Source organism: Neoarius graeffei, chromosome 5, assembly GCF_027579695.1.
Source record: "Neoarius graeffei isolate fNeoGra1 chromosome 5, fNeoGra1.pri, whole genome shotgun sequence".
Taxonomy (NCBI): Eukaryota; Metazoa; Chordata; class Actinopteri; order Siluriformes; family Ariidae; genus Neoarius; species Neoarius graeffei.
Genome location: NC_083573.1, coordinates 89398363 through 89470451, shown reverse-complemented (window position 1 = coordinate 89470451; position 72089 = coordinate 89398363).

The window sequence follows — 72089 nt, the reverse complement described above, 5'->3', positions numbered from 1 at the left end:
AGGCTCCAGCTTGCCTGCGACCCTGTAGAACAGGATAAAGCGGCTACAGATGATGAGATGAAGATATTAAATAAAAAATAATGGAATATTTCATCAACATTTGACATAATCTTGAAAGAATAAGGTACTTCGCCAAAATAACAACTTTTTGTGCCTCAGCCATTTTGTCATGAATGCATCTTCCAATGAGTTTATGACTCGAGGACACATTAACAGCTTTTCATTCATACCAAGGCCACTTAACAATGGTTTAAATGGATGGTTTGCATGATGTGCTTCCTCATAAATGAATAAGTAAGGCATAAACAGCAAGGCATTCTGTTATAGGAAAATAATCAGCGATGTTGTGGCGTGATGCAGCCCAAATTATTTTATCATGTCAGGAGACTGTGGAGGTTTAAAAAAAAAAAAAACCTCATGGGTGGATACTTAGGTTTATTCCTCTTATTGCTGGGTTTCACGTGACGTCACATCTGCCTCATTAGTTATTCAGAACTTTAGCTGGTGGTCTAGCAAAACTTAGTTGACAAAGCATTTGTACGGAGAAGGTGCATTGCTCGCATGAAAAATGCCTTACCGTTGCATTGTTTTAGGTTGTTTGAATTGATCAAACTGTGAAACTGATAAAAGGTTCTTCAGGATTCCATGTGAACTAATAACAAAGAGTGAATGAACACAGGATTTCACAAAAAGATGCTGAGAAAGGTGGCTTTTGAACCTCTCACTGAAATCGAAGGGCGCCGAGTCGAAGCATGCTCGAGTTTGCAGTGATCACTTGGTGAAAGGTTTGTATCTCCTTCTCAGCTATAGCCTTAGTGTTTTCCAAGTACTTTTCTTGCTGTGTGTCGTTATTTTATGGTATTGTTTTTAGTCATGAAATGCTAAAGTCCCCAGCTGTTTCTTTGTTTACTCCTCACTCCTCACAAAGTCCATATGCATGAAGGTAGCAACAAAATTCTTCCCCAGCCATACAGTTACAATACGCCATGATCACGTCTCCATCTTGTTTAACTAAGATCCAGGTCTTTAAAGGGGTTTCTGATGATCTTTGTGAATGATTTAGCTGAGAGATAAGAGCCAACACAAGTGAGAATCAAGTGAACTGTTGTTTGTTTACACTTCAACTTGCAGCACTTCGTTGTAAAGATGTGAATGAAAAGCTTAAAAAAACATACAGTACTTACACAAGCAAAAACAATACAGGATTCATTCGGCAGTGACTTGATAGCGAGGTCCTTTACCCAGCCACATACAAAAAAGTTGTAAGCCTCCATACTCTTCCAGGCTTTCATCTGTTTTGCGGTGTAGGACGTCTGCAACACCAGATAGTTCGAGATGTCAGGGAACTCGACTGAAGGGTAGTTTTCGAGATCGTATGACAAATCCTTCTTTCCTAGACTGTAGGGGTCGATTCCATTGCACATAGCAATCTTCTGAATATATCTAAAGCCAGCAGTGGCTTCTAGATTACGAGCAAACTCTGATAAGTTATCGCTAGTTGTTTGCACTACGGCAGCCGATTAAACCACCAGCTATTTCACTTCCGGTCAAACCGCTAAGAAAAGTCACGTGACTGAAACCCAGCAATACAACAGTAATAATTCTATCCACATTCACTGGATATGAGTGTGTTCCAATTGGCTACTCTACTACTAGGCTATCAGCTCATATACCGTGAGTATAGAAAAACAAAATGGCAGAGCACCAAGGACAAAATAAAAACTCTATTCGAAAGCAAAATCCCCCCAAAATAAAAAAAAAGCAACAAAATATAGAATAAAAGTATTTGAGGGTAAGAATGTATCTTTTTTTATTTTTCAAGAATTATTATTATTGCATTTTTTTTCACAAATTGCTCCTGTCATTTCGCCGGTTTGTTTACATTCTAAGCAGAAATTATTTTGCGAGACATTTTGTATAAAGTTCTTATTTATGGAATTTGCAAAAAATACAAATAAAAATGCTCTGTTTCTCAAAATCCAGTGAATGTGGATATGGCTTATAGCTATACATCTCATTGGCTATCTGCTCATGTATGACTCGATTTCATGGAATAACTGTTAAATATGGGGCGGCACGGTGGTGTAGTGGTTAGCGCTGTTGCCTCACAGCAAGAAGGTCCGGGTTCGAGCCCCGTGGCCGGCGAGGGCCTTTCTGTGCGAAGTTTGCATGTTCTCCCCGTGTCCGCGTGGGTTTCCTCCAGGTGCTCTGGTTTCCCCCACAGTCCAAAGACATGCAGGTTAGGTTAACTGGTGACTCTAAATTGACCGTAGGTGTGAATGGTTGTCTGTGTCTATGTGTCAGCCCTGTGATGACCTGGCGACTTGTCCAGGGTGTACCCAGCCTTTCGCCCATAGTCAGCTGGGATAGGCTCCAGCTTGCCTGTGACCCTGTAGAACAGGATAAAGCGGCTAGAGATAATGAGATGAGATGAACTGTTAAATATGTCACTCAGATCCATGATGTATTTCATCTGAAAAATGCAAGTTTTTCAACACAAGAAGATAAACTTCATATCTTCAAGCCAAAAAGTGATTTTCTTTTTATTATATCAACACATTCATAAACAAAATGAACCCAAATTTATCAAAACAACTCATCGATTTCCTCATGAGTCACATATAGAGATTTATGTCATGGTTTTGGTTCTCCATGCCCCGGATGTAGCTCATATGAAAAAGACGAGTAGTGTATTTCCCAGTAAAACACTCGTGTCTATATAATACATGCTGTTATATCCATGCCATGCTCATGTATATTTTATGCTTGTCTAGTTAATATTTGTGTTTGTTATGTAGTCCTAGTCTTTGTTCTCACATGTTTCAATGTAAATAAAATACTCCAGATTTGCATCCGTCTCCAACCCATCTGTGACCTGAGAACCTGTCAGCCAATCAAAAATTTTCCCTGACCATATTCCAAGACAAATTATGGAAAATTTACTTCATTTTTCATCTATGCATTAAAACACCAGCGGTGGCTCCTGGAAACACTTTCATTTCAAGGTCAGTGTTGTTTCCTGGATGTTCCTGAATGGTAACCGTCTCCCAGTCAAACAAACTCTATGACATTTTATTTACATAATTAGACCCTAACTCTGTGCTAAATGGGCCCTGAAGCTTGACCCTTTGGCCTCTGCAGACCCTCATTTGTCAGGCCACACAGTGTTAGGGTGTGAAGCTGTCAGCACACCACCAAAATGCACCATCTCTGATGGAGGTAGGGTGAGTTGGGGGAGGGGGGAGGAAGGAAGAGAAGAAGTTTATACTCCCTTCGTACACCACCCTGTCCAAACCCTTCCGGCCGGAGGTTATGGCTTCCCAGCATCCCCCTTTACAGCCGTCTCGGTCTTGGAGATCGTGAAAGAGCTGTTGTCCATGGCAACAGCTGATCTGACCACATTTCCTCCAGGGGGAACCTGGCCTTTTCCTCAAACTCCACCTCTCCTTCGTCCAGCTGGGAAAAGAAAATATACAGTGTGTTGAAAGCAGGGTATAATGAAAGCTAGCTAGACCCCTGAGACCCTGCAGCCGTTCTTCAACAACCTTCAAGTCCATTTCACATTCATTTCTGACCAGTTTAAAACCACATTTTACTGTCCAGGAAATTATTAATGGACCAAAACGTTGGAGTGTCCTTTTCCTATGGTGGTAAGGTGCAGGAAATTAGGATCTATATCACTCAAATCAAGAATTTAGTCATCTAATATGCTTAGTTTGTAAAACATTTTCTAGCAACGGTAACTGAACATCCAATGCTAACATGGAAATGATGTCTCAGCAACTTCTTTCTTTTTTTTCCCCACAATTACTAGAAAAGGAGGGACCTGATTGCTTATTTCCTTCCGTGCCAATCAAACAGTGATGATTGAGTTTGCCCCATGGTGACCTGTCAGACACACTTGAGTATTCCCTGCGCAAAGACAGCTTGAGTCTCAGGGGACGTCATTTCTCATGCCCTCTTGATAAGCATAACATACAAAGCCAGCATGTTTGCAGGACCACCTAGGGAGAAGCTGGCAGGCAGGCACTGACGGAGTCTTTCATTTCTGTTTGGAGAAGTTTATCCAAAAATAAGCAGCATGTTTGATAGCAATCATTCATACAGGCTGAAAGGTAAATAACGTTCTCAAGGAGAGACAGGCAGTCGTTCTGCTGTCGGCCAAACTCGTAGACAAGAAGTGAAAAAAAAATCTGATTATAAATAAATAAATAAATAAATAAATAAACATGAAACAAGCTTAATTCCATATATTTTACACTTTATTCATAAATAAAATTTAATTTCATATAAATAAACAAATAAACAAAAACAAATAAATAAACACATAAATTGGACATTTGAAAAAAGGTTAATTCTATATATTTTACACTTTATTCATAAATAAAAATATTTTTCATATAAATAAATAAGGGGCGGCACGGTGGTGTAGTGGTTAGTGCTGTCGCCTCACAGCAAGAAGGTCCGGGTTCGAGCCCCGTGGCCGGCGAGGGCCTTTCTGTGTGGAGTTTGCATGTTCTCCCCGTGTCCGCGTGGGTTTCCTCCGGGTACTCCGGTTTCCCCCACAGTCCAAAGACATGCAGGTTAGGTTAACTGGTGACTCTAAATTGACCGTAGGTGTGAATGTGAGTGTGAATGGCTGTCTGTGTCTATGTGTCAGCCCTGTGATGACCTGGCGACTTGTCCAGGGTGTACCCCGCCTTTCGCCCGTAGTCAGCTGGTATAGGCTCCAGCTTGCCTGCGACCCTGTAGGAGGATAAAGCGGCTACAGATAATGAGATGAGATGAGATGAGATGAGATGAGATGAATAAATAAGGGGCGGCACAGTGGTGTAGTGGTTAGTGCTGTCGCCTCACAGCAAGAAGGTCCGGGTTCGAGCCCCGTGGCCGGCGAGGGCCTTTCTGTGTGGAGTTTGCATGTTCTCCCCGTGTCCGCGTGGGTTTCCTCCGGGTGCTCCGGTTTCCCCCACAGTCCAAAGACATGCAGGTTAGGTTAACTGGTGACTCTAAATTGACCGTAGGTGTGAATGTGAGTGTGAATGGTTGTCTGTGTCTATTGCCGCTTTTCCACTACAAACGCGGCTGAGCCGTGCCGAGTCGAGCTGAGTCGAGCTGAGCGGGGCTGTTGGAGTTGCATTTCGACTACAACCGCGCTGAACCGTGCTGGCTGGAAGTGGGTGGACACATTGGGTGGAGTTAGCGAAAGTGGGTGGACGTCACGTGATGTCGTTAAGCAGCGCAAACAGTGACATCAGTGATAGTGGCGGAACAAGTCAGAGCCGGGCCGGGGGCGGGGCAAATGACCGGGCCCTTTATTAAAGCTTATCATAACATCATTTTAGGTTACAAAATGTCCGCAACTGCGGTGTTTACCAATTTCAACACTACCGGGTGCAACTATGTTATTTAGTACATCAAGTCCTTCAAACGAACATGTAACTCAGAAACAAAAAACATTAGGATACTGTACATGGCTCATAATAAAACATCAATAGCCTATACTGCGCACATTATTTGAAGGGCATACGAATGAGCGCTCAGAGGTTGCAACGGTGACAGGAAGAGTCAGAAATAAAAGGAGGGCGGTGCAAACCTCACTGAATGCACTGTGTTTACCAATTTCAACACTCCGGGGTGCAACTATGTTATTTTGTACATTAAGTCCTTCAAACGAACATGTAACTCAAACAAAAAAACATTAGGCGACATACTGTACATGGCTCATAATAAAACATCAATAGCCTACTGTGCGCATTATTTGAAGGGCATACGACGAGCCTTGCGCTCCGCGAACTCGTCCATGATGCTCTGTATGTCACTGATTCAGTGAGCTTTTAAGCGGTAGTCTCACGACCCGGATAGTAAACAATAAACATGGAGGACATGGAGTCGTTAGTGTTGCTGGTCTTGGTGCTGTGGCTTGTTGTCACCGACAACGCCAACAGATACTGGCAAGAGCGTATAGATGAGGCGAGGCGCATAAGGCTTCAGAAATTCTCGTAATTCATAATTCTTCTTCTTCCGGGTTTGCGGTGTTTACAGATCCCAGCGTGCTCGTGGGGCGTGTGTGGGCATGTGAGGACACTCCTCCTCACCAATCAGTGCACAGGGGAGTGTCTGCTCACGCCCCCAGCCTCACTCAGCTCGGTTTGGCTCACTTTAGCCCCACTCCAAAACAGTGCGAGTTTTAGGGGCTAAGCAGGGCTGAAACGAGCTGAGTCGTGCTGGTTTTTGGTAGTCGAAACGCGAGCCGTGTCGGGCTGAAGTGAGCTGAAGCGAGCTGAAGTGAGCTGAAAAAGGGTAGTGGAAAAGGGCCATAAGTGTCAGCCCTGTGATGACCTGGCGACTTGTCCAGGGTGTACCCCGCCTTTCGCCCGTAGTCAGCTGGGATAGGCTCCAGCTTGCCTGCGACCCTGTAGAACAGGATAAAGCAGCTAGAGATAATGAGATGAGATAAATAAATAAACAAACAGATAGATAAATTTGACATTTAAAAAAAGGTTAATTCCATATATTTTACACTTTATTCATAAATAAAAATGTATTTAATAATAATAATGACTTTGACATTAGAAAAAAGGTTAACTTGGTATACAACCCCAATTCCAAAAAAGTTGGGACAAAGTACAAATTGTAAATAAAAACGGAATGCAATGATGTGGAAGTTTCAAAATTCCATATTTTATTCAGAATAGAACATAGATGACATATCAAATGTTTAAACTGAGAAAATGTATAATTTAAAGAGAAAAATTAGGTGATTTTAAATTTCATGACAACAACACATCTCAAAATAGTTGGGACAACGCTATGTTTACCACTGTAAGACATCCCCTTTCCTCTTTACAACAGTCTGTAAATGTCTGGGGACTGAGGAGACAAGTTGCTCAAGTTTAGGGATAGGAATGTTAACCCATTCTTGTCTAATGTAGGATTCTAGTTGCTCAACTGTCTTAGGTCTTTTTTGTCGTATCTTCCATTTTATGATGCGCCAAATGTTTTCTATGGGTGAAAGATCTGGACTGCAGGCTGGCCAGTTCAGTACCCGGACCCTTCTTCTATGTAGCCATGATGCTGTAATTGATGCAGTATGTGGTTTGGCATTGTCATGTTGGAAAATGCAAGGTCTTCCCTGAATGAGACGTCGTCTGGATGGGAGCATATGTTGCTCTCGAACCTGGATATACCTTTCAGCATTGATGGTGTCTTTCCAGATGTGTAATCTGCCCATGCCACACGCACTAATGCAACCCCATACCATCAGAGATGCAGGCTTCTGAACTGAGCGCTGATAACAACTTGGGTCGTCCTTCTCCTCTTTAGTCCGAATGACACGGTGTCCCTGATTTCCATAAAGAACTTCAAATTTTGATTCGTCTGACCACAGAACAGTTTTCCACTTTGCCACAGTCCATTTTAAATGAGCCTTGGCCCAGAGAAGATGCCTGCACTTCTGGATCATGTTTAGATACGGCTTCTTCTTTGAACTATCGAGTTTTAGCTGGCAACGGCGGATGGCACGGTGAATTGTGTTCACAGATAATGTTCTCTGGAAATATTCCTGAGCCCATTTTGTGATTTCCAATACAGAAGCATGTCTGTATGTGATGCAGTGCCATCTAAGAGCCCGAAGATCACGGGCACCCAGTATGGTTTTCCGGCCTTGACCCTTACGCACAGAGATTCTTCAAGATTCTCTGAATCTCTTGATGATATTTTGCACTGTAGATGATGATATGTTCAAACTCTTTGCAATTTTACACTGTCGAACTCCTTTCTGATATTGCTCCACTATTTGTCGGCGCAGAATTAGGGGGATTGGTGATCCTCTTCCCATCTTTACTTCTGAGAGCCGCTGCCACTCCAAGATGCTCTTTTTATACCCAGTCATGTTAATGACCTATTGCCAGTTGACCTAATGAGTTGCAATTTGGACCTCCAGCTGTTCCTTTTTTGTACCTTTAACTTTTCCACCCTCTTATTGCCCCGTCCCAACTTTTTTGAGATGTGTTGCTGTCATGAAATTTCAAATGAGCCAATATTTGGCATGAAATTTCAAAATGTCTCACTTTCGACATTTGATATGTTGTCTATGTTCTATTGCGAATACAATATCAATTTTTCTCATCTCATCTCATTATCTCTAGCCGCTTTATCCTTCTACAGGGTCACAGGCAAGCTGGAGCCTATCCCAGCTGACTACGGGCAAAAGGCGGGGTACACCCTGGACAAGTCGCCAGGTCATCACAGGGCTGACACATAGACACAGACAACCATTCACACTCACGGTCAATTTAGAGTCACCAGTTAACCTAACCTGCATGTCTTTGGACTGTGGGGGAAACCGGAGCACCCGGAGGAAACCCACGCGGACACGGGGAGAACATGCAAACTCCACACAGAAAGGCCCTTGCCGGCCCCGGGGCTCGAACCCAGGACCTTCTTGCTGTGAGGCGACAGCGCTAACCACTACACCACCGTGCCGCCCAATATCAGTTTTTGAGATTTGTAAATTATTGCATTCCGTTTTTATTTACAATTTGTACTTTGTCCCAACTTTTTTGGAATCGGGGTTGTATATTAGATTTTGTTCATAAATAATTGCATTGTGGTGTAGTGGTTAGCACTGTTGCCTCACAGCAAGATGGTTCTGGGTTCAAGCCCAGTGGCAGACGAGGGCCTTTCTGTGTGGAGTTTGCATGTTCTTCCCGTGTCTGCATGGGTTTTCTCCGGGTGCTCCGGTTTCCCCCAAAGACATGCAGGTTAGGCTAATTGGTGGCTCTAAATTGACTATAGGTGTGAATGGTTGTTTGTGTCTATGTGTCAGCCCTGTGATAAATCAAATCAAGTTTATTTGTATAGTGCTTTTAACAATAAACATTGTCGCAAAGCAGCTTTACAGAATTTGAATGACTTAAAACATGAGCTAATTTTATCCCTAATCTATCCCCAATGAGCAAGCCTGTGGCGACGGTGGCAAGGAAAAACTCCCTCAGACGACATGAGGAAGAAACCTCGAGAGGAACCAGACTCAAAAGGGAACCCATCCTCATTTGGGGAACAACAGACAGCCTGACTATAATATTAACAGTTTTAACAGGTATAACCCTCAACTGTCCTCATGGGGCCGTCCTTCACAGGAGCGGTGCGATAAAACTCCGACCAGACACAGGGCACCAGGATGGATCAAGCAGGTCTGAGGGGCAGAAGAGGCCAGCATCTCAATCCCAGGATCAACATGTAACTCAGAGGGACAGATTGGGGGGGGGGAAGAGATAGAGCAAGAAAACACAGGTTGTTAGGTATGCCCTAAAAATGACAAGTATTAAATCTGTGTGGTAGGCTCGCAGAGACGAGAGTCTTTACATCAGGCATAACACACAACAATGGCTTGTTAATATGGTAAAAAATATCATGACCTGCTCTGGCTGGATGCTTGATTGGGTGATGGGAGCACACTCCTCAGCAATGATGAGATGCAGATGGGACCCTTAGGGCTGGCCAAGACAATTCAGTTACATTTCACCAGGTCTGGGACATACGACAGAATGTCTGACGGCCGATTCCCTGCAGGCTACGATAGCCAGTCGAGGTCTCCACCCTCTCCACCAAAAGATTTCCTGTTGACTCCATGTAACTCAGAGGGACAGATTTGGGGTGGGGGGGAGGGAAAGAAAACACAGGTTGTTAGGTATGCCCAATGTCACCTGAATAAGTAGGAGCAGTATACATATTGCACCGAGTACAAGCAGGGACTCCGGCAACTAACTATGACAGCATAACTAAAAGGAGAGAGCCAGAAGGTAACACAGGCATGTAACCTGGTGACTTGTCCAGGGCGTACTCCACCTCTCACCCATAGTCAGCTGGGATAGGTTCCAGCTTGCCTGCAACCCTGTAGAACAGGATAAGGATATTGCTACATGTCCAGAGATGTTATGTAAAATGACTAATAATTTTGCTGTAATAATGTACAATAAACACTTTATTAAAACCTCATATTATTTCAACTAAGCATGAAATAATAACTTAAATCTGAATCTTATTTTATTAATTATTAATTCTCATTCTTATACATTCAAATAGGTCATTATTTCTTTATACAAGTTCCATGTTTTTCAGCAGAATTGTAGGGGTTTTTTTTGTTTGTTTTTACAAATTTAGGACATAAAATTAGCACTAAAAAGTTTCCAAGAAGTCAGTTTGTGTCTCAAATATTAATATCAAGATCAATTAATACAATATGTTGTTTCTCTGGATTATATTATTTCCGTATAACTGCCTGCTGCTTTCAAAACAACATTTTAATCAAGTAATGTATTGCCACTAGGTTTTCACTTTTAGGTTGTTCGATTGCAGGTTTTTTTTCATGAAGCAGTTTTATGCTTTGTTATTTTTTTTTTTTTCAAAAAATAGGAGCTAATAAATCCATTTAGTATTTACACTGCACAAAGTTACATCTTAACAAATAAAATATCTTGACTGCTTCTCATAAACTCCATTTAGTATTTCTGATCATAAGATTGCTGTGAATGAAATATAAGTTTCAAACCTATGTCTAGACATTTTTCCTGTGTTCAATCTTTAAATTGTATGATTTTATTGGCAGATCATTTAGTTTCATCTCATCTCATTATCTCTAGCCGCTTTATCCTTCTACAGGGTCGCAGGCAAGCTGGAGCCTATCCCAGCTGACTACGGGCGAAAGGCGGGGTACACCCTGGACAAGTCGCCAGGTCATCACAGGGCTGACACATAGACACAGACAACCATTCACACCTACGGTCAATTTAGAGTCACCAATTAACCTAACCTGCATGTCTTTGGACTGTGGGGGAAACCGGAGCACCCGGAGGAAACCCACGCGGACATGGGGAGAACATGCAAACTCTGCACAGAAAGGCCCTCGCCGGCCACGGGGCTCGAACCCAGACCTTCTTGCTGTGAGGCGACAGCGCTAACCACTACACCACCATGCCACCATCATTTAGATTATTTCCAGAAATAAATGTTTACATTGAGAACATTATTTTTTCAAGCATTTTTTGTGATCTTATTGCAGCTTGCATGTATAGTATGGTGGTGTAGGGGGTAGTATTGCTTTCTGTCAGCTCCAGGGTTCAAACCCAAGCTTTGTTTACTGTCTTCATGAATTTTAGATGTGCTCACATGGGTTACCTCCTGGTTTTCCATGTTCATCTCCCTCTCAAAGAAGCATGTAAGTTGTCAAACTGGCTGTGCTAAATTGTCCTCAAGTGTGTATGTGGCCTGCAGTAGACTGGCATCCCATCCAGAGTGAATTCTCCTGCCTTGTGCCCAGTGTTACTGAAATCCACCATGACTGTGACCAGGAAAAAGCACTTAAAGAAAATTAATTAATATTTATTTAGTTGATGTATGATTACTTTACACACTTCATGTTTCCAAAACTTACAGCCCATCTCCCTGTCAGCTGATGAACACCAAGAGCTTTTAATTTGCCATTAAGTGCAGTACCAGGATGATACTAAGCTAATTAATATAGCTATAATTAATTAGTTATGCAATTAATTACATGCTATTCTTAAGCACAAGACATAAAATGTAATTAGATAAGTGCCCTGAATTATATACCTATATTCATTCATTTTCTGTACCCATGAGCTATCTCAGGGGTAACCCAGACAAATTCATACCTCTGGGCTTTTCAGCGTTGCCACTTGACCTACTCTACATGTCTTTGGCCTGGGGGAGGAACCCAGAGTATCCAGTGGAAATCCTCTTAGGCACAAGGAGAACATGCAAAGTCCAAACATAAAGGCTGCTGGTCACCCACCAGGCTCAAACCCAGAACCTGCTTGCTGTGAGGTGACACCACTAACCACCGCAACATCATGCGGCCTATGTAAATTCAGTACAAATCTGTATTTTCCTGTGTAAAATCGACGGGTAATGAGTGGCGGTGTACATGCTTCCGAAGAAAAGTCTACTGTTGGGGTAAAATGTTTGGAAAGCAATGTATGACTGAAACGAGGACATGCTGACATTAAAGCCAGACTTTGCAAGCATATGACTTTGGTGCAGACTCAGCAAAGTATTTCAAACTGAGCAAACCAAGTATACATAAAAGAAGATTCTGTCGCTGAGATAAGAAAAGGCTGAGTAACGAGCCTAGCTATTTTTGAGTGATTGTACTTTTTCAGTCTATCATAGCAGCACCCCAGTGGCCCAATGGATAAGGCACTAGCTGCCTAAGCCAGGGAATGTGGGTTCACATCCCATCTGGGGTGTTAGCAGAGTGGCACAGCTGGGGCTTGGTGGACCATGCTGGATTGAAACTGTCCTCTGCTAGCTCTAGCAATATGAGCCAGGGATTGCAGGCTCCAGACCCACAGAAGATGAGAGGGTGGGAACATGCTGGACCCAGAGGCCAATGGATTGAAACCATCCTCTGCTAGCTCTGGCAACTTTTACTCCAACGTTTTCCATGAGCCAGGGATTGCAGACTCCAGACCTACAGAAGGGGCAAGGTCAACAGAGTGGTGCAGTGGGAGTGTGTTGGGCCCATAATCCAGAGGCCAATGCATCAAAACTATCCTCTGCTATTGTGCGGTCCTTTTACGCCAGCGTTTTCCATGAGCCGGGGTTGCAGGCTCTGGACCCAACAAACGTGAACCATCAGTAGAGTGGCACAGCAGAGACATGCTAGGCCCATAACCCAGAGGCTGCTGGATCAAAACCATTCTCTATTAGCTCAGGGTACTTTTACTCCAGCATTTTCCATGAGCCAGGGATTTCAGGCTCCAGACCCACAGAAGGTGAGAGGTCGGCAGTGGGAGCATGCTGGGCTCATAACTCGGAGATCGATTGATCGAAACCATCCTCTGCTAGCTCTGGCAACTTTTACTCCAATGTTTTCCATGAGCCAGGGATTGCAGGCTCCAGACCCACAGAAGGTGAAAGGTCAGCAGAATGGTGCAGTGGGCGCGTGCTGGGCCCAGAAGCTGATGGATTGAACCTATCCTCTGCTTGCTAAGGGAACGTTTTCCATGAGCCAGAGATTGTAGGTTTCAGATGCACAGAAGGTGAGAGGGCAGCAGAGGGGCACAGCAGGAGTGTCCTGTGCCCAGAAGCTGATGGATTGAAACCTTCCTCTGCTAGCTCAGGGTACTTGTACACCAACATTTTACATAAAGCAGGGATTGCAGGCTCCAGACCCACAAAAGGTGATAAACCAGCATAGTGGTGCAGCAGGAGTATGCTGGGCCCATAACCCAGAGGCCGATGGACCAAAACAATCCTCTGTTATCCCAGGGTACTTTTACTCCAGCATTTTCCATGAGCCAGGGATTTCAGGTTTCAAACCCACAGAAGGTGAGAGGTCAGCAGCAGGAATTTGCTGGGCCCATAACCCAGAGGCCGATTGACTGAAACCATCTTCTGCTAGCTCAGGGTACTTTTATTCCAATGTTTTCCATGAGCCAGGGATTGCAGGATTCAGACCCACAGAATGTGAAAGCTCAGCAGAGTGTCGCACCGGGAGTGTGCTGAGGCAGATGGCTCGAAACCATCCTCTGCTAGCTCAGGGTACTTTTATTCCAATGTTTTCCATGATCCAGGGATTGCAGGATCCAGACCCACAGAAGGTGAGGGATCAGCAGAGTTGTGGATTGGGAGTGTGCTGGGCCCAGAGGCCAATGGATTGAACCCATCCTCTGCTCGCTAAGGTTATGTTTACACCAACGTTTTACATGAGCCAGGGATTGGAGGCTCCAGACCCAAAAAAGGTGAGCAATCAGCAAAGAGGTGCTGTGGGAGCATGCTGGGCCCATAACCCAGAGGCTGATGGATTGAAACCATCCTCTGCTTGTTCTGGCAACTTTTACTCCAACATTTTCCATGAGCTAGGGATTGCAGGTTCCAGGCCCACAGAAAGTAAAAAGTCAGCAAAGTGGTGCAGTGGGAGCATGCTAGGTCCATAACCCAGAGGCTGATGGATTGAACCCAATCCATCAGTATTTTTACTCCAATGTTTTCCATGAGCCAGGGATTGCAGGTTCCAGACCCACAGAACATAAAACATCAGTAGAGTGGTGCAGCAGGAGCATGCTGGGCCCATAACCTAGAGGTTGATGGCTTGAAACCATCCTCTGCTACTTCAGGGTACTCTTACTTTTAGAAATGTGTATTTAAAGTAAAGGTAAAAGACATTGTAAACATAAAGTGTCCTTCATAGCAACATACAGTCTGTGCATTCTGCAGATATTAAAAATCATTCATAAAATCTACAGTGCTTAGCTATAAAAACAGCACTGTTGCTTTTCAGCTAACTATAATGACATTGAAAAATAAGCTTTAAAAATAGCTATTTTTTTATTATTCCCTCTTTAGACTGTGAATCCATTTAACATCTTATGCTTGACACATTCATTTCCATGAATCATCCATTGTAGGTTATGAAAAATGTATGTTTTCATGTCCCACAACACTCATTCAACCCTGTTACCTTAACATGTTCATCTCTATGAAATATGAAGTCATACCATTCTTTATTTTCAATGATATTTTGATACTGATTGAAGACATCACTTTAGAAATACAATCCTATAACCCAAATAATAAACTGAAAGTAGATTATTCATTTCAAAGTAGTAAATAATTAGAATGCATTTAATGTCATCATGCCATAAGCATGAATGCTAGTTAACTACAGATTGTGTATTTACTAATTCTCTGAAAGCTTTATACTGTTACTTGTTTAAGAGTAAAATGCAGCTGGTAGCAAAGAAAGCATGTAAATAAACAAAATAAATAAATAAATAAATAAACTAGAAGGGCACCCTTTAGAGTGCATATCTCCACCAAGTCACATTATATCAACATCAAAATCAAATTGCTTGAACCTAGGATAATACTAAAGCTGTACACCAAATTTCATCCAAATCCATTCACTACTTTTTGAGTTATGTTGGAAACAGACAAAAAAAAAAAAAAATACTGGATCTGCGTACATATCTGGATCCTGGATCCGCAAACATATCTGGATTTGCATCAAAATCTAAACAATTTTTCCTTGGCCCATGGCCCACCTTTCCTCCAAATTTCATCAAAATCAATTCACTACATTTTGAGTTACATTGGGAACAAACAAACAAACTGAGGCAAAAACATAACCTCCTCCAACAAAGTTGGCACAGGGAATAAATATATTGTTGCTTGAATTGGGTTAACACGTTTTTAATGAAAAACAGCACTGTGCAAAATCTTAAGTGCATGTAAAGAAATGCTGTAGACCAAAAATGGCTTAAAAATAATGAAATGAAATGTTTCAACTTTAAAACAATACTATAAACAGCAGTAAGCCATAACTGAAACAAAGTCAATATTTGGTGTGAGATGACCCTTTGCTTTAAAAACAAAATAGTAGTCCCAGGTACAATGAGTGCAGTTTTATAAGGAAATGAGCTGTAGGCTTTACTGAGCATCTTGCAGAATCAGCCACAGTTTTTCTGGACACTTTGACTGTCACACTTGCTTTTTAATTTTGCACCAAAACCCAGTAGCCTTCATTATGTTTTCTTTTTTAATCTGAAAAGTGCTCTCTTGGTGGCACGGTGGTGTAGTGGTTAGCACTGCCGCCTCACAGCAAGAAGGTCCGGGTTCGAGCCCCATGGCCGGCGAGGGCCTTTCTGTGTGGAGTTTGCATGTTCTCCCTGTGTCCGGTTTCCCCCACAGTCCAAAGACATGCAGGTTAGGTTAACTGGTGACTCTAAATTGACTGTAGGTGTGAATGGTTGTCTATGTGTCAGCCCTGTGATGACCTGGCAACTTGTCCAGGGTGTACCCCGCCTTTCGCCCGTAGTCAGCTGGGATAGGCTCCAGCTTGCCTGCGACCCTGTAGAACAGGATAAAGCGGCTAGAGATAATGAGATGAGTGCTCTCTTATGTAATATGCTGCTCAGATCCAAACATTTTTTTTTTTTTTCTGTAACATTTAATTTTGTGCTGGAACATGAATGTGTGGAACTCTAAAATGTTTTTTTTTTACTGACTTGATAATGTAGAAGTCATAAAATAGAAATCTATAGCAAAGTTTATACAAAAAAAATAGGGTGCCTCAGACTTTTGCACAATACTGTATGTGGATGTTCATGTTTAATTCAATGTTGAAAAATACAATTATAAGTGCAACAGGGAGAAAATGAACCTCAACTGTGGAGTTTTCAATTTTAAATCATAAAACAGAGATACGTTTTACTGTTGAAAAATCTCATATTTTGCCCTCAATGATAATTATTCTGTAGTTATTAATTTACTTTAAAAAAAGCAAATATTAGTACTTGAGGGTGGCACAATGGTTAGCACTGCCACCTCACAGCAAGAAGGTTCTAGGTTTGAGCCCTGCGGCAGACTGGGGCCTTTCTGTGTGGAGTTTGTATGTTCTCCTCATGCCTGTGTGGGTTTCCTCCCAAAGATAGGCAGATTAGTTCAATTGGTTACTCTAAATTGCCCGTAAGTGTGAATGGCTGTCTGTCTCCCTGTGTTGGCCTATGATGGATTGGTGACCTGTCCAGGGCATACCCTGCCTCTCACCTGATGTCAGCTGGGATTGACTCCAGCTTCCACATGACCTGCAATGGATAAGAGGAATAGAAAATGAAATATTATTAATTGCACGTGGCATGAGGACACCCTAGGCCGCAGATCGATGATTGACGTTGTAGTCATTTAATCTGATCTATGACCGTATGTCTTGGACACTTGGGTGAAGAGAGGAACAGAGCTGTCAACTGATCACTACCTGGTGGCGAGCTGGATCAGATGGTGGGGGAGGAGGCCGGACAGACCGGGTAGGCCCAAGCGAGTAGTGAGGGTATGCTGGGAACGTCTGGCGGAGGATCCCGTCCATCAGATCTTCATCTGTGACATCCAGCAGAGCTTCAACTGCATACTGCATTGAGTGGACCATGTTCCGCACCTCCATTGCTGAGGCGGCCGTGCAGAGCTGTGGCTGCAAGGTTGTTGGTGCCTGTCGTGGTGGTAATCCCCGAACCCGCTGGTGGACACCTGTGGTGAGGGGAGCCATCAAGCTGAAGGAGTCCTATCGGGCTTGGTTAGCCTGTGGGTCTCCAGAGGCAGCTGACAGCTACCGATGGGCCAAGTGGAATGCGGCTCTGGCAGTCACTGAAGCAAAAACTCGGGTGTGGGAGAAGTTCGGAGAGGCCATAGAAAGTGACTTTCAATCGGCTTCGAAGAGATTCTGGCAAACCGTCCGGCAGCTCAGGAAAGGAAAACAGTGCTCTGTCCCTATTGTTTACAGCGAGGATGGAGTGCTGTTGACCTCAACTGGGGATATCATCCAACAGTGGAAGGAATACTTTGAGGATCTCCTCAATCCCACCTTCATGTTGTCCAAGGAGGACGCAGAGTCTGAGGGTGCTTGGGAGGACTCGCCTATTACAGAGGCTGAGGTTGCAGAGGTGGTTAAAAAGGTCCTTGGTGGCCGGGCTCCAGGGGTGGATGAGATTAGTCCTGAGTTCCTGAAGGCACTGGATGTTGTTGGGCTGTCTTGGCTGACACGCCTTTTCACCATTGCGTGGAGGTCGGGGACAGTGCCTCTGGATTGGCAGACTGGGGTGGTGGTCCCCCTTTTTAAAAAGGGGGACCGGAGAGTGTTTTCCAACTATAGGGAGATCACACTTCTCAGCCTCCCTGAGAAAGCCTATACTGGGATGCTGGAGAGGAGAGTCTGGTCGATTAGTCAAACCTCAGATTCAGGAGGAACAATGTGGTTTTCGTCCTGGTCATGGAACACTGGACCAGCTCTTTAAGGCCCGGTCCCACTGGCCGATGGACACAAAACGTATGCAAAAAGGACACAGCGGACGAGCAAAATTTCGGGGGTGGCTCTATCCGTTTTCATCCGCTCCAGAAATGGACAAAATTTGCGAAAACAGAACGGAAAAGAACGGACGTGGGTAGTATATAGCGGGGATGTTAAACGCATGTTCATAGGAAGCCTAGCGGATGAAAGCGGATGGAAGTGGATGACAGCTCCGAAGGGGTTACCGGTGATAACTGAGAAGCGGACGCATAGCAGAAAGAGCGGATGCATAGCGGATGAAGGGGCTGCATCACGTACGCCTAACGGAAACAAAGGGCATGTTGCGCGGATGTATATCGGATGCAGACCGATTGTCCGCTAGGTGTCCTTCTACATACTCTAGACATACTCCAGACATCCTAAATATACGAGATACATCCCAGATATAAACGCTTTGTCCGTTTTGAATACTTTATATACGAGATGCATACGCTTACATCCTTTCTATTTCCGTGCTACTAACGATGAATAGACGTTTCATGTACCTTATCTTTCCTCCCTCTTTCCGTTTTCAGCTGCAGCGGATGTGAGTTGCGAGGATGCCCAGAGGATGCAGAGAGGATACAGCAGACGTTTAACGAATGATAACGGACATAGAACGTTTGTTGCTCGTATATGTCGCGGATTTACATCGTACAGGGCGGAAAGTTCATCCGTTCTAAAAGTTTTGTGCAGCTCAAAACTTTTTGCGCGGATGAAATCACAGTGGACGGATGCTCGATGGATAGAGCGTATGAAGCACGTATGCAATGAGTACACAACGGATGCACAGCGTTTTCCAACGGATGGCAAAGATTTTTTTACGTTTTACATCCTCTTTGCATCCATAAGTGCAGTGGGACCGGGCCTTTACCCTTGCAAGGGTACTGGAAGGTGCATGAGAGTTAGCCCAATTGGTCTACATGTGTTTTGTGGACCTGGAGAAGGCTTACGACTGTGTTCCTCATGGTGCCCTGTGGGGGGTGCTTTGGGAGTATGGGGTTCAGGGCCCACTATTGCAGGCCATTCGGTCCCTGTATGACCGGAGCAAGAGTTTGGTTTGCATTGCTGGCAGTAAGTCGGACTTGTTTCCGGTGCACGTTGGACTCCACCAGGGCTGTCCTTTGTCACTGGTTCTGTTCATAACTTTTATGGACAGAATTTCTAGGCGCAGCCAAGGGGCAGAGGGTGTCTGCTTTGGTGGCATCAGGATCATGTCTCTGCTTTTTGTGGATGATGTGGTCCTGTTGGCTTCATCAGTCTGTGACTTACAGCATGTGCTGGGATGGTTTACAGCTGAGTGCGAAGAGGCTGGGATGAGGATCAGCACCTCCAAGTCCATGGCCATGGTGCTCAGCCAGAAACAGGTGGAGTGCCTACTCCAGGTCAAGGGGGAGTTGTTACCTAAAGTGGAGGAGTTTAAGTATCTCGGGGTTTTGTTCACAAGTGAGGGTAAGGGGGAGAGGGAGTTGAACAGAAGGATTGGGGCAGTGTCAGCAGTGATGCGGATGCTAAACCAGTCTGTTGTGGTAAAGAGAGAGCTGAGCCAAAAGGCAAAGCTCTCAATTTACTGGTCCATCTACATTCCCACTCTCACCTATGGTCACGAGCTATGGGTAGTGACTGAAAGAATGAGATCATGGATACAAGCAGTAGAAATGAGTTTTCTCTATAGGGTGGCTGTGCTTTCCCTTAGAGACAGGGTGAGAAGCTTGGTCATTTGGGAGAGACTTGGAGTAGAACCACTGCTCCTCCACATCGAAAGGAGTCAGTTGAGGTGGTTCAGGCACCTTGTTAGGATGCCCCCTGGACGCCTCACAAGGGAGGTTTTCTGGGCATGCCCCACCGGGAGGAGACCCCGGGGCAGACGCAGGACACGCTGGAGAGATTACATCTCTCGGCTGGCCTGGGAATGCTTCAGTATTCCCCCAGAAGAGCTGGTGGAGGTGGCTGGGGAGAGGGAAGTCTGGGCTGCTCTGCTTAGGCTGCTACCCCCAGACCTGGATCCAGATAAGCGGTAGAGGATGGATGGATGGATGGATGGATGGATATTAGTAAGTAGGAATATCCTAAACACTGAAAATTTCAGAAACCAACTGGTTATTAGCTCATCTGGCCGACAGGCCAATGAGTTTATACCATCATGTGTTGTCCATCATCTGTCCAGTGTCATCCACATTTCACAAAAAATCACTTCTTCTCTCTCAATTCTTCACCAATTTTTATTCTTTTTTGGCAGGAAGGTAGGTCTGCCTGGGGTGCATATGGCTTCTACCCAAATTTGCATAATTGCAATTAATAATGAAGATATGGACTAATTAAACCCTAATGAGCAGTTTTCACACAAATTGCTTCTTCTCCCTCAATTTTTCACCAATTTTGATTCTTTCTGGGATGAAGGTAGGGGTACCTAGAGTGCATATAACTTCTACCCATATTTGCTTAATTATAATTATTAATTAATTTATGGACTAATTAAGCTTTAATAAGCAGTTCAACAAAAATCACTACTTCTTGGTCAATTCGTCACCATTTTGGATTCTTTCTGGCAAATAGTTCAGTATTCCTAGGGTGTACATAGCTTCTATATATAGCTTGTGTATAGTGTATATAGCATGCAACATTTATTGCGCAAAGTGGCCCACTTTAGATCTTCTTCTGGACTAGAAGGGGCCAGAGTGAGCTACAGTTAGGTCCATATATATTTGGACACTGACACAATTTTTTTTTTTACCTGTTTACTGAAACATATTCAAGTTATAGTTATATAATGGACATGGACATAAAGTCCAGACTTTCAGCTTTCATTTGAGGGTATCCAAATTAAAATTGGATGAAGGGTTTAGGAGTTTCAGCTCCTTAACATGTGCCACCCTGTTTTTAAAGGGACCAAATTTAATTGGACAATTGACTCAAAGGCTATTTCATGGGCAGGTGTGGGCAATCCCTTCGTTATGTCATTCTCAATTAAGCAGATAAAAGGCCTGGAGTTGATTTGAGGTGTGGTTGCATTTGGAATATTTTGCTGTGAAGAAAACATGCGGTCAAAGGAGCTCTCCATGCAGGTGAAACAAGCCATCCTTAAGCTGCGAAAACAGAAAAAACCCATCCGAGAAATTGCTACAATATTAGGAGTGGCAAAATCTACAGTTTGGTACATCCTGAGAAAGAAAGAAAGCACTGGTGAACTCATCAATGCAAAAAGACCTGGACGCCCACAGAAGACAACAGTGGTGGATGATCGCAGAATAATTTCCATGGTGAAGAGAAACCCCTTCACAACAGCCAACCAAGTGAACAACACTCTCCAGGAGGTAGGCCTATCAATATCCAAATCTACCATAAGGAGAAGACTGCATGAAAGTAAATACAGAGGGATCACTGCACGGTGCAAGCTACTCATAAGCCTCAAGAATAAAAAGGCTAGATTGGACTTTGCTAAAAAACATCTAAAAAAGCCAGCACAGTTCTGGAAGAACATTCTTTGGACAGATGAAACCAAGATCAACCTCTACCAGAATGATGGAAAGAAAAAAGTATGGCGAAGGTGTGGTACAGCTCATGATCCAAAGCATATCACATCATCTGTAAAACACGGTGGAGGCAGTGTGATGGCTTGGGCATGCATGGCTGCCAGTGGCACTGGGTCACTAGTGTTTATTGATGATGTGACACAGGACAGAAGCAGACGGATTAATTCTGAGGTATTCAGAGACATACTGTGTGCTCAAATCCAGCCAAATGCAGCCAAACTGATTGGTCGGCGTTTCATAATACAGATGGACAATGACCCAAAACATAAAGCCAAAGCAACCCAGGAGTTTATTAAAGCAAAGAAGTGGAATATTCTTGAATGGCCAAGTCAGTCACCTGATCTCAACCCAATTGAGCATGCATTTCACTTGTTAAAGACTAAACTTCAGACAGAAAGGCCCACAAACAAACAGCAACTGAAAACCGCTGCTGTAAAGGCCTGGCAGAGCATTAAAAAGGAGGAACCACAGTGTCTGATGATGTCCATGAGTTCAAGACTTCAGGCAGTCATTGCCAACAAAGGGTTTTCAACCAAGTATTAGAAATGAACATTTTATTTACAATTATTTAATTTGTCCAATTATTTTTGAGCCCCTGAAATGAAGGGATTGTGTTTAAAAAATGCTTTAGTTCCTCACATTTTTATGCCATCATTTTGTTCAACCCACTGAATTAAAGCTGAAAGTCTGAACTTCAACTGCATCTGAATTGTTTTGTTCAAAATTCATTGTGGTAATGTACAGAACCAAAATTAGAAAAATTTTGTCTCTGTCCAAATATTTATGGACCTAACTGTACACCGTCATTGACGGTCTCGTTATATATTTACTTGAACACAGATTGAATCCTTACAGCGTTCCTCAAAGCTGAGACGTTGTTGTATGTAGCAATATGCTGTCTGTTGTTCAGGCTAAATAAATAGAAGACATGTTCAGCTGTAACTCATTTCCTGCTTTGTTATGATAGTGTAAATTCTACTGAGGTTTACAAGAGCTTGTTTTTATATTACCTGCAAGTTGGGGCAAAAAGTTTAGACTACTATGTCAGTGAGCATGGCAGTCCTGTCATGAAGTCTTGATGAGGAGGATTAGTCTGTCTAACAGATAACACACCTCTCCTATGGATGCATTGCTGTCCCCCCCAATCCAATTGCTCATGTTTCCTATATCACCCTACACAGACAGGATTCTCCAGCAGCTTACAGGTTGTATTTACCATCAATTCAGGCTTACCTGCACCTTTTCTTTCTCCTTTTTCTTTTCTTCAAAATCCCACCGGCTGTGTTTTTAATCTACGTGGCTTTGGAGTGAATAATAAACAACGCCATATGTGACTGAAATTTCACCTGATATCATATCACCCTTATTTGCTTTAGTTTAAAACTGGAATTAAATCTGTTTTTCCAACTGTAGCTAGGATTAGCAAGGCTATTCATCTCAGAGATAGAGATAGAGAGAGAGAGAGAAACCAGAAAAGAGAGAAGGAGGGTGGGAAGGAGGGTGGGAGATAATCCACCTCTTCCTATCCAAAGAATCCCAATGTGGAGTTTGATTATGAGAAGTGCTTCAATAATGAGGTGAACTGTGGTTATTTCCTCCCTGTGGTTTACCACAAATATGCCTGAATCCCATCGCTCAGCTCCTAGAGGTTTTTTTTTTTCTTCCAGGCATCGTTCTTCACTACCCTGAAGGATACAACACTACACATAATTTGCAAAGACAGATTTCCTCCTTGAACAAACAGAGCTCAGTGGTGGTAATGTTGGTCTTTTGTTTGGTCCTTGTTGAATAAGTAACACATTTCCTCTGTGGGTATTGTGAACACAAAGGTAGCAATTATGGCCATTGAGAATTCACACATAACACACGAGCAGCTGGGAATTTAACACTTAATGTGTGTTTTATGTCTCCGTAATTGAGTCTGTGCAGGTTTATAATGGAATATTCAGTGTATTTTTGTGTATCTTAACTATTTCACACAAGAAAATAATTTGCTGTTTTGGTTGTTGTTGTTGTTGTTGTTTTTTTTTTTTGTCTTTTCCCCCTTGACTAACCTGTTAGATGTCTGGCTAACCAGTACACCAGTGGTTTCTTTCTTTTTCAGGACATTCCCAACTGGTGTATTGGCTATTCCCAATGGCACAAGACTTTTACCTCTTTTCTCAGCTTCAAAATGGTTTGATTTTCTCCCATAGACAGCTATCTGGTCTTGATATTGGTTTATCCTTTTTAACAACAATTACAGTATTCACAGGTGAAAGCCAGGGCTTAAACCAAGAGTAAATATTCAGATTTATTAATTGTAACAATTCACACAAATCAATTAGCATGAAGGGTTACAAAGTGCATTTTTTGCACTCAAATCACTGGCTGGTCCAGACTTGTATTTCTTGCTCTCATTATATTGCATTGCATTACATTACATTACTGGTATTTAGCAGACACTCTTATCCAGAGCGATGTACAACATACCCAGAGCAGCCTGGGGAGCAGTTGGGGGTTAGGGGCCTTGTTCAAGGGCACTTCAGCCATTCCTGCTTGTCAACTGGTGACCTTTTGGTCCTAAAGCTGCCTCTCTAACCATGGTAGGCATTAGGCCATAGCATTTCCTTTTCATTTTATAGACTCTCATTTATTTATAAATAAATAAATAAATAAATAAATACTGCAGTGATATTTGATGTAAGGTTAAACTCTAGTATCTATCAATAGCTTGACAGTGAAACTCTTTGGATTGAGCGATACATTATATCACAAGGTTTCATCGATGACATAATAATGAAGTGGGGAAAAGCAATACACTCACACTTAGACAGATAAGCAGCTGCATTCATGAGTTTGATGTTTTTTAAAAATAGTTTCATATCTTTGCTACTCTTCCTCAGAAAACCAAACATCCTCCAAAAAAACACCCTCATGTTTCTGTTGAATATCCATTTGTTTCATTTGTGCTGTGTACCGATTGGTCAGTGTGTGCTTAGTCTATCTACTTTTTCTCCTCCACCTGCATTTTGGGGAAAAGTTGATGATAGCATAAATAATCCATCTCCATTCATCCATAATTCACATGTACATTCAACTGCCACTTTATTAGGAACACCCATCCACCTGCTGTTTTACACAGTTATCTAATCAGCCAATCCCTTGACAGCAGCACAGTGCATCAAATCATGAAGATACAAATCAAGAACTTCAGTTAATGTTCATTTCAAACATCATCTCATCTCATCTCATTATCTCTAGCCGCTTTATCCTTCTACAGGGTCGCAGGCAAGCTGGAGCCTATCCCAGCTGACTATGGGCGAAAGGCGGGGTACACCCTGGACAAGTCGCCAGGTCATCACAGGGCTGATACATAGACACAGACAACCATTCACACTCACACCTACGGTCAATTTAGAGTCACCAGTTAACCTAACCTGCATGTCTTTGGACTGTGGGGGAAACCGGAGCACCCGGAGGAAACCCACGCGGACACGGGGAGAACATGCAAACTCCGCACAGAAAGGCCCTCGCCGGCCACGGGGCTCGAACCCAGGACCTTCTTGCTGTGAGGCGACAGCGCTAACCACTACACCACCGTGCCGCCTATTTCAAACATCAGAATGGAAAAAATTGTGATCTCAAAGTGTGACTTTCACTGTGGCATGGGTGTTGGTTTGAGCCAGATGGACTGGTTTGAGTATTTCAGAAACTGCTGATCTCCTGGGGTTTTCACACACAACAGTCTCTAGAGTTTACACAGAATGGTGCAAAAAAAAAAAATGAGTGAGCGACAGTTCTGTGGGTGGAAACAAACGCCTTGTTGATAAGAGAGGTCAGAGGAAAATGGCCAGATTGAGTTTAGCTGCCAGGAAGGATATAGTAACTCATATAATCACTCTTTACAACCGTGGTGAGCAGAAAAGCATCTCAGCATGCAACAGCAGAAGACCACATTGGGTTCCACTCCTGCAGCCAAGAACAAGAATCTTAGAATCAATTTCTATTAAAGTGGCTGATGAGTGTAAATTCTCAGTCACTGCTGCTGATGTGTTACGAATGTCTCAGCAATAAGGGCTGAAAAATATAATCCCAAATGGAGGTCACTCTATGCAATCACTTGACATAAATGTCACTGGTACGTAATTCTACAGTTTGGGTTAGAAGGAAATCAGCCCCATTCACTGCCCCAGTGTCACTTTATATCATTCTCTAGCCAACATTTCCACCCCAATTTGGTCATTGTCCAATTCCTACCCTCTCCCCTTGCATTGCACACTAGGTGGAATAAGTTTACTGCAATCTTTTGCACATGTGAGTTCACAGACGTCATACTGATTGACTGGAGAAAGAGTATGCAATCCATCCATCCATTATCTGTAGCCACTTATTCTGTCCTACAGGGTTGCAGGCAAGCTGGAGCCTATCCCAGCTGACTATGGGCAAGAGGCGGGATACACCCTGGACAAGTCGCCAGGTCATCGCAGAGCTGACACATAGACACAGGCAACCATTCACACCTATGGTCAATTTAGAGCCACCAATTAGCCTAACCTGCATGCCTTTGGACTGTGGGGGAAACCAGAGCACCCGGAGGAAACCCACGCAGACACGGGGAGAACATGCAAACTTCATGCAGAAAGGCCCTCGTCGGCCGCTGGGCTCAAACCTAGGACCTTCTTACTGTGAGGCAACAGTGCTAACCACTACACCACCATGCCGCCCTGTATGCAATCCAGACCAGCTATATTGAATGATCATGTTTGCTCTCATCTGCCACAAGAGGACTGTAGCATCATCAGGAATCGAACTTGCCTTATACCATTATGTGTATTTTTTCATCTGTGGGTGGTGGATCCCCAAAATGAAACAATATAATAAGATAAGATAACAGGCTTAGCATTAATAGTCCATTTTATACCACTGTATTCTAGCTTGTCATTGTATTCTGTTTAAATTAAAGTTGAAATGCAATGTGTTTTTTTTAAACTTTTTTTTTTTAAAATCATGTGTGAAATCCACACTGTCTTGCAAGTAGTGCAGATTAAACAATAACTGAGCTCCACTAACAGGAAATCACAGGACCGCTGAGGAAATTCTTCTAATGATAACACCAACTCTGATTCTTGCACGTTGAACAAAAATTATTCTGTTGTATTGCAAAATTGATGGATGAAAGTTTTCACTTTTGAAATTTTCACTTAAGCCCTTCTCAACAAAATAAACCAATAATATGAATTATGGATGACATCCACTGCCAGTCAAATGTAGGTGTGAAGCCCTTTCTATGAAATATTGATACAGGTTTTGCTTGTGAGATGCAGAAATTTAGATATGCACACACTTGGGCACTAGAGGCAATGTCAAGGCAAACATACCCTGGTAAATAAGTGATGAGCTAAAAGGATTTGGAAAGGTTTCAGAGCATTAAATTACCAACGTGTGTAAAGTATCAGAAATTTAAAAGCTGGCCATAAGGAACCTGGGTATAAAACCTGGCTATGCAGTAAGGAACATACAGAATTGTTTTTTACAAGTTTTCATAAATCCATAATGTCTTCTGGGAAGTGTGATTGCCATTCCAAGCAATGAAATGATCATGATGCTACTGGGAATGTGGAAATGACTGCAGAGAAGAAAGAATTTTTCCAGTTAAAAATGCAAAGAAACTGATGCCAGAACAAGACACTGAATGGTATCCAAGCCCTGGGGATACACTGTTCATACCACACTAACTGGAAGAAAAGGAATTTATGTATGTATATGTGAATACGTGTGCGTGTGTGGTGGTAATGCTGCTGTTTCTGCTCATGTGGTTGGGTTGGATGACTGAATGGGACAAAGACGCTATGATTCCCACTGCTGAAAGCTTAGAAAAGCAGGCAGCAGCTGCTGGTGTTGGATGTCAAGTGGACGGTTGCAGGCCAAAATATTCAAAGTTGTAGGCTGAAGCATCCAGTGGTGGTGTACTCTGTGTGTGTGTGAGAGATATGGCAGGTTTAGGGGCCACAGCAAGGGAGAACTCAACACTCAGCTGCTGCACTCCGGAAGATCAGGTAAGCCATGCTTGGTCTGACCAGCTACAAGCTGCCAAAACACAGGCCGAGTTAATCAAGCTGGTTTCTTAGCTACTGCGACTAATGCAATGCCATATACAAGTTCATTTGTTTCATTCAAATTCAGTACGAGCTTTATCCTGGTCAGGGATGTGGTGGATCCTGCTCCTATCCCAGGAATACTGCGAACACCTTGGATGGAATGCCAGGCTATCATTCACACCTTGGGGTAATTCATCGCCAATCCATCTTCCAGCATGTCTTTAGGAGGTGGGAAACTAGACACAGTAACCTGAGCTTAGGATGGAACTCAGGACCCTGAAACTCTGAGGTGGTAATACTTCCATTTAGTGATGTGATAAGGTTGCTAGAAAAGCAGGGTAAACTTTTCCCTGTTTCCATATGCCTACTGGTAGGCATGGGGAAGCCATAGCCTAATAGTTCGTGAAGTGGTTTTGGGACCAAAAGGTTGCTGGTTTGACTCCATGGACCAGCAGGAATGTCTGAAGTGCCCTTGAGTAAGATACCTAACCCCCAGCTGCTCCCCAGGCTGCTCTTGGTATGTTGTACATCGCTCTGGATAAGAGTATCTGCTAAATGCCTGTGATTCTTACAAACTAAAGTGGGAGTAATAAAATATCCAATGGAAAATCCTACTCAGGTTACTTGTTAACTAGGAGCTGACAAACTTCAGGATAATGGTAATTACATAAGAACCATGTTTATAAGGAATAAAACACAACAAGGCATGATGTTATTTACATGTATGGCATTTGACTTACATCTATCACATTTATACAATGGGGAGGTGATGGTTGAGGGGAAGGGCCTTGCTCAAGAGCCTTCCAATCAGCAGTCCAATGTCTTAATCACTGCCCCCATGTTATGGGAAAACAGTCAATCAATGCTAAAGTGGTGTGATGTGCCCTGAAGCAAAGCAGAGTTACTTTTACTTCTGCCAAAGGTGATTCTTTACCTATTACAGCACATCTGCACATCAATGTTTTATTCCTCTTATACCACAGCAAGTGATTACAATTTCTTACGAATGAATGGCAGTTATAAATAATCATTCCATCACCAGCCAGTCTCATTCTGTCTTTTGAACTTCTCATCTCATTATCTCTAGCCGCTTTATCCTGTTCTACAGGGTCACAGGCAAGCTGGAGCCTATCCCAGCTGAGTACGGGCGAAAGGTGGGGTACACCCTGGACAAGTCGCCAGGTCATGTCTTTTGAACTTCTCATCTCATCTCATTATCTCTAGCCGCTTTATCCTGTTCTACAGGGTCACAGGCAAGCTGGAGCCTATCCCAGCTGAGTACGGGCGAAAGGTGGGGTACACCCTGGACAAGTCGCCAGGTCATGTCTTTTGAACTTAATAAAGAAAAAAAATGCAGCTGGTCTTGTTTGAAAGAAACAGAAAAGCACAATATCCTCCATTATGATGACTTTCCTGTGGTGGAACACCTACTGATAGCTACAAAGCGCTGAAACCAGAGCAGTCAATATACACTCACCAGCCACTTTAATAGGAACTTGTTATTGATTCTAAGATCCCCATTCTTGGCTGCAGGAGTGGAACCCAATGTGGTCTTCTGTTGCTGCATGCTGAGATGCTTTTCTGCTCACCACAGTTGTAAAGAGTGATTATATGAGTTGCTATAGCCTTCCTGGCAGCTCGAACCAATCTGGCTATTTTCCTCTGACTTCTCTGATCAGCAAGGTGTTTTTTTTTTTCTACCCACAAAACTGTCACTTACTCAGTGTTTTTTGTTTAATTCACAAACACATAATAATAATAATAATAATAATAATAATAATAATAATGAGCAAGATGGCGGCGCGCGCACACACAGCGGCTCCTCTCTGTCCCGACAGAACAGTGTTTTTGTGTTTTTTGTGTTTTAAAACAGTGTGTATCTGTTTGTCTTTGTTGCGTCCATCAGTCTCAAGGCGCACATACTCCCATGAGTTTCTACTCGACATCCGCAGAACTATATTCACAGATATAAATCCAGTGGACGCGGAAGTGCTATGCGACTACAGTTTGCTCCGGAGGCCTGCTCAACCACCGACCCCCACTCCTGCATCCAGCCCGCAGTGGAAGCGCCACAGGCGGAACATGCAGAAGCAGAAGAGGGGCAAGCGCGGAGGTATCCGGGCTAGGCTAGCAGCTAGCCCTCACCAGCCGGCTATCCCTACCATCACTCTGGCCAACGTACACTCGCTGGACAACAAGCTGGATTATGTCTGCCTGCTCCGCTCATCTTTTAAGTCTGTGAGTGAGTGCTGCGTCCTTGTGTTTGTAGAAACATGGCTTAATGACAGCGTCCTGGACTGTGCCATTCAGCTAGCCCGGCTAACATGCTACCGGTCAGACAGAGCACTAGTCGGGGGGGGGGGGACTCACGGCAGAGGACTCTGTGTTTACATCAGTGATGCCTGGTGGCGTGATGCTGTTGTGGTCTGCAAACACTGCTCACCACTGGTGGAATTTATAATTATTAAGTGCCAGCCATTCTATCTGCCGAGGGAATTTACAGCCATATTGCTGGTAGCATTATACATCCCTCCCAGCTCCAATAACAACAGGAATGAAGCACTGAATGAACTTTATCAGCACATCAGTGAGCAGCAGACAGCCCACCCAGATGCTTTCCTCATCCTGGCTGGGGATTTCAATCATGCAAACCCCAAGAGCGTGTTTCCAAAACTCTATGGACATATCAACTTTCCCACACGTGGAAACAATACTCTGGACAATGTTTACACCATGCATAAAGACGCCTACAAAGCCCTTCTCCTCCCCCACCTTGGGGCCTCAGATCACTCCACTGTTATGCTAATGCAAGCATACAGGCCGCTGGTTAAAGTCACCAAACCAGCTACAAAACAGATACATGTGTGGCCAGAGGGGTCCTCAGAGGCAATCCAGGACTGTTTTTCCACCAATGACTAGAGCATGTTCAGACAGGCAGCCACCTACAGCAACATCACAGATCTCCAGGAGTACATGGAGACCGTCACTGCCTACATGAGGAAGTGCATGGATGACATTACAGTCACCAGAACCATCTCCATTTGGGCCAATCAGAAGCCATGGCTGACAGGGGAAGTCCACAGGCTCCTGTGGGCTTGGAATGCCGCCTTCAGAGCAGGGGACAAGGTGGGCCTGAGGACAGCTAGGGCCAATCTGTCACGAGGCATCAGGGTAGCCAAGAGACAGTATTCCAGGTACATTGCTGACCATTTCAACGACAGCAGAGACACCAGGAACCTGTGGCAGGGGATTCAGACCATCACAGACTACAAGCCCTTGCCGCAGACCTGTGACAACTCCACGTCTCTGCTGAATCAGTTGAAAGACTTCTTCGCTCACTTTGAGGCAGACAACAGCACCACGGCACAGAAGACCCCACCACCTCCCGGTGAGCAGGTGTTGACACTGTCCCCAGACAGTGTGAGGAGAGCTCTCAGGATGACAAATGCACAAAAAGCCCCGGGTCCTGATAAAATTCCTGGTCGTGTCCTGAGAGACTGTGCTGAGGAGCTCACAGATGTCTTTACAGACATCTTCAACATCTCGTTGAGCCAGGCTGTTGTCCCCACGTGCCTCAAAACCACCACCATCATCCCGGTCCTGAAGAAGCCATCTCCCTCCTGCTTCAATGACTACCGCCCTGTCACACTCACTCCCATCCTCATGAAGTGCTTCGAGCAGCTTCATATGCGGCATATCAAGTCTGCCCTCCCCCCTGCCCTGGACCCTTTCCAGTTTGCATATCAGTCCAACCATTCGACCGATAATGCCATCTCCACTGCCCTCCACTCAGCCCTCACCCACCTGGAGACAAAAGACTTGTATGTCAGAATGCTGTTCATAGACTTTAGCTCAGCATTCAACACAATCATTCCTCAGCAGCTCATTCATAAACTGGACCAGCTGGGACTCAACACCTCCCTGTGCAACTGGCTGCTGGACTTCCTGACGGGGAGACCACAGGCTGTACGGGTCAGCAGCAACTCCTCCAGCACCATCACATTGAACACGGGGGCCCCCCAAGGATGTGTGCTAAGCCCCCTCCTCTTCACTCTGCTGACCCATGACTGCACACCAACATCCAACTCTAATCTCTTCATTAAGTTTGCGGATGACACGACTGTGGTGGGTCTCATCAACAATGGCGATGAGACAATCTACAGGAGTGAGGTGAGCCACTTGGCCATGTGGTGCAAGGACAACAATCTCCGTCTGAACGTGGAGAAGACGAAGGAGATTGTTGTGGACTTCAGGAGAGAGCACACCCAGCATGCTCCACTATCTATCGACAGTGCTGCAGTGGAGAGGGTGAGCAGCACCAAGTTTCTGGGTGTGCACATCTCTGAAGACCTGTCCTGGAGCAACAACACCGCATCACTGGTCAAAAAAGCCCAACAGCGTCTGTACTTCCTCTGCAAACTGAGGAGAGCAAGAGCCCCGGCCCCCATCATGCACACTTTCTACAGAGGCACCATCGAGAACATCCTGACCAGCTGCATCACCGTGTGGTACGGCGCCTGCACCGTGTCCTGCTACAAGACGCTGCAGCGCATCATGAGAGCAGCTGAGAGGATCATTGGTGTCTCTCTCCCTTCTCTAATGGATATTTATAACTCCCGCCTCACCCGCAAAGCCATCAGAATTGCAGGTGACCCCACCCACCCATCTCACAACCTCTTCAGTCTGCTGCCATCGGGGAGGAGACTGCAGAGTCTCTGGGCCAAAACCAGCAGGCTCAAGAACAGCTTCTTTCACCAGGCGGTCAGGAGGCTCAACTCCCTCCCTGTTCTGCCACTCCTCCCCCCTCTGCCCCCTGCCACAGATTCTGCTCGCACACCCCCCTGCCCCCCCTTCAGCATCTGACATGTCATCCTCACAGTTTCCCCCCCCAAACACACACACATACATACATCTCATCGTTCATTAACACACTGAACTCAGGGACCGCACATCTCACTTTACCTCACTCATTTGCACTATTCCACACTACCTCACCTTAACAGCTGCTAGTTTGTTTATACTGCTTATTTCATGTTTACCTGCTATACCTCAAGTGCCCTTGACTGTTTGTTTAAGCCTAGGTCACAACTGGCCGTACGTGCTCCTACGGCCGGTCTACGTGCAAAAAACGCAAGAAACGCACGGAGGGCGTGCGTGTGAGGTGCTGATTTTCGAGGTTCTTTGTCATGTCAAACAAACTCTACGGGCGCTTACGGTTTTTTCAGGTTGCAAGACAAACTTATGGCCAACGTGCGTCTTTCTCCATGAACAAAAAAAACGCAGCGATTTGGGAAATGCCAAAAATCGCACGGCCAAAAAAATCGAACGTCCGGTTGTGACCTAGGCTTTATTTGCACCAATTTATGTGTGTGTGTATATATATATATATATATATATATATATATATATATATATATATATATATATATATATATGAGTGTTTAATCTATGTCTAGTTCTTATCTAGTGTTTACACTGTTTATATTATCTGAGTGTTTAGTCTTTGTCAAGTTCTTTTCTACAGTATACTGTTTATATTGTCTGAGTGTTTAGTCTATGTCTAGTTCTTATCTAGAGTGATTATACTGTTTGTTTGTTTCAATTATTCTATTTTTATTTATTGCATTGCCTGTTTGCACCGTGGGTCAGAGAGGACTGAAATTTCATCTGTGCTGTATATTGAGCATGTATAGCATATTTGACAATAAAGTTGACTTGACTTGAAACAACAACAACAACAACAATCCAAGGGGAAAAATATTTTTAGCCTAATCCTTAATATTTGTGATTTACTTTTACCCACAATAATCCTCCATGTTAAGGAGTCTTTGTGTGTGTGTATATATATATATATATATATATATATATATATATATATATATATAAATAAAATAAAACTTTTCCAGGGTGTACCCCGCCTCTTGTCCATAGCCAGCTGCAGGCAAGCTGGAGCCTATCCCAGCTGACTATGGGCAAGAGGCAGGGTACACCCTGGACAAGTCACCAGGTCATCGCAGGGCTGACACATAGAGACAAACAACTATTCACACTCACATTCACACCTATGGTCAATTTCAAGCCACCAGTTAACCTAACCTGCATGTCTTTGGACTGTGGGGGAAAACACACACATGCACATTTATATATTTATTTATATAGTGATGACCCCACCTCTGTAGGCTGCGTGTCTGTATTTTATGTTGTAGATGCCCAGTAGGTGTGGCTAACCTGTTATTGGGAACACCTGGGCCCGGTGTTCCTGGTATTTAAGAGCACACCACACTTCTGCCCAGGGAAGAGAGGAAAGAAGAACCTCTGCTCCTCTACACTCCTCGCTCCCTGTTATTTTCTTTTCTAAACCAACACCTTGCTTCATATTCTATTATCCATGCATACAGTGCCTTGCAAAAGTATTCATACCCCTTGAACTTTTTCACATTTTTCCACCTTACAACCACAAACTTAAAAGTTTTTTTTAATTAAGATTTTATGTGATAGACCAACACAGAGTAGCACATACAGTAATTGTGAAGTGAAATGAAAATGATAAATCGTCTTCAAAATTTTAAACAAATAAAAATTTGAAAAATGTGATGTGCATTAGTATTCAGCCCCCCCGCATCAATACTTTGTAGAGCAGGGGTGTTCAAATTGATCCATAAAGGGCCGTGTGGCTGCAGGTTTTCATTCCAGCCATGCAGCAGCACCCTGATTTGGCTTATTCAATCAACTGACACACCCACCCTTTAATCAAGGGTGGGTGTGGCTGCAAGTATTTGACTGTGTGAAGACAGTTCAGTTGATTGAATGAGCCAAGTCAGGTGTGCTGCTGCATGGCTGGAATGAAAACCTGCAGCCACAAGGCCCTTTATGGATCAATTTGAACACCCCTGTTGTAGAGCCACCTTTTGCTGCAATTACAGCTGCAAGTCTTTTGTGGTATGTCTCTACCAGCTTTGCACATCTAGACACTGAAATTTTTGCCCATTCTTCTTTGCAAAATAGCTCAAGCTCAGCCAGATTGGATGGAGAGCGTTTGTGAACAGCAATTTTCAAGTCTTGCCACAGATGCCCAATGGGATTTAGGTCTGGACTTTGACCGGGCCATTCTAACACATGAATATTCTTTGATCTAAACCATTCCATTGTAGCTCTGGCTGTATGTTTAGGGTCATTGTCTTGCTGGAAGGTGAATCTCCTTCCCAGTCTCAAGTCTTTTGCAGCCTCCAACAAGTTTTCTTCCAGGATTGCCCTGTATTTACAGTAGCTCCATCCAGCTTCCCTGCCCCTGCTGAAGAAAAGCATCCCCATAGCATGATGCTGCCACCACCATGTTTCACAGTGGGGATGGTGTGTGCAGGGTGATGAGCAGTGTTAGTTTTCTGCCACACATAGCACTTTGCATTTAGGCTAAAAAGTTCAACTTTGGTCTCATCTGACCAAAGCACCTTCTTCCACATGTTTGCTGTGTCCCCTACATGGCTTCTTATGCCTGTCTTTCAACAATGGCTTTCTTCTTGCCACTCTTCCAAAAAGGCCAGATTTGTGGAGTGTACGACTTATAGTTGTCCTGTGCACAGATTCTCCCACCTGAGCTGTGGATTTCTGCAGCTCCTCCAGAGTGATCATGGGCCTCTTGGCTGCTCCTCTGACCTGTGCTCTCCTTGCTCGCTCGGTCAGTTTAGGTGGACGGCCATGTCGTGGTAGGTTTGCAGTTGTGCCATACTTTTCCATTTTTGAATGATGGATTGAACAGTGCTTCTTGAGATGTTCAGAGCTTGGGATATTTTTTTATAACCTAACCCTGCTTTAAAGGCGTCACGCAATGGTGATAAAAGTCGCATTATTCTGCACCAGAATGCTTTTGAGATTCGAAATAAATTGACCGTCGATTTTTCAAAAGCTTCCCGCGGTTGTAATCGGTCCTTATTTGGTCATGCCCATCACTTGAAATTTCCCGCGTTCACAGCACCCCCTCTCGGTCAATGGAACAGCTGAGTGACGTCATACCAGTAACCACTTGGTGCAGTTGCAATGGCGGACACACCAGAAAATAGGACCGATGCTGAGGAAATTAGCTTTGATTTTACCGATACAGAAGAAGAAAATGGCCCACAAGTAGAGATTTTGACAGCTGAATGTCCTGGTGGTATCCAGCCTTACAGATTTGAACCTGAGCGCTCATCTTCAGAAGAAAATGAGGACAGTTCTGACGACGACAGAAACGAAGACGAGAATGAAGAAGACCGGCGACTTGAAGACTTGTTTTGGTTGGTTTCTCTGACTAAATCACTACTTGTGTGTATTTTTAAAGACCATTTTCACTTGAATTAGAATGCTGTGTGATTAATCTATGATTATGTGTAATACTGATAGCTGTAGGGGGTGAAAGTATAGCTAGAAAGATTGAATTCTAGCAACTTGACAGCTTGCGATCTCGCGAAATGCAGTGGGCCTTCTGATACAGTAGACCCCTTGATATTCCAGTTTTCATCATTTTCCTTTTATTGCGGTTGATTTTAACTTGATATTCAGGATGTTATAGGCTGGGAGTATTGAGCTTTGTATTGTATTGTTTAGTAAACGTACAATCGTCAGTAATAAGTGATAATTATTAGTTAAAGGCAGCTCTGTGGCATAGATCTTTCAATTAATCTTCTGTCATCCATTTGCTAAAATTATATGCCACATATGTTATCAAGACAACACTTCATGTGACAAAGAAAGATATGACAAATACATAAATGTATGAAAATAATTTTGTACAATTAATGATTGATACATAGAAACACTTAAAACGTGTTTTTAAAAAAAATATTTTTTTCTATCAATACCTAGCCATGACCTTGAAATCAGATCCATTGATAACAACAGTCACAAATAGTGTTCAGTGTTCGTTGTTACAGCCAAACACAATACACCGATTAGGCATTTTGTATCACAGAATATTAATACATCATTTCATAGTGTTTTGAGTGTTCAAAACTATCCACAAACTGAATAAATCCACAAAATCCGCAATGTAAACAACTCTGGTAAATGCACGCTATAGAGAAAACATGGCGACAGGCCAGCATCACCCAAGCGGTTACTGGTATGATGTCACACATAAGTTGACCTAGTTAACGGCTGGCTGCCTAAATTTGGCTGTGCGCGTCAACTTTAAATGCTTGTAGCGGGCGCATCGTGACACTGAGATCGCGGGAAACCGAGGGGCTTGAATAACCCACCAAACCCGACATTTTGACACATGATATAGCCTGATTGCTGAAATTACCGCACGACGCCTTTAAACTTCTCCAGAACTTTATCCCTGGCCTGTCTGGTGAGTTCTTTGGTCTTCATGGTGCTGTTTGTTCTTCAGTGTTGTCTAACAAACCACTGAGGCCTTCACAGAACAAGTGTATTTATGATGAGAGTAAATTGAATGAATGAAGGCTTTATTTCAAAACACGTCAAAGTAGTACAAAACAGAAGAGAAAAAAACAAAACACAAAAAACAAAAGAACACGTGAAAAATGTTTCACATTACAAATTACACACAGTAGGACTCTATTAACTATTTAGATGACTTCTGAAGGCAATTGATTGCACTGGATTGTATTTAGAGGTATCAGAGTACAGGGGGTGGCACGGTGGTGTAGTGGTTAGCGCTGTCGCCTCACAGCAAGAAGGTCTGGGTTCGAGCCCCGTGGCCGGCGAGGGCCTTTCTGGGTGGAGTTTGCATGTTGTCCATGTGGGTTTCCTCCGGGTGCTCTGGTTTCCCCCAAAGACATGCAGGTTAGGTTAACTGGTGACTCTAAATTGACCGTGGGTGTGAATGGTTGTCTGTGTCAGCCCTGTGATGACCTGGCGACTTGTCCAGGGTGTACCCCGCCTTTTGCCCGTAGTCAGCTGGGATAGGCTCCAGCTTGCCTGCGACCCTGTAGAACAGGATAAAGTGGCTAGAGATAATGAGATGAGAGTACAGGGGGCTGAATACTAATGCACACCATATTTTTCAGATTTTTATTTGTTTAAAATTTTGAAGACCATTTATCTTTTTCATTTCACTTCACAATTATGTGTTACTCTGTGTTGGTCTCATCTCATCTCATTATCTCTAGCCGCTTTATCCTTCTACAGGGTCGCAGGCAAGCTGGAGCCTATCCCAGCTGACTACGGGCGAAAGGCGGGGTACACCTTGGACAAGTCGCCAGGTCATCACAGGGCTGACACAGACAACCATTCACACTCACACCTACAGTACGGTCAATTTAGAGTCACCAGTTAACCTAACCTGCATGTCTTTGGACTGTGGGGGAAACCGGAGCACCCGGAGGAAACCCACGCGGAGAACATGCAAACTCCACACAGAAAGGCCCTTGCCGGCCACAGGGCTCGAACCCAGACCTTCTTGCTGTGAGGTGACAGCGCTAACCACTACACCACCGTGCCGCCCCTGTGTTGGTCTATCACATAAAATCTCAATAAAAAATTAAGTTTGTGTTTGTAAGGTGGAAAAATGTGAAAAAGTTCAAGGGGTATGAATACTTTTGCAAGGCACTGTACATACTGACACTACTGATTTACTGTCACACCTCATAACCTTTTTGATGTTTTGACTGTTGGAGTTGCTTTTGAATAAGTTAAGATATTTTGCTTTCACTTCTTTTTGTACCTCCTGTGATTTGTCATGATTCTGAGCCAGTTGTGACATACATACACTCATATCCAGTGAATGTGGCTATCTACATTTCACTGGATATGAGCAATCGCTCGCTCTGATTGGCTACGAGGCTATTAGCTCTCATACTGCGATTACAGAAAAACCAAATTGCTGAACCAACCAAGCATGAAATAAAAACACTACTTGAAAAACAAAACCTCAAATTATCAAATATTTAAAAGAAACAAAAGTAGCTAAAAGAATATAGGGTTTTTTGTTTGTCCCCCCATATGTCCTGCTCCACACTCCAGCCCAGTTGGTGGCAGTAATGCACCTTTTAAGTTGGTTTGCCAACTGCCAAAAAAACCCTAAATTAGAAGAATAAGCAACCCCCCCCCCCAAAAAAAAAAGCAACAAAATATGGAATGAAAGTATTTGATGGTAAGAACATCTCTTTTTTTATTTTTCCACAGATGGAGGTGTTGTGTCAGATTTCAGTTCATTTCTCATGAGCACTCACAAGGCACTCCAAACCAACAGGAGGGGACCATGCACAAGATAATGGTGGAACCCAAACCCTCAGCAAGTATTTTAGAGGGACCATATTTACCTGCGCACCCACTGGGAAAGTATGGTAGGAAATCTTTCGATTACGTTCATTATGTCTTATATTGAATATTGTTAGTTTTTTCTTTTTTATCAGACATCTAATTTTTTAGGTTTGTTTACCTGACAAGTTTCGACGTACGACTGTCGTCTTCTTCAGAGTGTCACCGGATGTTATTGGTGATGCATCTTTTATCAGCTGATGTTTCCGAAGACGTGGCCTTCCTGTCTGGATTGACAGGTTGGTCACGCCTTCTACTGTCAGTTCGTCCCCTGCAAGATGGCACTCCAGGTATGGGAGAGCATGTATGCTCCCTCATCTCGGTTGATGGTCCTCGGACTTCGCTTACGGATCTCTATGGCCTCCCTGATCCAGCGCTGATGTTTATTATCTTCTGTGCGGATGACTCTGGCATTCCCCCAGTCCATAATATGATTTTCCCTTTTGCAATGATCTGTTATGGCTGACTTATAATTTTCCTGTTGTGCCTTTTCTTTTATTGTTCGGGTTTGTCTTGTAGCTGTCTCCTTTTCGCACTCTCAAAAAACTCAAAACAACTGGCAGAAGAACTAAAAAACATAAAAATGCAACAAGACAAAGTTTTCATTTCACACGATGTCATATCTCTTTTCACCAGAACACCCATGGAAGCCACCATACAGGTAGTACAAGACAAATTAAAAACAGATAGGACGCTCAAGAAACACACAAACCTCACTGTACAAGACATTACGCAACTCCTTCAATTCATCGCCACATCCACATACTTTCAGTTCAGGAACACAATTTACAGACAAAAGGAAGGTTTTGTCATGGGAGACCCACTATCAGCCATCATGTGCGGCTTTTTCATGGAAGACCTGGAGCAGAAAGCACTCACTACACTACCAGCGGAATACAGACCAACACTCTGGAAACGTTATGTGGATGACATATTGGAAAAAGTAAAGAGGGGATACACTCAACAACTTACCGACCATCTCAATACTATAGACAATACCGGCAATATAAAATTCACACATGAAGAGGAAACGGAGCAGTCAATAGCATTTTTGGATTTAAAAATACATCACACAGAAGAGGGGGACATCAAAATAAAAGTACACAGGAAACCCACACACACCGACCAATATTTAAACTGGACTTCCGAACACCCCATAATGCACAAAATATCTGTAGTTAGAACATTGCATGAACGCGCAGCAATAATTACAGATGCACAGGACAAAGAACAGGAAGAACAACATATACAACATGCACTGAAGGCATGTCAATATCCACAATGGGCAATATCCAAAGGGGCGGAACAGGCCAAAAACAATAAAACACAGAAGAAAGAGAAAAAAACAGACCAACAAACAAGAACACAGGGGAGTAGTGACATTACCATACATCAGAGGAATAACGGAATGCATACAAAGAGCAATGAGGAAATACAACATTAACACACCTGTCAAACCACACACAACACTCCGTCAGATCCTGGTTCATCCCAAAGACAGAATACATCCGGACAACAGATGCAACACCATATATGAGATCCCATGCCAATTATGCAATAAAACTTACATTGGGGAGACAGGAAGGAGTTTCAACACAAGAAAAAATGAACATAAGAAAGAGTGCGAAAAGGAGACAGCTACAAGACAAACCCAAACAATAAAAGAAAAGGCACAACAGGAAAATTATAAGTCAGCCATAACAGATCATTGCAAAAGGGAAAATCATATTATGGACTGGGGGAATGCCAGAGTCATCCGCACAGAAGATAATAAACATCAGCGCTGGATCAGGGAGGCCATAGAGATCCGTAAGCGAAGTCCGAGGACCATCAACCGAGATGAGAGAGCATACATGCTCTCCCATACCTGGAGTGCCATCTTGCAGGGGACGAACTGACAGTAGAAGGCGTGACCGACCTGTCAATCCAGACAGGAAGGCCACGCCTTCAGAAACATCAGCTGATAAAAGATGCGTCACCAATAACATCCAGTGACACTCTGAAGAAGACGACAGTCGTACGTCGAAACATGTCAGGTAAACAAACCTAAAAAATTAGATGTCTGATAAAAAAGAAAAAACTAACAATATGGTAGGAAATGTTTGGATAAAGCCCAGTTAGCCTTTCACCTGCTCCTGGAAATATGGAATGACCACAACTCCAAATCAACCTCAAAATGCAACTGGTAGGAAAAAAAAAACCTTAAAATGTGGAAGATGTGATGAGGTCATGCTTCATCATGATTGTTTAATTAAGTAAATGCAGTTTAAATTGGATAATTTTGGGTATGCTAATTTAAACTTATTGTTGAAAGTTTACTTTGTTTTGAGGGAAAATATTTTGAGACAGATACTTGTTTTTTTGTTTACCTTGAAGGTTATCAACCTATTCAATCTTATCCAATTTCATCATTTATGTCCACTGAAACCAAAATCCTTTTCAAGAAAGTAAAAAAAAATAAAAAAGGAATAAGAAGAATTGAGTTGTCCATTGTATCTTTCAATGGTTGATCAGGCAGTTTTTCAAGTTTGGGCAGAGTTGTGGTCACAAAAAGCACAGAACTTGACAGTTGATAACCAGTGTGGCAGTGATGACTAGGATCAAAGGCCTGAAGACAAGCTGTTGACACAAAGGAAGGAAGAATTGACTGGAAACTCTTCACCATGGCGAAGGAAACTCTTGGGAAAACAGTCAAGCAACTGAAGCAAGAGAGGACCATAGCTAAAACTGCCTTCACCAAGCAAGCGAACTACCTGAGCAGAGCTGCAAATGGCATGATCAAGCATGAGCTACAAGAGGAGTTCAGCAAGCTCAGTTCCCTGGCAAGGCATGTCAGCAATGCAAATGAGGAATACAGGGCTGGCCGACGATGAAGCTGGAACTGGTGACGGTGAAGAAGTCAAGCTTGGCAAGCACCAGCAAGATGAGCTTGAAAAGACAATGGAAGAGTGTGACATGAAACTGGATGAAGCAGTCCAATCCAACCTCTGTCAAAGGTACGGTGTAAAGGAGGTAATATCTGCAATCCAAGAGGCAGGGATAGCCTGTGAAAGAGCTCATGCAAGCCCCATCACTGCTATCAATAGAGATGGCTATGAACTGCAGCTGGGAGGAGTGAGAAGACTTGTCCATGATGCAATTGCAAGCCTGAAAGACTGGGAAAGATGGATCCCACCTGATCAGACAGCACACTTGGAGGGCAGAGACCTGAGAGCATTTGGCAACAACCTCGAAGCCAGAAGGGCAGAATTCCTCACCGCACAAAGAATCACAGAGGAGGAAAGAAGAGAAAGAGAGCCTCAACTTATGGCAGTTCCACAACCAGTGATGAGGATAAAGCCAATCAGCCAACCTAATTCACTGGGTTCAAGAGGAATTTCCACAGATGGAGGAAAGACTGGGAAAGCCTGCAAAGGCAGGTAGAGCCGACTGGCTCAGTGGAGGTGAAGAAGTTCTAACTCCTTGATAGTGTGGACGAGAGGATATGCAGAGACCTGCGCTTGTCAACATACAACAGTGCTGAAGACATATTTAGAGTACTTCAAAACAGGTATGGAAACAAGCTTGCAATTGCCTTGGAAATAATTGAGGACCTAGAGAGGATGGCCCCTGTAAAGTCACACCAGCCAAGGAAGGTGATTGACCTAGTTCAAGCTGTAGAAAAGGCCCTGAATGACCTCATCGAGCTTGAGAGCACTGGAGCCATCAAGAATCCCCTGGTGATCAGATCCATAGACAGCAAACTGCCAGACAATATGAAGAGAAACTGGCTCACATTCATGGTCAATCCAAGAAGTGGAGTCACACCGGACAACCACTTCAACAGCCTTCTCACATTCTTCAAGACTCAGGACATTCTAGAGAAACTAGACTAACTGGGTATAAGTGAAAGATCTGAAAAAGCCTACTTACCAGGAGAAGTATGCTTCCACAAAGTCCACAAGGAAAGGAGGATGTGTTGTCTGTCTGTGGAGATGAAAGGCATCATGAGAAGATCTTTTGCAAGAGGTTCAAAGAATTAAAGCCTAGCAAGAAGCTAAATGCTGTTGAAAAGCTAGGAGCATGCAGAAGATGCCTCATATGTCATACAGAGGATGAGGGATGTATGGACACTTACCTGTGCAGGAACAGGGACTGCAAGAAAGGGAGCTCCTCAGATCACCATTACTTTCTTTGCCTGAAAGGAGGATTCAAAAGGGAAAGAATCTGAAAAAGTGGGAAAACCCAGCACCAGAAGGCAAGCATTTGCAGAGGAACAAGAGAGATTAATATCTGGACTCACCCCAGACATAGCAGAAAAATTCAAGAGAGCTTTCACCAACATGGCTGCAAAATCACACTGCACTGAAAAGAACCTACCTGGAGTGATGGACCCAAATACATGTGAGTTACCAGTTATTCTTATGCTTCTGGAAGTAACTGCCAATGCAGGACAGAAAATTGGAACTCATTGACATGGCATCGGATACCAACTACATCACTCACAGAGCTGCCAGGAGACTGGAGCTACGGCATGAAGAGATCCCGCTTGTTGTTCATGGAGTCAGAGGCATGGCCATGAAGGTAAAGACCAAAAGATACTTACTCAAGGTGAGAGTCAGGACACCTAGAGGCACAGAGAGAGCTCATGAGCTTATCTGCTATGGCTTGAATGAAATTGCAAAAGTGCAAAGAGTAATCAAACCACATCAGCTCAAGAAGTTCTTCCCTGACACCAACCTGGAAGACCTTCACAGACCAGAGCATGTTGAGCTTCTTATCAGCCACCGTGAAGGAAGATTTGCTCCACAAAGAGTAAAGGTAGTAGGATACCTTGTCCTTTGGGACAGCCCTTTAGGAAAAACTGTTGGCAGAGCACATCCAGACCTCTGTGAAGTAGTGGACGTGGCTCTGCACAATTCTGAGACTCACTTTGCATGATCAATGAGAACCACAGCAGTCAAGAAATTGCTGAGATGCAAGAGTTCAAAGCTGAAACCAAAGGCACAGTTGCTGGCAGAGAGTTCTTAGACTGGTGGAAATGGGACAGCATTGGAGCAGCCTGCGAGCCCATGTGTTGGAGGATGCCGGTACGGTAACTGTCAGCCAGGAGGCAAAGACATGACTCTGAGTGAGGAAAGAGCTGGAGATTATCAGGCAAGGCCTCACCTATGTGAAAGCGGATGCTCACAGTCAGAAGCCTCACTGGGACACAAAATATCCCTGGGTTGAAGATCCAAGTTCCCTGCCCAACAACAGAAATGCAGTGGAGGCCACCTTTTTGAGGACGGAGAGACAGCTCAAGAAACAACTAGTGTGGCGTGTGGCATACACAACTCAAGTCCATGAGATGGTGGAGAGGAAAGCAGCAAAGAAACTCACCAAGGAGATCGTTGCCAACTGGAAAGGCCCAGTATGGTACGTCAGCCACTTGGTGGTACCAAACCCACACTCCATTACAACACCTGTGCAACTGGTATGGAACAGCAGCCAGAAGTTTAAAGGGCTTAGCATGAATGACCTCCTTCTGAATGGGCCTGATGTCCTCAATCCCATCCAAGCAGTGCTACTAAGGTTCAGAAGAGGAGTCCATGCTGCCCTAGGTGATGTCAAGAAAATGTATAATTCTGTGTGGCTTGAAGACCTGGAGATGCACCTCCACAGATTTCTCTGGAGAGACAGTGAAGATGGAGAAATTGAGGAATATGCCATCACCAGAGTCAACATTGACGATAGACCAGCAGGGTGCATTGCATAACTGGCAATGAAAGAGACAGCAAAACTGCCCATGTTCACTCACCTGGAGGAGGAGCGTAGGATCCTTATGTAGATGACATCCCACAATGACCTGGAGAAGCTAGACGGAACCACCAAAACAGTTGAAGAAATCCTAAAGGCAGGTAGATTCTTCCTCAAGCCGTGGGTCTGGTCAGGCCAAAGTGGGAGGCAGAAGGATGCAGCACAAGCTCCAGCATCTTCAGATCAAGTCTTCATTCTTCCCAACCAAATGAGAGAAAGAGACAAAGCCCTTGGAGTTGGCTACCTGGTCGAATCAGACAAACTGTACCTCATGACCTCAATCTTAAAGAGAAAAAGGAACATGAGAGTTAGCCAAAATCTCCTTGGAGAAGAGGTGAGAGAAAAAACTCCAAACCCACTGACTAGGAGACAACTGCTTAGCCAAGTAGCTAGCTTGTATGACCCAATAGGTCTCGCAACACCTGCCAAACAAAAGGGAGACATTCTAGTCAGAAAAGCTTTTCAAGAAGCTGGAGGCAAAACTCACATGAGACAAACCTCTGTCTGAAAGACAGAAGAAGCCATCCGCCTGTTTGAGGAATATATGTGGCTCAACCAAATAACCTTCCACAGAAGCCTCACACCAGTCAAAAGGATTGGAGGACCCTGGGGGGGATAACATTCTCTGATGGAAGTGACCAGACCTATGGAGCTGTTGCATACTTCAGATGGAAGACCGAACAAGGGATCCTGGTCCGGCTGGTCAAGTCCAAAGCAAAGCTCACACCACTTGACCAGAAGGGAGAACCAGTGAAGGCTGAGGTCTGTGGTGCTGTCTATGCTGCAAGACTCAGAAGATACATTGAGAAGCACGGTCGAATGCAAGTTGAACATTGGCTCCATTTGTTGGACAGTCAAACTGTGCTGGGAGCAATCCAAAGAGAGAGCTATGGGTTCTGGACCTTTTTCGCAAACAGAGTTGGAGAGATCCAGAAGACCACATCTATTGAAGACTGGAGATGGATTCCAGGTGAGCAAAACATTGCTGACCTCATAACAAGAGGAGCAACCCCAGAAGACCTCAAAGAGGGCTCTGTGTGGCAAAATGGGCCAGAGTTTCTGAAATGACCTGTGGAAGAATAGCTGACAAAGTCAGCCAAAGACATTGCTGCACAGGCCAAAGAAGGTATAAACAAGCTCCAAAGGAAATGTTTCACAGCAGCACTGACCCGAGCACAGGTGAAAATGTTTCCAACCTCTGCTCCAGCCAAGACTGGCCAAAGCAAGGACTTGCAAAGCGGCCCTAGTGGAGAAGAACACCAAATCCAAGTCCGGAGACCACCTGCTGGTTCTGCAGTGAGAAAAATCCTTGACATCAGCAGATTCAGTAGTTTAACCAAGCTGACCAGAGTCATTGCCTGGGTGTGAAGAGCTGCCACAAAGTGGAGAAAAGTGCTGGCCAGAACCTCGACCACAAGTAAGCCAAAGGGGGAGAGAATTCCTTCAGCCCAAAAGATCAGGTCCAGAGCCAAAGAAGCTGCACTTACCATCAGGGAGTGTGAAGATGCACTCAGGGACCTCTTCCTTGTGGCTCAGGAGGAGGTAACTCTTCAAGAATTATTATTATAGCACTTTTCACAAATTGCTCCTGTCATTTCACCAGTTTGTCTACATTCTAAGAGGAAATGATTTTGTAAGACATTTTGTATAAAATTTATGGAATTTGCAAAAAAAAAAAGTTCCATTTCTCAAAATCCAGTGAATGTGGATAGAATAAAACAATTATCCTACTCAATCTCATCGTACATGGCTTATAGCGAACTCTGTGCTACGCACCTCATCGGCTATCAGCTCATGTACAACTCGATTTCATGGAATAACATATTTATAGCCTGCAATCCTGTACACAATACAGCCAAGTCTAAAATAACTACTTCTACATATGCTCACTACATACAACATAATAGGGATCATGGTAACAGGAAGGACATGCATGAATGTTACAAAATAAAAGTGCATTTTCTCTTTTCAAATTTCTAGTAAATTTGTAAAGTATTTTAAACTACTTTAGTAAATGTCACAGCTCATTACTGCCTGCCTCCATTTGTCAGACATGTAACATTTGCAAGCATGCGTATGTGTGAGATTGTGTCAAAAACTCAAACTAGTTTCAATCACCAGCCCAAATTCTGCTGAAAGATAATTATGGTTTATTTGTTCATTTTGTATGACGCTTATCCTTTGTGGGCTGTGGGGTGAGCTGGAGCCAATCTCAGCTGACTTCGGGTGAGAGGCAGGATACACCCTGGACAGGTCACTAATCTAAAACAGGATTAATGCAAAGAGACATACAGCAATTCACACTTATGGGCAATTTTTGGTAGCCAGTTGACAATTCACGTCTTTGGACTGTTGGAGGAAACCAGAGCTCCCAGAGAATATGACAACTCCACACAGAGAGGTTCGAACTGAGAACCAGCTTGCTCTGAAGTGACAAAGCTAACCACTGTACCACCATGCCACCCAATTACTGTTTACTTCCTCCAAAAACATCTCTATAATGAATAACTTCACTTGCTTCGCTTAAAAGAAAAAAAAAGTCATCTATGCATGCCATTGTTTTTTTTTTATCTTATCTCAGATGGAAAACCTGAGCTGGGAAACTACAGCAGCAGGTAGCATCCTTCTTATGAGGCCATCATTTGCTTGCTACACTGGTTAGTCTCATTAAATTCAGCTTTGCCTATTGTTCAGACGTTATGCATTGCAACCCAGAGACACAGAGCAGGGTGGAAAAAAAATCAATTGCACCTGCTTTTCTGTGAAGCAGAGGGTCCTTGGAGTAGATTCCTAATTAAATTAACCTCAAAGGAAGGGGGAAGTTCTTGTTGCAGGCACACGGCACCTCTGATGATTAGCGTATCGATTTATTAAAATGTACAGAGCTGTTTTGAGGGTTTGTTTACTGGCTTCTCTGAGACAAGGGGAGTTTGTCTGAGTTAATTACAGCTTCTCCGTCTTGGAGACTTTTTCAGTGAGGAGATGGGTGGAGTCCTAGGGACTTGTTAACATCTTCAGCTGCGGAAAAGTGGAAATAATTGATTATCAAATAACTAGCATGGAAAACTGAATATAAAAGTGTGAGTACTTTAAGCACTCATTTATATTTTGTAAATAATTTCCTTCCAGTTTAGTCAAAAAGTCAATTTCTGCTCACTACCTGAGCCTTTCTTCATCTTTTTATGATACTTTCTTGGAGATGAACACAAGTTTGCATAGTTTCAGGTCAAAATGAAGACAGACATGTCTTCAATTCAGATTCAAAAAAGGCTCCTTATTATAACAATTTTCTTACCAAATAGAAGACCTTCAGATCATTCACCTTCAAGAACTGCTTTATCTTGCTCATGGTGGATCAGGAATCCTATTCTGGGAATACAGTGTTGTGAAAAAGTATTTGACCCCCCCCCCCATGCAGATTTGTCACATTTAAATGTTTTAGGTCATCCAACTAAGTTTAATATAAGATAAAGACGATGTAAGTAAACAAAATGCAGTTTCTAGATGATCACTCCATTTTAGTAAAAGTAAACAGTTAATCAAAACCTGTATCACCCATGTGAAAAAGTAATTGCCCCCTTAAACCTAATAACTGGTTGGACCACCCTTGGCAGCAACAATTGCAATTAAATGTTTGCGATAACTTGCAATGAGTCTTTTACATCGCTGAGGAGGAATTTTTGCCCACTCTTCTTTGCAGAATTGTTTCAATTCAGCCACATTGGAGGGTTTTCGAGCATGAACTGCCAGTTTAAGGTCTTGCCACAGCATCTCAATTGGATTAAAGTCAGGACTTTGACGAGGAGTAAAAGAAGCCATCTTAGTCAACCTGGAACAACCATCACTGAACAGAGGAGGTGGTCTGAGACACCACTTATCAGCCACTTACAATGCAGTCCTTGGCACACTTTCCAGACAACTGAATACACAGCCACACCAAAACTCAGCTGACTTCAGTGACTCACATCATTGCAGAGAGAGCCAATGACCCACAGGTCACCTTACCGACCCTCTAGGCTGCTTACACCGTTCACACCTGGCCTCCAGTGACCAGAACACCAACAGGATGACTTAACAACCCATGTGACCTCAATGACTGTCCTTAGGTTTGCTTTTGATCCACTAGAGGATAAATAGTCTGGAACTTCCCACTTGTTAGACAGAACTGAAGAAGCTTTTTGGATGAGAGGTGAAACATCTTCAAGGATTTCAAGCAAGTCCAGTTGCCTTCTTTAGCACCTATGGTTGGCGATGATCTGGATGACTGCGAACCTTCACAGACAGACATTGACTAGGCCACTCCAAAGCCTTAATTTTATTTCTTTTGAGCCATTCAGAGGTGGACTTACTTGTGTGCTTCAGATCATTGTCCTGCTGCATAATCCAGCTGCACTTGAGCTTTAGGTCATGAACTGATAGGCGGACATTCTCTTTCAGGATTTTCTGGAAGAGAGCAGAATTCATGGTTCCATCAATTATGGCAAGTCTTCCAGGTCCTGAAGCAGAAAAGCAGCCCCAGCCCATCACACTACCATCACCATGTTTGACTGGTGGTATGATGTTCTTATTTTGGAATGCTGTGTTAGCCTTACGCCAGATGTACTGGGACCCATGTCTTCTGAAAAGTTCTATTTTTGACTCATGAGTCCACAGAATATTATCCCAAAAGTCTTTGGGGTCATCAAGATGCTTTTTGGCAAATGTGAGACAAGCCTTTGTGTTCTTTTTGGTCAGCTGTGGTTTGTGCCTTGCAACTCTTCCATGGATGCTATTTTTGCCCAGTGCCTTTCTTATTGTAGAATCAATCATGAACACTGACCTCAAGTGAGGCCTGCAGTTCTTTAAATGTTCATCAGGGTTCTTTTGAGACCTCCTGGATCAGTCGTCAAAGAACTCTTGGTTGAACTTTGGAAGGCTGGCCACTCCTGGGAAGGTTCGTCACTGTTCCAATTTTTTTTTTCCATTTGTAGATAATGGATCTCACTGTGGTTCGCTGGAGTCCAAGAGCCTTAGCAATAGCTTTGTAACCCTTTCCAGACTGATAGATTTCAATTATTTTGTTGTGCATGTGTTCCTGTAATTCTTTACTTCGTGGCATGTTTTAAGATCTATTAGCCTACTTCACATTGCCAGCTTGATTCTATTTATGTGATATTTAGATTGAACAGGTGGGTCATTCCATGCCAAATCAACAAATATCTGACAAATTTATGCTCGACCATCTCAGATTTCAATGAAATTTGGAGGGTTCAGAGATACTATTAAAAGAAGTTAATTCCCAAAATTTGAGCTTCCTATCTCCAATGGTTTCAGAGATACAGACATTTGAATTTTTCGATTTTTTTTTTTTGCATTTTGCTCAAAACATACATATTTCAAAGTGCAATATAATCTTTATTAAGCAAGATAGAAACCTAAAATTTTGCACAGAGACTCAATGTCTTGTATTACAAGCTTCAACTTAGAATTTCAATGGTCATTGTATATTAGATGGTGATTTTAACAAGGAAATTAAAAAAACAAATTTGCATTTTTTGCATTTTTAATTCATTCTGGAAGCCTGCCTGTGGCAGTAATGCTTAAACTAAGAATTTTATTCAAATCTACACATAAATATCTACCAATTTCAGTTTTACCAAGTCTCCACTATCCCTAGTTTGTCTGTAATAGGGTTTTGAAACTCGCCAATTTCTAAAACATGCCATTTTCACTAGCATGGATTCCAATGTGGGATAGCAGTTAGGAACTTGTAAATTTTTTTTCAGTAATCTCCTAGACCCATATTTTATATTTCCAAGTTTTTGTTCTGTGTCTCTCAAGTATTTCTGAGCTACAGGTGTTTAAAAAAATCCATTTTTCCCAAATTCAAATTTTTGATATTTCCATTTTATTGATGATTAAGGACTGATAAATACAAATGACTTGTATAGATAAGGAAACATTTTACTTGTGTTCATGTCACAGAAATATGGCTTTAAAAATATTATCATTTTGAAATAAACTAAATGAACATTTCACATTTTTCACTGTGTGTGTGCGTGTGTGTGTGTGTGTGTCTGTGTGTGTGTGTGTGTGTGTGTGTGTGTATATAAAACTAAAGAAGTCAGTCATTTTTCATATAAATCACTTGCTCTTCTTGACTGCAAGGAACTTTTCTTTGATAGAATCTACTGTTGACTGGTCAATGGTGTAACTTGCTGACCTAGAACTAGAAGCAGTTGGGGGAGGAATGACTTGTAGAATGTGTTCTGCAGGAACCCAACAAATATCATCTTTCTTCAAAGGCCACTTAAACTGTTTGCAGGGACCATGAGGATGCATAAATTTGACTTCGTAGTCTTCATATTCAGTAGATCTTTGAACTATATTGCCACACCACCAGTTGCCATCATATAGACAGGCAATGTATTGTCCTGGGAAGTATTCTTGCACTGTTTCCTGTCCCACTGTTCCACTGCCAATAAAATTGTCAATCTCACCAGAAACACGGCTCACCTTGAGTTCGGTAAGTGAAGATGGCACAAAAGAGTGATTATCTCTTGTCCCTGGAATAGTTTTAGCATTTTTAAATCTGTGTTCCTGCGACTTCTTAAATTCTGACACTGTTTCATTTTTTACAAAGAAGAATTTGATACCTTTAATGTTATCTTCGCAACACTTGAAAAATTGTTGAGATGTCAAGTTTTGACCCTCAAGGGGTCTCTGAAGGCTAGCCCTAGCCACCAAACGTTTCACAGTTCCTCCAATCCCATCACAGGGATTTTTGCCATGACTGGTAGCAAAAAAGTTCCATTCAGCATTCAAGCCAAAATCTTGCTTATGGTGTCGCAGGTTTGCAAAGTTTTTATAGTTCTTATACTGGGACACTGCACCATCACTAAAATAATGGATGTGGTTTAATGTTACAATTTCAGCCTTCAAATAGGGAATTATTGCATGCTGAAAAGCAAATACAGTGATGGTGGTGTGTTTCATGCAATCACTAATTACACACAATGAAAGCTTGCACAAGGTGTCATTTTTTTCTATAGTAGACTGCAAATGGATGCAATGTAACTTGTGAATTGTCCCAATGAAATCCCTGGGCAGCATCTTGTACTATAAAAGAATAGTTTTCTGCAAAATCCAAAATTACAATGCATTCAGTTTCTGGTATCTTCTCTTTCAGTTCAGTCAAGTATCCACTTTGGTGTTTCGCAATGTAATGATGAACAGTTAGATTGTCAAGTTTATTTGTCAATAATTCAATGAAATCAGCCACTGATAATTGCTGGGTAACTAACGTTGTGCGATCTGTGCTCACCCATTGCTGAAAATTAATGTTATCATATTTATCATATTCATCAGATAACAGTTCTAGCAGATATCTATTCAGGGCTTCCTTTCCTGGGCAAGATTCACATCTGTGGATCATGCAGTTTTTTGAAGTTTCAGAGCAAACTATTTTCTGCATAAGTTCATGATAATCAGTTTTCCCAGGAAGGCATGCTATCATCAATTTTGTGTTTTGATGTATTGTACAAACACAGACAGAATGTGTACCACTGGCTCCTACAGTGATACACCACTTTGGCCTTAACTGGCAGAATTTTGAAAAGCCAATTTTAAAACTTGGATTTTTTTCCTTAAATGCAACATACAATTCATTCAGGTTACACAGTAATAGCCGCTTCTGTTTCTGTTCTTTCAAACCACCTACTTTTATTGAAATGAAATCTTTCTTGCCTGGTAGCATTCTGGTATATTCATCATCTTCATAAAATTCAACAACTGCTTTTTCAACAAAATCGGTTAATGTTCTTCCTACTTTTGGTTCAGGTGTGGCTAATATACCTCTTTCATTTTTCAGTAGTCTAGCCTTTCTTACCAAATATTGAGAAACTCCAAATTCTTTTGCTGTTTGCTCAATTGTCTAGCTGTTTGGAAAAAGAGTCAGAATTTGCACTTTAACTTGTTTGGATGAAACAGAGCACTTCAGTTTTAAATCTTGAATCAAGGTTTCCAATTCTCTACAGTTGGAACATGATGGTATTTCACTAGACCCTAGATCTGAAGATGTTGTACCAACAGCTGTAGCCATTTTAGAACGTAAAGTTTCTTCTACTCGTTGCAGCTTTGCTTTGCCATATGCAGCTTTCTGTTTGTGGATATACTTGACAATTTTCAGTGGAGAGCAACCAATTGACACAAGGCTTTTGTCAAGTGATTCAGCTACCTCACCAGTCTATGTTGGATCCACATTTACACACATGCTCTCTTGTTCTGATTCTGTAGAACCTGCTGAATCTGCTTGGCTTAAATGTTCTTTCACTCTCTGTGAACATTTAGAACACAATTTTTGTCCAGGTTTAATATTTTTATTTATCAGTTTTGAAAGTGAATCTGCTGTTGCAGGAAGAATTGAATGTAATTCTGTTTTAACTTTTTTTCTTGTGCCTTTCATATGGATCACAACAACTTTTCTGTAGCTCTTCATATTTCATCAGAAACAGTTTCTCATGATGCAGACATACTGTGTCTGTGCTTGAAATGTTCTCAAGTTCAGTTCTCTGTTTAATTAATTAATTAATTAATTAATTAATTAATTAATTAACTGAAATTTGCCAAGTATAGCCACAAACAGAAAGCTGCATATGGCAAAGCAAAGCTGCAACGAGTAGAAGAAACTTTATGTTCTAAAATGAAATTGTATTAATTAATGAAATTTGCTCCAAACTATACTGAGAGAGTGTATTTAACTTACAATTTCTGTTGTATGTTAGTTTATGGCAGTCAGAATCTTTCTTTAGTCCAATTCCTATAGAACAGGGAGGAAGTTCAGCCATTTCTAGATGTCTAAGAACAAACTCATTTTATACTGATCTCAAATTGAAAGCAACTACAATTAAATTCCCTAGTCAACTATTCAAAATATCCAATCCTTGCAAAGAAACACATTCAGTTAATAACATTGGTAAATTTTCTCAGTGCTCTGTATTACAATGTATTTAATATAATCCAAGCAATATAATGTTATCTGAACAAGTATGCAGTTTACAGACTCTAAAACTATAAGATATGAGCCACCTGTTCTGGTATCAAAGGTCACCTATTGTGCTGTGTTGATATTGATAAGGCTGGCTGTTGACTGGTACACAATAGCTGGTCATTGATTGCTAATGTTACACAGTCTTAGATTAAAATCAATTTACAAATAATTAATAATGAGCATTAATTGAAATTTTATTTAAAATTGAGGAAGAAACATGTCTCCTAACCTGCTTGAGCCTTATTGAAGCATTTATTAACCCTCAAATATCAGTTATATGAAAATATATCAAAAATGTGAATTTGGTGAAAATTGATTTTTTAAACCCCTGTAGTTTAAAAATACTTGAGAGACAGAACAAAAATTTGGAAATATAAAATATGGGTCTTGGGGATTACTGAAAAAAAATTACAAGTTTCTAACTGCTATCCCACATTGGATTTCTTGCTACTGAAAATGGCATGTTTTAGAAATCGGCAAATTTCAAAACCCTATTACAGACAAACTAGGAATAGTGGAGACTTGGTAAAACTGAAATTGGTAGATATTTCTGTGTAGATTTGAATAACATTCTTAGTTTAAGCATTACTGCCACAGGCAAGCTTCCAGAATGAATTAAAAATGCAAATTTGTCTTTTTAATTTCCTTGTTAAAATCACCATCTAATATACAATGACCATTGAAATTCTAAGTTGAAGCTTGTAGTACAAGACATTGAGTCTCTCTGTGCAAAATTTTAGGTTTCTATCTTGCATAATAAAGATTATATTGCACTTTGAAATATGTACTGTATGTTTTGAGCAAAAAACAAAAAAATCGAAAAATTCAAATGCCTGTATCTCTGAAACTATTGGTGATGGGAAGCTCAAGTTTTGGGGATTAACTTCTTTTAATAGTATCTCTGAGCCCTCCAAATTTCATTGAAATCTGAGATGGTCGAGCATAACCTCTTGTTGATTTGGCATGGAATGACCCAGGTCTGGCAGTAATCATGCCTGGGTGCGTCTAGTGAAACTGAACCCAATTATCAATTAAATTTGGTTAATTGTTTGTTTTATTGGTTGAGGTTAATTGGTTGATTGGTTTAGGGGTAATTACTTTTTCACATAGGGCCAGGTAGGGTTGAGTAACTTTTTTCCATCAATAAATGAAATCATCATTTGAAAACTGCACTTTGTGTTTACTTGGGCTATCTTTGTCTAATATTAAAATTAGTTTGATGACATGAAACATTTAAGTGTGACAAATATACAAAAATAGAACAAATCAGGGGCGGCACGGTGGTGTAGTGGTTAGCACTGTCGCCTCACAGCAAGAAGGTCCTGGGTTCGAGCCCCGGGGCCGGCGAGGGCCTTTCTGTGTGGAGTTTGCATGTTCTCCCCGTGTCCGCGTGGGTTTCCTCCGGGTGCTCCGGTTTCCCCCACAGTCCAAAGACATGCAGGTTAGGTTAACTGGTGACTCTAAATTGACCGTAGGTGTGAATGAGAGTGTGAATGGTTGTCTGTGTCTATGTGTCAGCCCTGTGATGACCTGGCGACTTGTCCAGGGTGTACCCCGCCTTTCGCCCGTAGTCAGCTGGGATAGGCTCCAGCTTGCCTGCGACCCTGTAGAAGGATAAAGCGGCTAGAGATAATGAGATGAGATGAGATGAGAACAAATCAGGAAGGGGCAAATACTTTTTCACAGTACTGTACATCCCAGGCCATCACAATTCACACCTAGAGGCAATTTAGCATAGTAAAGCCATCTACTTAGATGTTTTTGAGAGGTGGAAGGAAAACAGAGAATCCGGAGGAAATCCACACGGACATATACAAAGGAGAACATACAAATCCAGACTCTACACAGACAGGAACCCGAGTTCAGGATCTAACCAGGATCTCTCATGCTGTAAGGTGAGAATGCTGCATTCAGATCAGATAGACAGAATTCATTTAGATGAAACGGAAAGATAAAATTCCTTGTGACTCGACTATGCTGAGTTTTTCAGCGAAAAAAAGAAGGTTCTAAATATAACTATTTCTTGAAGCTAAACTACAAATCTGGATTGAATCATTTTCTCTTGTCATCAAATAGTCAGTGTACAAGGTTAAATGTGTTTATAATTATGTCTGTTCAGTGGAGGCCCCGGGCTTGGCTCGCTAGGTTCATCTAGGGGTCAGAGTCCGTCACCTCGAGACGTTCAGGATGTGGCTGAGAAACAAGCTGGTGACAAACTCTTCCCTCAGGATATCCTGCCACATGTCTGGCTGTAGGTTTGCAAAAGAAAAAAGAAAACTTGCATCATAGCTCCAACAGTGTCTGACATGGGAACTGCACATAGCGTAGACGGGATTGTGCTAGTAGTGATACATTTTATTTTTATGAAGGGCTGAAGCGTATGAGGGAATGTTCCCATGTTGTGGTGTTACTGTATTTGGTAAAACATTTCACAGTTTCACATTTTTATCAGCAAAGTTTCCAATCATGAAGGAATTTCCCCAGTGTGCACTTTTAATTTTGCACACTTAACCAGAAAGGCAAAATCAATTCTTAGCATAAGTACATTACATTACATTACATTACTGGCATTTAGCAGGCAGTCTTATCTAGAGTGATATAAAACATACCCAAAGCACCCTTGGGTTTGGCCTTGCTCAAGGGCACTTCAGTCATTCATGCTGGTTCAGGGAATCAAACCAGCAACCTTTTGATCCCAAAGCTGCTTCTCTAAACTTCAGGCCATGGCTTTCCCAAGTATACTGTATAATTTGCACCCCCATGATTTACAACAGCCATAAGCTGATTCAGGATGTTGATGTAATTCCTTGTGAAGCAAGAAGTCAGATATGGAGGGTGTCAAAGGGTTTGACTGATTTCCAAAATACCCAACAGGATTTGAGATACATTATACCTCAAAGCAAATTTAAACAAACTCAACAGTGGTTCAGCAAACTGGCTAAACTCTCAAACATGGCTAAGAGTTTTCAGCCCTGTAGGATTCCTTTTACTGCCAATTTGTCAATAAAATTCATGTTCGGTATTCCTTTATCCATGAGGTTGTGAGGGTAGTAGGATTCTCACAAGGCCAAAGGGGAAAATACTGTTTAATATGAAGTAGTAAAATAAAAATGCATTGTTCTGGACAGCAAACAACCACACACTAATGTGCCTTGATGTCTCTAAATGTTCACTCAGTCATACACACATTACAGGCATTTGGCAGACTCTCTTATCCAAAGCAACAACATACCCAGAGCAGTCTGGGGAGTATCTGGGTGTTAGGTGCCTTGTTCAAGGGCACTTCAACCATTCCTGCTGGAGCAGGGACTCAAGCCAGGAACCTTTTGGTCCCAAAGCTGCTTCTCTAACCATTAGGCCATGATTTCCCCTGTTATCAGTACACATTAGCTGTATACATAAGCTATGTCCACATTAATATGTTTTAGTTTTAAAACATGTTACTTTTGCTACATTTATGCCTGGCATCCAGACTACTCCAGAGTTTTCAAGGCCCAGTAAAGGAGATTTTTGGAAACCCTGTTGGTCTCATTTTAGTTTGAAAACTTAGCATTTTAATGTAGATGGGCAAAAACTGAGTCATTTGGAAATGATGATGCAGGCACCCATGTTCACTTCCTGGCTGGGTCTTATCAGTTACGATGTATGCTTCTCTGATTTGCTACAGCCCTGCCACATGACACTTTTCCAGAAGAAACCAAGCTGCATCAGCTGCTTTCCAGCACTCACATGCCTAGTGTACATGAATGGTCATGTGATATGGGTTTTTAGGTGTGTTAGTACGGATGGAGATTATTTCTGATACAGATCAAAAATGCTCATCTGGACAAAGATTATATTTGTTTTAAAACTAAAACTTTTAATGTGGATGTAGCCTTACTGTGTAGCATAGAGCATAGTATCATAGTCAGTGGAGACTGTCATGTTTTTGGAGGCAGGTCAAACAGATACACACATTTTAACAGATAACAGACCCCTTGCACTGACATCACATTTATGTTAGCAACTGTCGCTACCCTTGTTCTGGAAGACAAGCAAACATTGTTCACATACTGTAGACAAGCGAAGATGTCTGACGTCCATTGAAGAAAACTACAGCTAAAAAAGCTCTACTACCGTATGACTTGGATAACCTTAGTCAGAAAGATGCAAAGAATAGATATACACAGAAATTAGAGTTTATTAGCAGTTATGATCTGCACAAACTAACTCGAAATGATTGGAGTAATGATGTAGCTTTGTGGCCCAGCGTTAGCTACATAGATGTTGGAATGTACCATCTTTTTTTTCAAAGAGTCCCTACATGGAAGAACAGTTTAAAAAAAAATTACAAAAGCTTAGCTTGCTACCAAAACTTCGTGAATGGCTGGGTCAGGGAACTACTTGTTAAAGCATTTAACAAAAATCAACTAGTAATTGGAAAGGTAAGCTCGTCATTTGCATTGCCAGTTGTCAATTGTTGTTGACTTTGTCTCAAGTTTATCTTGTCCCCAGGTCTAAATATTTCTAAATATTCTATTACAGGTTAACCACTTGCAAAAAGTGACCAAAAAAACCTTTAACTTCATGAATTGTCAGTGAAAAAAAAGGCAAGATCAAGATGGTGGCCGCACACTGCGACTGTATTGCAGGCCTGGGAGAGAGCTATTCTCACATAGCATTGTTGTTGTGGGCTATCGAAGCTGGAATAAAACAGAGGGATTCATTGACAGTTACAGATAAAAAGCTGTCTCTTTTTCCACGGCTTTCCTGCGAGAGACAATGAGGGTTGCCATGACACCCGCCTCTCCCGGATGCCGGTCTTTGATTTCTGGTTTATCCAAGCAGCTGAGGCTGAGGGAGCCAAACGTAGCCGAGCGGTGCTAGCTACGACAACCATGTTTTAGTCAGAGGATAACATCTTTTTAAATTATGTCTTTTTCTGGTTCAACGTGTGTCATCATCAGATGCACAAACAATTCGCGAAAGATTAAAGAATTTATGAATGGAATCTGTTTTGAGCACAAACAGACTCGCAAGGCACGTTCTCCAGCACCATATGCTGCTCATCTGTACATGCAATTTGTGTCTTTCCACTAACTACTGCATTTTGGACCTGAATCAACAATATTAATTCTGTGTTACTGTTGTTTAGATATTGTACATTATTCAAACACTACACTACATTACAGTCATTTAGCTGACATTTTTATTCAAAGCGACTAACAATAAGTGCACATAGCTGAGAGAATCCAAGAGCAACCAGTGCTGAAGTACTGGTATAAACCAATACCCTACAAATACCATCCAATACCTGTAATGATCAGGGTAGTTAAGAAGTTGAAGAAGCTTGGACAAATACGTAGACAAGGAATTATTTAAGTATGGTGTGTTTATTGTTTCCAAAGTTTAACAGCATTTGCATCTGCAATAAAATGGTGGGCCTACGCTTCTCTCCTCGCTTTTGCTTCTTGAGCCTAAGAGACATCATGGTACAGTAGGAAGGTAGAGTTCTATTAGACTAGAACTAGGTGCTTATGGTTATAGTTATGGTTATAGTATTTGACAGACACTTTTTTCCAAAGTGATTTACAATAAATAAACATGACATTATTCGTAAACCAATACAATAATACAATCGTTCTACTCTGACATAGCCTACCTTCCAGATGATAGCTGCTGCATGACTGCAGGATTTCCCTTTTTTTGCTCTGGCTAGGCGCAACCTCAGCCTTTAAACAAACTTGCCCTCTCATTTACACATAATTTTGCCAATTTCACTACTGTGGAGATAATTGTATGCCTCTGTGCTTTTGTAGTTCCTTATGCCCAGGTCAGATGGCAGGCTGCAACTAGTTTTCAACTACTTGCATCTACCTGCTATAACAAAATCGCAGGTAGATGCAAGACTGGTCTTGTGTCGATGCACGACGACGCAGATAATGGCAGAGTGTTGCAGAGGGTCTTTAGTGAGGCAGGTTGATGCAAATGGATCATAATCTGTTCACATTTCAGCTGCAATTTGCTTCCAATCAGTGTAAATAGCAGGTTGACGCATGTAGAGGCAGGTGGTAGTGCAACGCTTGAGTGACCAATCGCAGGTTGAAGAAGGTAGTGGCAGCTTGGCGCAGGCTGACTCAGGCGAAGACAAGTGTTTAGAGATAGCTGTGATGCATCACAGGCAGACTCAGACTGCACCTGCAAATAGTTTACAACAACCTGCAAACAGTCTTATGGCCTTATACTTTTTTTAACGGTTTTCTGTGCGCTGCGCCTAGCTGCGTCTGCTTCTGACTGGTTGAGTCCTGTCATAACAGCTTAAAAATTCTGTGTCTTGCAATACATCTGACCACAACGAAGGATTTGAGGCAAAATGACTGCGCCCACCTGCGATCGGTCGCCACCTAACCACTCGCAGGTCGCAGTATGTGTCTTTCTGCAGTCTGACCTGGGCATTAGCTCTTCGCCATCAACACCCTCACTAAAAGGAAGATAATTGACAATGTCAACGTAGCTGGTGTCAGGCCACAACTTCATGTTGTCTATCCATTCCGTGAGGGTAGACAGATGGGGCACTTTAATCGCATTATCCCCAGAGCACGTCAGAAAATTGGACCCGTGTAACCATCTTTTAGCCAACCTACATAGCAGTTAGCATTAGCTACAAACATCAACACAGTGGAGCAGAAGAAAGATACCGGCTTCCGCTATGATGCAGCAATGAATCATGGGAAAGGTCAGATTTTGGGAAAGTTGTGGATACAGTAACTGAAGATCAGAAAAGGGCAGTAGAGGAAAAACAAGATTGCAGTCTATTTCCAGAATCTGGGTTAGAATGAGAACAGGCAGGGTCACAGCTTCAAAATTTAAAGCCTCATGTCACACAAATCCAGAAAATCCATCCACAAGTCTCATTATAAATATTTGCCATCCAGAGTTAGCCAAGTTCAGCATTGAGGTAACAAAATGGGGTTGCTATTGTGAAGAAACTGCCAAGGAAGAATACAGAGAATTTCAGGAGACTAAGCACTAAGTTCAGAAATGAACCTGTCAGGGGAAACAGACGAGGACCCAAGAGCGCAAGTTAAATGTTGATTTTTATTGATAACAGGGGAAAGGGAGTTGGGAGGATGTGTGTGAAGTTCAGTGGCAGGCAGACTGAGAGGCAGGGATGGCTGGTGGGAGCATGGTGGTGATGTCTGCGGTCTCCCATCCAAGCACTGACCAGGCTTGACCCTGCTTAGCTTCAGATAGGATCAGGTGTTGTCAGAGTAGGGAGGCTGTAAGCTGATAGCACTAGGTGTTCAGGCAGTCTCCCAGCGAGTAGTCCCTCAGCAGACAGACAGGACAGCACAACAGGCAGGAGTGGGGAACAGGCTGGAACACAGAGTCACAGATCAGGTAGCAAGATAAGGGACAGAAATGCAGGGTCAGGTTATCAGGACTGAAGAGTTGACGGAGTCGAAGCCTAGAAGACGATCTGACACTGACGCTTGGGAGGACAGCAGCTTAAATACACACAGAGGAGGAGCAGGTGATAGGCAACAGCCAATGACAGCCACTGAGAGTTAATAAGAGGAAGTGTATGCGGGCATGGCCGGTAATGCTGAGTGGAGAGGAGTGGAGATGTTACCTGAAGAGAGGAAACCCACAGGGAGGACCATGACAGAACCCCCCCCAAGGGATGGCTCCAGAAGTCCCTAGCCACAGATCCACCAAGACGGGCGGGAGGAGGGGGAATCCCGGTGGAGGGTCAGAATTCCTCTGACCAGTCAGTGTCCACAGCCTCCGCACCATCTTCACTGTCGGAAGACTCATCATCCAAGGGCCTCCGCCCAGGATTCGGTTCAGTGTCAGGCTCGGGCACTGGAGCAGGGGCAGGGTCCGGAAGGGGATCCGCATGGTGAGAACCCCTACGTCGACCCCGTCGGATGGAGGGCTGGTCAGGGTGTAGTCAATGGAAGTTGGCGATGAGGGCCGGATCCAGAATCCTTCCAGCAGGGACCCATGCCCTCTCCTCAGGACCATAACCCTCCCAGTCTACCAAGTATTGGATGCCCCTACCCCTACGTCGTGAGTGGAGCAGTCGCTGGACCGTGTAGACTGGTCCACCCTCAATGAAGTGTGGAGGAGGAGGCGGCGGCGTTGCCGAGACCAGGGGGCTCTCGTGCACCAGTTTGAGTTTGGAGACGTGGAAGGTGGGATGTATCCTCATGGGCTTGGGCAGCAGCAGCCAAACTGCCATGGAACTGATGACCTTCTGTACAGGAAAGGGTCCGATGTAGCGAGGTGCCAATTTGCGTGACTCCACCCATAGTGGTAGGTCTCGAGCCGACAAACATACCTTCTGGCCAACATGGTAAACGGGTGCAGGGGTCCTCTGCCGGTTAGCCCCAATAGCATAGCTGGTACTGGACATCAGGAATGGGGTGCGGGCCTGGGCCCACGTGCGGTGGCAGCGGCGGGCGTAGGCAAGAGCAGACGGGCAGGTGGCTTCTCCCTCCTGGCTGGTAAACAGAGGTGGTTGATACCCATACACACACTGGAAGGGGGAGAGTCCGGTGGCAGAGCTGGTGAGGGAGCTGTGGGCATATTCCACCCAGAGCAGATGTTGAGCCCAGGCGTGGGGGTTGCGCGAAGCCACACACCTAAGTGCCTTCTCCAGTTTCTGATTCATGTGCTCAGTTTTGCCATTTGACTGTGGGTGAAACCCGGACGACAGACTGGCAGTGGCCCCGAGGAGGTGGCAGAATTCCTTCCAGAAACTGGCGGAGAACTGTGGGCTCCGGTCGGAAACGATATCCCTGAGCAGGCCGTGGACCCGAAAGACATGTTCTAAGACGACCTGGGCAGTCTCCTTAGCAGTTGGCAGTTTTGGGAGCGGCACAAAGTGGGTCATCTTACTGAAGCGGTCCACGATGGTGAGGATGACCATATTACCTTCCGATGGAGGAAGACCAGTAACAAAGTCCAGGGAGACATGGGACCAGGGACGCATGGGTACTGGCAGGGGCTGGAGTAACCCGGCTGGGGGCTGCCTGGGAGACTTGTGCTGGTTGCAAGTGGGGCAGGCTCTCACAAAATCCTGGATGTCCCTCCTCATCGACAGCCACCAGAATTACTGAGACAGCAGATGGAGGGAGCGTGTGACCCCGGGGTGACAGGCCAGGCGGGAGTCGTGTCCCCATTGAATCACCTGAGACCTCAGGTCGGCTGGGATGTAGAGATGGTTGGAGGGACAAGCGCTGGGGCCTGGCTGGTCCCTGATGGCCTCTCGAACCTGCTCCTCGATGTCCCAGGTCAGGGCAGCAACGACACAGGGGCTTGGGAGGATGGGTGTTAATTCCTCCTTGGAAGCCTCATCCCTCTGAAACATCTGGGAGAGTGCATCCAGTTTGATGTTGTGGGAGCCAGGACGGTAGGAAAGGACAAAGTTGAAGCGGGTGAAGAATAGTGACCACCGGTGCTGGCGGGAGTTTAGCCTCCTGGCTGTCCGGATATATTCCAGGTTTTTGTGGTCTGTCCAGACCACAAACAGAACCTTAGACCCCTCCAACCAGTGGCGCCACTCCTCGAGGGCGAGCTTGACCGCCAGTAGCTCGCGATTGCCGATGTCGTAATTGCTTTCTGCTGGGGTCAGTCTTTGGGAGTAGAAGGCGCAGGGGTGCATTTTTCCATCCTCAGCTGCCTGCTGGGAAAGCACAGCCCCGACTCCCACATCCGAAGCATCCACCTCCACCACAAACTGCCATTCGGCGTCAGGCATCCAGAGGATGGGAGCTGAAGTGAAGCGGGCCTTGAGGGTTTCGAAGGCTTTGTCAGCTGCTGCCATCCATTGGAAGGGCTGTTTGATGCTGGTCAGTGCGGTGAGTGGGGCTGCCACGGTGCTGTAGCCCCGGATGAACCTCCTATAGAAGTTGGCGAACCCCAGGAACTGCTGCAGCTTCTTACGGCTCTCTGGGACTGGCCACGACGTCACTGCCGACACCTTCACAGGGTCCATTTGTATGCTGCCCTCGGTAACCACATATCCCAGGAACGAGACAGACTGAGCATGGAACTCGCACTTCTCAGCTTTCACAAACAACGAATTCTCAAGCAGGCGGCGCAGGACCAACTGGACGTGGTGGGTGTGTTCAGACAGGGTTTTAGAGAAGATCAAAATGTCGTCCAAGTAAACGAAAATGAACTTGTTGAGCATGTCTCTGAGGATGTCGTTTACCAGCGCCTGGAACACTGCTGGGGCATTGGTGAGACCGAATGGCATGACCAGATATTCATAGTGTCCCGTCGGGGTGTTGAACGCAGTCTTCCACTCGTCGCCTTCTCTCACTCGCACCAGATGGTAAGCATTCCGGAGATCTAGCTTGGTGAACACTGTGGCCCCTTGCAGTAGTTCAAAGGCGGAGGAGAGTAGTGGCAGAGGGTAGCGGTTCTTAACCGTAATGTCGTTCAAGCCCCGGTAATCTATGCATGGGCGAAGAGAACCATCCTTCTTCCCCACGAAGAAAAATCCAGCTCCGGCAGGAGAGGACGATGGACGGATTAGGCTGGCAGCCAGAGAGTCGTTTATGTAGTCCTCCATGGCCTTTCTCTCCGGGGCTGACAGGGAGTAGAGACAGCCCTTAGGGGGTGCGGTGCCTGGCAGGAGGTCGATGGTGCAGTCGTATGGTCGGTGTGGGGGCAGCGACGTGGCCTTGGACTTGTTGAACACCTCCCTCAGGTGGTGATAGCAGACAGGAACCTTGGATATGTCGGGGGTGGAGCTGGTGGTCTCCTGGTTGGTTGGCAGGATGGCTCCCTTCAAGCAGGTCTGATGGCAGCCCCTTCCCCACTCTCGTATGGTGCCAGTCTCCCAGTTGAGTTGGGGGTTGTGTAGACGGAACCACAGGTACCCTAGGATGAGTGGTTGGCCGGGTGAGTGTAGGAGGTGGAATTGGATGGACTCCTGGTGGTTTCCTGACAGCAGCATTGTCACGGGGGCTGTGATGTGTGTGACTGTGCCGAGACGATGTCCACCCAGCGCTCGTACAGGAACAGGTGGAGTAAGATGGTGGCACCCCACACCCAGCTGCCGTGTGAGCTCTGTGTCCATGATGTTAGCTTCGGCTCCAGAGTCCACCAGGGCGGCCAGGGCACAAGCGGTGTCAGGAAGCTGAAGGCGGAGCTGAAGCAGGGGTTTACGGATGGAGATTAGGCGGTGCTGTCGCTCCTCGGGGGTGAGGGAGGCACGGCCGATCTCCATGGGCTCAGACTGATTATGTCGGCTTTGGGGCATGACAGGCGGGAACTGGGCAGCGGAAGACTCACCCCGAGTGTGGGTGGCAGGTTGACTAGGACGCCCCTTCTCTCATCTGTGGATCTGGATACGGTGATCGATGCGTACGGCGAGGGCAATGGCCTCATCGAGTGTCAGGGGTTGCTCATGGGAAACGAGCTTGTCCTTGACATAGTCCACCAAACTGTGGAGGAAGGCATCCACCAGTGCCGCCATGTTCCACGAACTGCACCTCGCCAGGGTGCAGAAGTCGATGGAGTAGTCTGCCACCGTCCGGTTGCCCTGACAGATACTCATCAGTGCTCGTGACGCCTCTGTTCTTGACGAGCCCAGGTCGAACACCTTTAACATCTCCTCTGCGAAGGCACTGGCCAGGGTCTGCCGGTCGAATTCAGCTGTCCCCCACAGCCGAGCCCGGCCGGTCAGGTGAGTGATGACATACCCCACCTTGGCTCCCTCCGTTGAGAAGGTCCTGGGCTGCAGAGAGAACTGGATACGGCACCTGGTCAGGAATGGCTGGACCTGGTTTGGGTCACCATTGAAACGTTCCGGATTACCGATCTTCAGTTCTGGGTCACCGGGAGCCAGAGCAGGTGGAACATGAGCGGATGGAGTGGTGAGGTTGGTGAGAACTTGCAGGACCTGGGTTAGCTGATGCTGCTGTTGTTGGAGCTGTTGCTGTTGAAATAGTTGTTGCTGCTGGTTGAGCTGAAGCAGAGATGCAATGTCACCAGCCATCCGGTTTATTTCTCCCTCTGTACGTTCCAGTCACTGCAGGGCAGTCACTTCAGGCTCAATCACCATGCTGGTCAGGGAGGGCGCTGGGTCCATGATGGTCAGATCATTTTGTCAGGGGAAACAGACGAGGACCCAAGAGCGCAAGTTAAATGTTGAGTTCTATTTCGTTTCTCCTGACCGCCAGAGGCGGTGCTTTCAGCACATGGATATCCATCACACGAACGTGCAGGTCGAGTAATAGTAACAACAAAGTCACGTGTGACCTGGGTGACGTCACCCCGTGACCCCGGCACAAAAGACCGGTGAACCCAGGAAGTGACCTCTTGCATCTTCTCGCGTTTTGCAGGTTGCGAGTTGGATTGGAATTTGGACAAAGCGCCGTGTTAGTTTCGTTACCCGTGGGGTTGGGGCTGTGCTTACGCATCCCTCAAGAAACTGCGTTAAGTCCATCAATTCTTTTTTTCTCTTGTCGTTGTATTCGTATTGTTTTGTTACTCCGTTAGCTGAGTGCTCTCGCTCGGTGGAGTTAGCTGACTAGCCCTCCGAGGCGGTGTCCTCGCCGCTGGAGGCTGGCTTGTTTTCGTTCAGGTAAGTGGTTTTCATTTCATTTGAATTAAAGCGGTGTTTCTCGCCGCTGTTTTGTTATCAGTTCTGTGGCGCATGGCGCCTATTTTTGTTAGTATTATCGACCGCCTTGTTTTGTGTAGCCTTGCCTCCGGCCTGTTCACGGGCTGGCTGTCTTGTGTGTTTTAGCGGTGTATGATGTCTTCTCACGCTAGTGAGTGACTGTTTAGTTGCGGCAGTCTTTTAAACCCATGGCAGTAGGCTCGCGGTTCGCGAGGTCCGGGTGCTCCCGCTTAGGCCCTCGCACCATTTTCTTCCGACCACGGGTGTGTTCGCCTGGTCGTTTTCGTTGCCGCCTGATTGTTTATATTGTGTTACTTACTAATTATTGGGGTGTTCTCGCCCTATTTTTTAAGTTCCCTTCTGCCAGCCAGGTGTCATGGACCTATTCTCTTGCTGCGCCAACTGCCGGGCCCCCCTTGAGCCGGAGGACGGCCACCGCGAGTGGCCCTCGTGCCTGGGTATTGATCACCTGCGGCAGGGGCTGACGGACATGGCCTGCGCAGACTGCATGTGCCTGAGCGTGGCTGCGCAGACCACCAGGCTGGCTCGGATGGATCCTCCGTCTGACATCCCCCGGGCCTCGGGGGGACAGGACATGGTGCCGGCTGCAGCAGCGGGGCCCAGCAAGCGCCGTGGGGCTCCCCCACGCGTCTCCGCTTCCAAGGCGAAAAAGAAGCGCTCGGGCGATTTGGCTCGGAAGGTGGAGGTGATGTCCGCCGAGCTGGAGGAGATGAAGGCCCTGCTGGCGAATCTCCAGCCTCCGCCACAGGGCAGCAGTGTTCCCGCAGCCACCCCATCTGCCTGGCAGCCCGACCGTTCGCCATCACCACCGCTTCTGCCACCGGCCGTTGATGCACGCGGCCTGGATGAGCTGTCGATCCAGGCGTCGGAGAGCTTTGACTGCGGTGGGTCTGACGGTCATGACTCCACCTTTCCGGCCGGTTCCCAGGCCACCAGCCATGGCACCGTGGCAGCATCGGAAGGCGGACGCTCATCCATCCAGCCAACGCTGAGGGCTGCATTGGCCTGTCTGGGTTTGGACATGCCCCCGGTGGCCCAGCATCAGAGCGCTTTTTTCAGAGGCTCCACACAGCCTTCCTCGTTGTCTGTTCCGCCCTCGGCCCCATACATCAAGGAGTTACAGAGGTGTTGGGCGGACCCCAGATGCCTTTCCCACCTCCCTAGTGACTGCAGGGCCCTGGCAGCAATGCAGGATGCCCCTACCTATGGCCTCCAGCAGATGCCCAACATTGAGCCCTCCGTGGCTGCCCTCGTCCTTTCACCCAACGAGGCTCTGCGGCCTGACGCCCAATGCCCCCACACTCAATGCCGTGTGACCAACGACCTCATCGTGCGGGGATACGACACGGCGGCACGAATGGGTCATATCAACAATTCCATGTCCCACCTGCTGCTGGCCCTCGCCCAGACGCTGGAGGGGACGAGCGCGGCATCACGGGAGCTGTGCGACGCGGCTCTCCAGGCCTTTGCCTACTCGTCGCGGGAACTGGGCCAGCTGATGTCGTATCTCACCCTCGCCCGCCGGCAGATATGGCTGGCACAGTCCCCTCTGGCTGAGCCTGACCAGCGTGTGCTGCGCTCTCTCCCTGTTGTCCCTGGGGAGCTGTTTGGCGAGGCCGCTCAACAAGCCCTGGACCAGAGTGCCCAGGTCGTCCAGGCGTGACAGCAGTTCGCTGGCCTCCGCCAGGTCTACCACCACGGCAACGCTGCCCAGTCCTTCAGGGGGCCCACACCGACTCCATCTCGGCAGCGCGCCGGCAGTCAGCCACTTTTCCAGCGAACAGCTCCAACGCTGGAGAGCGTTGACCCCAGACCCCTGGGTGCTGGTGACCCTCACCGAGGGTTACCGCATCCAGTTCTGCCGCCGACCGCTGCGTTTTCATGGGGTCAAACACACCACCGTGAGCCATCCGGGGAAGTCCCTCGTCCTCCGGCAGGAAATCGCCACCCTCCTGGAGAAAGGAGCAATCTCTCCCGTCGACAGGCAGAGACAGCAAGGTGGGTTCTACTCCAGCTATTTTCTGGTTCCGAAGAAGGACGGCGGTATCCGCCCGATCCTCGACCTGAGGTCCCTCAACTCCCACTTGAAGACCATGAGATTCCGCATGCTGCGTACAGTGGATGTCTTACACCACATCCAGGCGGGCGACTGGTTTGCCACCGTCGACCTGAAAGATGCCTACTTCCATGTTCCCATTGCGCCACACCACAGGCAGTTCCTGCGGTTTGCCTTCGAGGGCCAGGCTTTCGAGTTCAATGTTCTGCCCTTTGGGATATCGCTGGCACCCCGTGTGTTCACCAGGTGTGAGGCAGCGGCATTGGCACCACTTCAGGCATGGGGTTTGCGTGTCCTGCCTTACCTGGACGACTGGCTCGTCTGTTCACGGTCAGCAGCTCAGGCCCACACCGACATCGCGACTGTGCTCTCACATGTTGCAGAGCTGGGGCTCAGGGTGAATTACAAGAAGAGCTCGCTGTGCCCAGCCAGGAGACGATTTTCTTGGGCATGCACCTGGATTGGAGGTCGTTGATGGCAACCCCCTCCCAGACCAGGATCCACAACATCCGCCTGCTGCTTGGCCGCTTCGGACGGGGCAGGTCACTCGCCCTGAAGACCTTTCAGCACCTGCTGGGCATGCTTACGGCAGCCTCCTCTCTGGTCCCGCTGGGGCTCCTGGACTTACGTCTGCTTCAGAGGTGGCTCAACAGTCTCCACCTCCACCCAGCGCTGCACGGGCACAGGCTTGTGAAAGTGACGGATACTTTTTGCAGGCTCCTCCGTCCATGGAGGAGGAGGGCTTATCTTCTGCAGGGTGTTCCACTGGTGGCTATCCCCTCCCGGAGGGAGGTCATCACCACGGATGTTTCCCTGGGAGGTTGGGGTGCAGTCTGGCAATGCCGGACTGTCAGAGGCTGCTGGAGTCCAGGGCAGCGACAGCAGCACATCAATGTGCTGGAGCTACGGGCTGTGTTCCTCGGCCTACAGCACTTCCTCCCAGGCCTGGCCGGCAGACACGTTCTGGTGCGGACGGACAACGCTACGGTAGTGTACTACATCAACCACCAGGGAGGCACCAAGTCCCTCCAGTGCTTGGAAGTGGCTGGCCAACTTCTGCGGTGGGCCCATCGGCATCTCTTGAGCCTGCGTGCCATGTACTTGCCAGGCACTGCCAACAGGGCAGCGGATCTGCTGTCCCGCCAGGACCCCGATCCCGGGGAATGGAGACTCAACCCAGCGGTGGTTCTCGCCATCTGGGAATGTTTTGGCAGGGCAGAGGTGGACCTCTTTGCCTGCCAGGAGTCGACACACTGCCCCCTGTGGTTCAGCCTCCACGGCCCCAGCTCCCTGGGCCAGGACGCGCTGGCGCATGCTTGGCCGAGGCAACTGCTGTATGCCTTCCCCCCTCTGCCGCTGATCGTGCCAACCCTACACAGGGTTGCGATGGACCACCACGGGCTGCTGCTTGTCGCCCCTCGGTGGCCGGGCCAAGTGTGGTTTCCCAAGTTGCTGCAACTTCTGAACGGCGACCCCTGGTGCCTGCCAGTGAGGACGGACCTTCTATCACAGCTGGGAGGGCAGATCTGGCACCCAGATCCAGCCTGTCTGCAGCTCTGGGTGTGGCCGCTGAAGGGCCGGACCCCCTGCTAGGTCTTTGTGAGCCGGCAGTGGTCAACACCATTGCAAGCTCTCGGGCACCCTCCACCAATGCCCTCTATGCCAACAGATGGAGGCTTTTCTCCAACTGGTGCTTGACTTGGGGGGAGGAGCCTACATGCTGCCCCCTGCCGACCATTCTACTGTTCCTCCAGTCTCTGTTTGACAAGGGTCTTACTCCTTCTACCATCAAGGTCTATGCAGCTGCCATCTCTGCTCAGCATGCCAGAGTTGGGGGAAGGACCGTGGGGTCCCACCCCTTGGTGGCACGTTTCTTGAAGGGTGCTCTCCAGTTGAGACCCCCCCCGACGGAGCCGGGTACCCACATGGGATCTTCACTTGGTGCTGCAGGCTCTCTGCGACGCACCGTTTAAGCCCCTGCTCACGGCAGACATTTCATGGCTCTCCCTGAAGACTGCTTTTCTTCTGGCCATTACATCGACGAGGCGCATCGGGGAATTACACGCGCTGTCAGTCAGTGGGGAGTGCCTGCAGTGGCACTCCGGCGACAGTGGGGTCACTCTGTGGCCTAACCCCTCTTTCCTCCCGAAGACCCTCTCTGCTACCTTCGTCAACCAGCCCCTTAGTGTTGCGGCATTCGAGGCGGGCCATGGTGAGAGGTCGGAACTTTTGTGCCCAGTTCGCGCCCTCAGGGTGTACGTGTCCCGTACGGAGGGCCTCCGTAGGAGTGACGCCCTGTTTCTGTGCCACACAGGGCCGAGGAGGGGTCTGGCGCTCTCTAAACAGAGGCTATCCAAGTGGATAGTCGAGGCCATATTACATGCCTACAGGCACAGTGGCTCCCCGATTCCTCCGGTTGTCAGGGCGCACTCTGCACAGGGCGTGGCGGCCTCATGGGCATCACTGAAGGGCGTACCCCTTTCAGGCAGCGCAGCCTCCTGGGCGTCCAGCTGCACCTTCACCAGGTTTTACCATCTTAATGTCGTCCCACATAATCCTGTGGCGACGGCCGTCATTCCAGGCCCGTCACAGCAGCACTGAGTACGGGTAGGCATTCCTCATGACCTGGTTGGTATTAGTTATCCATGTGCTGAAAGCACCGCCTCTGGCGGTCAGGAGAAACGAAATAGAACAAGGGTTATGTATATAACCGCGGTTCTATGAGTTTCGGATGACCGCCAGAGCTTGGCAGTCACTCGGAGTGTACACGAGAAGATTTGCCAAGAGGTCACTTCCTGGGTTCACCGGTCTTTTGTGCCAGGGTCACATCACCCAGGACTTTGTTGTTACTATTACTCGACCTGCACATTCGTGTGATGGATATCCATGTGCTGAAAGCACCGCCTCTGGCAGTCATCCAAAACTCATAGAGCCACAGTTATATACATAACCCTTGTTTTATTGATAACAGGGGAAAGGGAGTTGGGAGGATGTGCATGTGTGAAGTTCAGTGGCAGGTGGACTGAAAGGCAAGGATGGCTGGTGGGAGCATGGTGGTGATGTCTGTAGTCTCCCATCCAAGCATTGGCCAGGCTTGACCCTGCTTAGCTTCAAAGATCAGACAAGATCAGGTGTTGTCAGAGTAGGGAGGCTGTAAGCTGATGGCACTAGGTGTTCAGGCAGTCTCCCAGCGAGCAGTCCCTCAGCAGACAGACAGGACAGCACAACAGGCAGGAGTGGGGAACAGGCTGGAACACAGAGTCACAGATCAGGTAGCAAGATAAGGGACAGAAATGCAGGGTCAGGTTACCAGGACTGAAGAGTTGACGGAGTTGACGCCTAGAAGAGTCCCAAGAGGAAGTGTATGCGGGCGTGGCCGGTAATGCTGAGTGGAGAGGAGTGGAGATGTTACCTGAAGAGAGGAAACCCACAGGTAGGACCACGACAGAACCACATTTAAGACCGATTAAGCCTTGCTTACAAGAAGGACGGTATCTGTTTGTCCCCCAGGAGATATTACTATGTGATGCATGACATCATGCGCAAGGGTTCAATAGGTAGGGAAATGAATACACAGGAAGCTTAGGATGTCGCATTCTAACTAACAACAGCTACAGTTTATTTATCGCTGGGTTTCAGTCATGTGGCTTTTCTTAGCGGTTTTACTGGAAGTGAAATAGCTGGTGGTCTAAATGGGTGCCATAGTGCAAACAACTCGCGATAACTTATCAGAGTTTGCTCGTAATCTAGAAGCCACTGCTGGCTTTAGATATATTCAGAAGATTGCTATGTGCAATGGAATCGACCCCTACAGTCTAGGAAAGAAGGATTTGTCATATGATCTCGAAAACTACCCTTCAGTCGAGTTCCCCG